The sequence below is a fragment of the Saccostrea echinata genome, unplaced genomic scaffold (genome assembly GCF_033153115.1).
Source record: "Saccostrea echinata isolate AGI-Se365-2 ecotype Australia unplaced genomic scaffold, CSIRO_AGI_Sech_v1 ptg000054l, whole genome shotgun sequence".
NCBI lineage: Eukaryota > Metazoa > Mollusca > Bivalvia > Ostreida > Ostreidae > Saccostrea > Saccostrea echinata.
Window position 1 is genome coordinate 16,034,848 of NW_026889803.1, and position 61,799 is coordinate 16,096,646.

The following is a 61,799-nucleotide window of genomic DNA, read 5'->3' on the forward strand; positions in this document are numbered from 1 at the left end:
TAAAGATCTTTTGAATTGTACCTCTTTTAGCAAAGATATTGGGCTGAAAATTTGTAAGTGCTGTACACACACTGATAACTAAATGGCGTCTCTTGCAGTATATGCACAGATTTGCAGCATACTTCCAGCAGGGGGATATGGAGAGTAATGGGAAATACATAACTAGGAGTGGACAGAAATGTAATTATAAAACAGGACCTATCATCTGGGGAGAGCCTGGAACAAATGGACAGCATGCATTTTACCAACTCATCCATCAAGGTCAGAGGTCAATCATTTAATTAGTAGGTCTTGCTTGTTTTTCTACATAGACATTAAAATTTTTAATTTGTTTCCAGTGAAGTTTTTGTAACACTGTTTTTTCTCTCTGCAGGAACAAGGTTAATTCCATGTGACTTTTTAATGCCTGTGAAAACCCAAAATCCAATTCAGAATGGACTACATCATGAGGTAAATATCTTCTCTTTTTTTCCATTCATGTCTGTAATTTTTTAAAGGTTTTCAAAACTATTACTTAAAAAAAAGCTATTGAAGTAAATTTAATATTCTTTATTATGAAGGCAATCGGAGAAATTGTATCATATACATGTACTTAAGACAGAATTGTGTTTGAAGTCAAATACTTGAATTTTATTAAGAAAACTCATGTGCTTCAGAACTTGACATCATCCATAATTATCACAACAGAACACATAAAGAACACCAAGAGAATGTGATTGAATAGGAAAACCTCAACTCTTTTTTTGAATTTGAGTTTCCCCACATCCCAGATTTCATGGGATATATTATTAAAATTCCAAAAATATAATTTCTTTAATTTGATTGATTGATATTCAATCATTTGATTGTAATGTAGGTTTACGATGAAAGCAAGTGGGGGCACTGTTGGTAATTCAGTAATTACGCTGGGCTATGACAAAAATTTTTAAGAGCTCTAATAATTGTTTTAAAAAAACGTTACATAAAAATGTTTATGAATATTAAATTCCAGACCATGAATTGATCTGAATATACAGTAAAACTCAACTATAAAGAGCTTGCTTATAAGGAAATCTTGGTTATAATGAATTTGTTACAAATCCAGTAGAAGACTTTCACTATGTGCATTATACGGATATAAAGAATCTTGGTTATACCGAAAGTAAATTTGAGGTCCCAGTGACTTCCTTGCAACCGAGTTTTACTGTAAAATACGCTGCTTAACGGAATAATAGGCAAATTGAAAAACTGTGAACATTTAATGATCAAACTCACCTTTCTCTTAATACGTTCCAGATTTTGACAGCTAACTTCCTGGCTCAGACTGAGGCTCTGATGAAGGGGAAGACGGTGGATGAAGCTAGAGAGGAACTTGTGAAGTCGGGAATGTCACAGGCTGACATTGATCATATTCTTCCTCACAAGGTCAGCAAATAAATAGGTCACCTCTTCAACTGGGGTACATGTGCAGTGAAACCTGTCTAATCCAACATGCACTGGGAGACAAATTTTGTGTTGGAATAGATTAGATTACCCAGTGTAAAAAAAAAATGGGAATGAAAATAAATGTTGGAATTCACAGTTAAACAGATTTCACAGGTGTTGGATTAGACAGTTTTCACTGTATTAGACATTATGAAATCAGCATGTTGAAGAAACTTTTCTACATGTATATAATGTATGGTCAATTTAAAACCTAAAAAAATTTCTTTTCCAGGTCTTTGAGGGTAACAGACCAAGCAACTCCATTCTATTCCAAAAACTTACTCCATTCACACTAGGTCTTCTCATTGGTAAGTCACATGTATTTTACATGTAGTCATATGTATTTTAAATTAATAATTTTAGATGTGAAAATATTTTAGAATTTGAAGTCCAGAATGTTATTAAAACCTTTCAAGAATGAAGAACATATACATGTATGATAAGGATCAAATTTGGCACCTTAATCAAACATATTTTGAAATTGTGATAGTCATTAATAAAGAAATTTAAATAATGCTTTGTTCAGAAACATTATTCAGTTTAATTCATAGCACTTACAAGGGCCGCTAAAAGTTTAAAAATTAGAATTATTGTCGAATTTCAATTTTCAATTTGCATTAATTTTCAAACTTCAGACACATTACACTTTTGCAATCATAGAGTTTATGTCTGATTCTTGCAAACAGATGTGTCTGGCCCTAGACTATAAAATGCATAACATTTTTTTCTGGTCTAGGTTTCAGAAGTTCCTTGCATTCTGTAATTTCTTAAGCAAAATACATATATGTTTAAAAATTCATGAAAATTAGGAAATATTATAAAAATTGGCCAAGTTTGTTTTCCTGTGATTTTTGGCATTCAATTTACATTTGATAATTACATTGTTCCCAATGTTACCTAGAGAGGGCTAAAACAGTCTTTTACCTTCCTTGTTCTTTATTTATATTTTCAATAACGTGTCATAATTTTACTTCCTCTAGCAATGTATGAACACAAGATCTTTGTCCAAGGAACTATCTGGGATATCAACTCTTATGATCAGTGGGGGTAAGTTATCTTTATTTTCATATTCTAAACGCTATGATGGAATGGATTTTAAGAAATTTCTGAAACCAAGGGTGTTATTTATAATATCTAAATTATATAAATTTGAATGTTTTTATTTATATGCATCCATCATACTTTTGTATATGTATAACAATTTTTTTCTTAAAATACATGTGTAATATCTTTTTTTTTTTACTGTAGTGTTGAACTAGGAAAACAGCTAGCAAAAGTAATTCAGCCTGAGTTGAGAGGAAAAGATAAAGTTTCAAGTCATGATGGCTCCACAAATGGACTTATCAACTTCATCAAGGCACACATGTGATCATCAGACTTCAAAACTTTTAAGCAAAGACATAATATAGCTCTTTGATTTATAGGGTTATTTACAATTTTAAAATACTTCGATCTGAAATTTGCTGCCATATGACAGAGGATGACGAATACACAGTAGGCTATCATTGGTGCTTAGCATAGAGACATAGAGTAACGAGTCATAGAATTAATTAAGATTTAGTGTGCATTTAAAACTTGATTTATCTATTGTTGGATTGTTATCACTTTAATTGGTTATTGAAATGGTTTTCATAAGTATATGCTGTATTGACAACCTATTGCTGAATTTTATTACATGTACTGGTATGATGAATTTACTGTATGAACTTGTTCATTTTACCGATTATCTTATTTAGCTCTCTGTATATTTATTTATACTAAAATTAATTTTAAGTTGAAAATAAACAACTTCATCTGTTATTAGTTTTTCTTACTTGTGTACTTAAATCAACATTTCACAAAAGATGCCAAACAGGCTTATATGGCTGTGTGTAGGTAGTGTTTGAATACCAGTTTGTATAGTTACCTGATTAGTAATAATTTTTTGTCAGATTAATCAGCACATCAGCTCTTGCGAAATACTACACATTGAATTCTGCCATTGATTTGAAAAATTCATTACTAAAAATGTACTTCTTTAATTATGTGTAAAATTAAACAAGGCAACCCAAGAATCATTTTTCTGATAAATTGTTCTACACTTTCAGTGACCTACTTTTAAGTCAAAACAAGCCTGAGGCCCAGTAGTGCATCAGCTGACAGGGTTTGATGCCTTTTAGAATCCAAGCTACAGATTTTGACATTGAATTATGATACATAAAATGATTGTGACCTATTGTGGGGTTGACACAATCTCTATGCCCATAGGTGCATTGACTTTCCATGTTTTTTAGAATCCCTATCTGTCAGTCTTCAAAATATATAAATTAAAAGATTTCAAAATGTTACACCATAAAAATCAAAAATTTTCGATGATTTTGAGCATCTTAGTGTCAAAGATACATGTGTATTAAGCTAAAAAGTTTTGAAAATGAATAGCCATAAAATTGAAAAAAAAAATGATCACTGTGGTTTACTTTTTATGAGACACACCTGAAGTCGGTTGCAGCAAGTGACAAGGTTTGGTGACCCTAGGCGTCATAAAACATACATTTAAAACAATTTGGAAATGAATATTTGTAAAATGCCAAAAAAGGTCAATGTGTCCTACTTTTGGGTCAACATTTCTCAAAGTCCCAAAATACAACAACTGAAAACAAGAGGCCCAGGGGCCACATCGCTCACCTGAGCACTGTGGCTGCGAAAAAAGCAAAAATCAGTTTTGTATTGCAATGCTTAAATGCATAAGTGGTCCCGATCTACCCCTAAAAGGGAGGAGGCTAGGGGGTATGATTTCAACAAAATTGAATCTACACTAACTAAGGATGCTTATACTTTTTTTTTGACTAACTGTGATTTTTCCCTATTCAAGTTTAAACTTTCATTGTGGCCCTACCTACCCCCGGGGGTCATGATTTGAACAAACTTGAATCAACAGTATCTGAGGATGCTTCCATATAGATATGACCAATCAAGACTTTGCTGTTCTTGAGAAGAAGATATTTAAAGATTTTCTCTATGTATTCCTATGTAAAACTTTGATCGACCTCTGTGGCCCCACCCTACCCCGGGGGTCATGATTTGAACAAACTTGAATCAACACTACATGAGGATGCTTCCATAAAAATATGACCAATATTGGTTTTGTTGTTCTTGAGAAGAAGATTTTTAAAGATTTTCCCCATGTATTCCTATGTAAAACTTTGATCGCCCTCTGTGGCCCCGCCCTACCCCCGGGAGTCATGATTTGAACAAACTTGAATCAACAGTATCTGAGGATGCTTCCATATAGATATGACCAATCAAGACTTTGCTGTTCTTGAGAAGAAGATATTTAAAGATTTTCTCTATGTATTCCTATGTAAAACTTTGATCGACCTCTGTGGCCCCACCCTACCCCGGGGGTCATGATTTGAACAAACTTGAATCAACACTACATGAGGATGCTTCCACATAAATATGACCAATCTTGGCTTAGTTGTTCTTGAGAAGAAGGTTTTTAAATATTTTCCTATGTATTCCTATGTAAAACTTTGATCGCCCAATGTGGCCCCACCCTACCCCCGGGGGTTATGATTTGAAGAAACTTGAATCAGCACTATCTGAGGATGCTTCCATATAAATATGACCAATCAAGACTTTGTTGTTCTTGAGAAGAAGATTTTCAAAGATTTTCTCTATGTATTCCTATGTAAAACTTTGATCGCCCAATGTGGCCCCACCCTACCCCCGGGGGTCATGATTTGAACAAAATTGAATCAACACTATCTGAGGATGCTTCCATATAAATATGACCAATCAAGTCTTTCCTGTTCTTGAGAAGAAGATTATTAAAGATTTTCCCTATGTATTCCTATGTAAAACTTTGATAGCCCACTGTGGCCCCACCCTACCCCTGGGGGTCATGATTTGAACAAATTTGAATCTACATTACCTGAGGATGCTTCCACATAAGTTTCAAACTTTCTAACACAGTGGTTCTTGAGAAGAAGATTTTTGAAAGATGCCATAAATTTTTCATAAATTCGCAATTATCTCCCCTTGGAAGAAGGTGTGGCCCTTCATTTGAACAAACTTGAATCCCCTTCATCCAAGGATACTCTGTGCCAAGTTTGGTTGAAATTGGCCCAGTGGTTCTGGAGAAGAAGATGAAATTGTGAAAAGTTTACAACAACGATGACAACGCCAACGACGACAGACAACGGACAAATTTTGATCAGAAAAGCTCACTTGAGCCTTTGGCTCAGGTGAGCTAAAAATTTGTTGATCTTCGTCTTCATCATCAGCAAGATATAAAAGTTATACATGTAACAATACATGTACATCATTTTGGTCAACTTTAAACTGACTTAAAGACCATCTCCTTTGCTCTTGGTGATGCCTCCACAATTTTTAATCTATAGTATATCACCATCCTTAAATATGTTTGTTGATAATCTATCCAGTAGATCTTGAGATTTTTAAGCAACCACTACTTTTTAGTGTCCACTAGAGGTACTGTAAACAATGAGCTCACACCATGATGGCCCACACTCCCATATGAATATAATGGCACAGTGTAACAGACATATGGAAGTGTAACAAACAAAAGTTCAGAAGGACACTCCCATCACTATATACCCCCCCCCCCCCTTCCACTTTTCAAGCAAGGGGTAAAATAATGAAAGCCCTTAATCCAAGGATACTCTGTGACAAATTTGATTTAAAATTGGCTGAAATGAGATACAGTCCACATTCCATAAAGTTGATGCACACTGCATGAATTGGCTCTTTGAGTCTTCAAACATTGCCTCTTCTGAGTCTTCAGCTCAGACAAGCTTAAAAGCACCTTTTTTATGACTGTTTCAAACAGTGACCTTCAAGTAAACTTGATTTTGATACATTATAATTTCATACACATCATAGATATGTACAGGAAACTAATACATGTATCTAAATATAAATAAACAGAAAATGGATCAACATTTAAAAATTTATTTCTTCCTTTCAAACATACTTGGAAATAATTCAGTTGTAACAGAAATATCTTCACAGTACTAATATTTCCTATTCATAAAAAATTGTCCTTCAAGTCTTTTTTTGTTTTCTCTCAGCAATCCAGTGTCACTTTCAATTGGTCATTAATAAATATTCATAACTCCGCCTCTCTAGGACTTGGGACTGCCCTTTGGACCGCCAGGTTTGATGGCCCTGAGTACTGTCTTGCTTGGTTTACTGTAATTGGGGACGACGAGTTTATGTTTCAGTGATGACCAGATCCTTCTCTTGTAATAGTATGATCCTATTCCCAGAATTACCATTAATGTGTAGAACTGAAAATAAACAACTTAAAAATGTTAAATCATTTCCTTCAAGTGATTCTTTCTGATGATGATTATGTCAGTATAAGAAACAGAGATGGTGGCCATCTCAAAGGGCCCCGCTTTCAGCAATGAACATGGAAATGTACGGTAGCTGAAAAGGGTTTATTTTGAAGAGGAACATTTTATGTACTATTAAGGGATGTGTTGTTTGAGTCTAAAGGGCTTCTATGTTCTCCTCGTTATAATAAAAAATGGCATGAAAATCATGAGTGCTCAACACCTTCCATCAAAAAATGACACAAAAATCACGAATGCTGAATATCCTCTATGAAAATTGTTGCTCTATCAGAAATATGGAAAGAAAATAACAAATGATCCGTACCCTAAGTCAATTGGTAAGGTTTGAGGCTGACTGGACTTAAGGGAAAGAAATTATGCACCGAACAAAGGTTTTAAACAGAGAGGCTATTTCTGAAATTGACCCTTGACCTAAAAACTTCAGTCAAGGTCACTGCACATCCACTGCCAAGTGGCACTCTGTGAGTGAAGTATGAGCCACATTGGACCAAGGGAGAGAAGTTATGCTCTGGACAAGGACTTTTCATATGATCCTGCTATGACTTTGACCTTAGACCTAGAAATATGGTTCAAGGTCACTGCATACCCTTTACCCAAAAACACTCTGTGGGTGAAGTATGAGCCAGATTGGGCCAAGGAGAGAGAAAATATGCTCTAGACAAAAATTTAAACAGAAAGGCTTTTTTTGACCTTGACCTAAAAACTTTGTTCAAGGTCACTGCACATCCATTGACCAGTGGCACTATGTGAGTGAAGTATGAGCCACATCGGATCAAGAGGAGAGAAGATATGCTCCGGACAAGGATTTTTAATATAATTCTACTATGACCTTGAACTTAGACCTAGAAACATGGTTCAAGGTCACTGCACACCCTTTACCCAAAGACACTCTGTGGGTGAAGTATGAACCAGATTGGGCCAAGGAGAGAGAAGATATGCTACGGACAAGGATTTAAACAGAGAGGCTATTTTTGACCTTGACCCTTGACCTAAAAACTTTGTTCAAGGTCACTGCACATCCATTGACCAGTGGCACTATGTGAGTGAAGTATGAGCCAGATTGGGCCAAGGAGAGAGAAGATATGCTCCGGACAAGGATTTTTCATACAATTCTGCTATGACCTTGACCTTAGACCTAGAAACATGGTTCAAGGTCACTGCACACCCTTTACCCAAAGACACTCTGTGGGTGAAGTATGAGCCAGATTGGGCCAAGGAGAGAGAAAATATGCTCTAGACAAAAATTTAAACAGAAAGGCTTTTTTTGACCTTGACCTAAAAACTTTGTTCAAGGTCACTGCACATCCATTGACCAGTGGCACTATGTGAGTGAAGTATGAGCCACATCGGATCAAGAGGAGAGAAGATATGCTCCGGACAAGGATTTTTAATATAATTCTACTATGACCTTGAACTTAGACCTAGAAACATGGTTCAAGGTCACTGCACACCCTTTACCCAAAGACACTCTGTGGGTGAAGTATGAACCAGATTGGGCCAAGGAGAGAGAAGATATGCTACGGACAAGGATTTAAACAGAGAGGCTATTTTTGACCTTGACCCTTGACCTAAAAACTTTGTTCAAAGTCACTGCACATCCATTGACCAGTGGCACTATGTGAGTGAAGTATGAGCCAGATTGGGCCAAGGAGAGAGAAGATATGCTCCGGACAAGGATTTTTCATACAATTCTGCTATGACCTTGACCTTAGACCTAGAAACATGGTTCAAGGTCACTGCACACCCTTTACCCAAAGACACTCTGTGGGTGAAGTATGAGCCAGATTGGGCCAAGGAGAGAGAAGATATGCTCCGGACAAGAGATCTTGGACGGACGGACGGACGGACAGACTGATCACTATAGGGCACCCGCAGAGCGGGGCCCTAATTACAGTAAAACATGGTTACAGTGAATATGCTTAATGAAATTGAATGCATGCTTACAGTGATTTTCATTAAGATGTAAGATCATTTTGATACTTATTTACTTGAACTGAATGTGTATGTACATACTGGACAGAGGGAATTCTAGAAGTAAATGTGTATGTAAACACTTCCTTCACTACATAATAAGGAAACCCTTCTCTTTTTTTTTTAAGTTCATGACATATTTTGTGCAAGAATAATTAACCCTACAGCATATAAACATAACAATAATTCTTTCAAGTAAAGTTTCCTTTGAATTTCCACACACCTTAAGTTCCAGATTCTTCCTAGCATCCCAGAATGGCTCTCCAGCCCATGTGAGGAAAGTGACTACATCCTTAGCCAGCTGGCTCTGTGTGGCAGGGGTACCTGAAAAATAATGTCCAGGGATGATTTTTTTGTGTATTTCTTTCTAAGCAAGACAACTAAGAAGATGGAAAACAGGTTTTATAAATATCAAAATGCAAAATTCTTAAAGGGAGATATTTGCCAGATCTATTATTTTCACTATGAAAATAACACTTATTTTTTTATGATGAAAAAAAAAACATGTCTGCGAGAATATCAATTTTATTCAATTAATTTTGTTCAATGGATAAATTAAAGTATTTAACTGCTAAAAATGTAATAAATGAAACATGAATTTATGATATAAAAGGACTTTCCCCAAATTAATACAGGATTTTTTTAATATCTAAATTCATTTACAAAGGAGAACAAAATTCATTCAATGAAAAAGATTGTCAATGATTATTTCAAGAAGATTATCAAATTATTTGTTTAATAGCACTTTATTGCTGCACATTTTAAAATTTAGGGAAAGCATACACTAAATGCACTTATACAAAAAAATTATTTAAAATATGGAGGAAATAATGTCATGTATGCCTTGGCCAATTATGTTTTTCTAGCTTTTAAAAATAAAGCTCAATAGCAATGCACAGGCTTGAACTTGTCACAATGATCTACTGGTATAAAACAGAGTCATGAGCTCAGAAACTTATTGCCTTACCATCATCATATTCAATTATTTCATTATAGAGAGCTTGTGCCATAGCGATTAATCCTCCTGGGAAATATGGATTGTAGTGGACTCCTTCAGGAACATTAACTCCTGCTGGAGGATCACAATATCCGGTCAGTAGTGAGAAAATGTAGTCCTACAATATCAATATATAATCAAATTAAGAAAGATGTACACCAAGGTATAGTATTATCATATTGTATCAAGAATGTTGATTTTTTTTAATCTTAAAAAAATTTTTCATATTTTTTTTTTTATATTTACTTTATATAAATTTCTTATCTTAAAAAAGCAATTAATCTAACACATTTTATAGATATTCCACTTGGTTACAATTTTCCAATTGACCAGATAATTTTCAATGTCAATTGCATTATACATAATTCAGAATATGACATACATATCATTTAATCTATTTAAAGACTTAAAACGTTGTGTTGGAAACTGTTACAATAACACCAGCTTGACCAGCACTCCTTACCTCTCCCCCTTCTCGTCCCAAGATCACATAGGACAGATCTGGTGGGGCTACCCCATTGTTCGCATTTTCAGCCTGAAGCTGGTTGTCATATGGACTTGGGATTGAATCATATAATTTCCCTGGACGTTTAATTGGCATGCAGTTCTCATCGTACCCATCAATGACTTGGAACTGTAAATATTAAATGAATGGAGAATTATTTATTCTTAAATAAATATAATACCAGATGTGAATGTATATTAGCTACAAATAATTCAGAAAATTAAAAGAAATTGTTAACAGTGGGGTTCTATTATTAAAAGAGCTTATATTAATAATCTTTTGACCCTGACCTTTTAACTGCATAGTAATTTTTAGATTTCTATGTAATTAAGTTTTGTGACATTCAAAGTATAAACAAGAAAAAATATCTAATTTTGACCTTGACCTTTGACCGATCTCATAAGCTATAAATACTATATCTCCTTCTAACAATTAAATATTTACCTATATTAGTTAAAAAGAAGTATTAAAGCTGAAATTTTCAACATAAAAATGTATGATGGTTACATTTAAACACCTTTCCAGCACTGTGGCCAAAATGTGAACAAAACTGATAAATGAAGGCAGCATTCAAATCTCTCTTCTTTATATAATTGTATTACCAATGTCTTAATCTAACTTTTCAGTTTTTCTTACATCAGCAGCCTCTGCCTTGGCCTCCTCTTCACTAAAGATGACTCCCACCATCTCACGGAATCGGACCTGTTCTACACTGTGGCATGCTGAGCATACCTGTTTGTACACCTGGTAGCCCCTCCTTACACTGAAATATTCAGAGGGCCAATATAAGAAGCATGTATTTCTATGCCATTTCTTTATTGTTTTAATTAAATATCCTATTACACACAGTTGTCCGATGGACAGTATTACCATTACATCCATCAAAAGAAGATGTAAGTGGAATCATATCTTTAACAATGGCAAATTCTAGTTTGATCTTTGATCATTGACCTTGGCATTATAAAGTCATGAGGGTAGGCATGCAAGGCTATTAAAAAAGCTGAACATAGTTTTACAATTCCTGCAGGAAATTAAAACCAAGAATGACACACCTAGACTTAATAAAGGGGAAACCTTTCAGAACTTTTCAACTCATTGAAAACAGCAAAATTCAAAAGAACTAATTGATATCAATTAACTGAGTCTTAAAGGATGCCATATTACACATTATTAAATCAGCACATTTTGTGATTGGTCCTTTGTTCTCATTAGATATTCATAAGAACAAGTAAATTTTGCCTAACACAGCCACAAGCTCAAGCAGAAAATCTCGCCTGAACATAGAGTCTATGAAGTCTTTGAAGGGAGCAAAAAAAGTTGGAGGGTGTGTGTATGTGTGTCGTACCTCCTCTTGTCAAGCTCTGTAAAAAATCCTGAATGATACCAGGGATATTTAGGAGGGTGCAGGTGAAGTTCTGTTCCGGCATGGACTGCTCCTTTGATGCTCACATACAAACCAACAGCTCCAATTGCTGCTGTGGTGCCAGCTATTAAACCAACCTAAACACAATGAAAGATTTATTTCTCTTTTCAACAACAATCATTTTATAAAGAAAGGAAGTCTCTGTCACAATGACTCATTTGAAAGGCTGATAAATTTTCATTTTCAACTTACAATCTTAGCTCCCTTTGGTGTGGGATTATTAAAACTGCCAAAATTAGCCTGAAATTACAAAGTTAATAATGATTCAATGAACAGAAAACCTATAGAATAAATGAACTGTTAATATGATCATAATCATAACTTCACATGCAACATGATTTTAGTTGTTTTCTTAGAGACTTACAGACTATGATATTAAAATTTTGTAGCTGCACTGCCCCTCTGCAAGGCAATATAGCTTGGCAAAGTTTTAATAAGTAGCAGAGATGACTTACTTATCAAAGCATTGCTTAACTTCATATTTCACAAAACTTTATCAATTTGCTCTGCAGGTTCCAGGGCCAGAAAACATAGATGAGCTCACTTTTTTGGTCTATCTCTCATTTTTACAAAAAAATAGCAGAAAAGAGGGATCAGAAAGTGAGCTCATCTAAGTTTTATGGCACCAAAGCAAGAATCACAATTACTATTAATTTGAGAAAGTTTCAGTGTTATGAAAAATTATCTATCATGCCATAAAAATTTGTTTTCATAAATATGTTAACCATGCTAATACTTTAGGAGTGAAACGGTTCACTCCAGTATCAATTCATCACAGTAGTTTTTGTTGGTTTGATATAAGGTACAAAATAAGAGTGCAACGATAAACCGTTTGACAGTATATCACAGTATATTTTTCCACGGTTCAATTCACGATACGCTAAACTGATATCGCGGTTCAGTTCAATTGGCCAAGAATTATCTGAATCGTCCGTTTTGTTTCCTTGTTTACAATTTCAAAAGGCTCTCGCGCAAAACATGAGGTCGAGGATAACGCATTAGTGGCAGTTAAACTCATCTCCAGCATCTTGCAGACCTCAGATTTAACACTGTGAAGGACTTTTATCTCATTCTTAATGTGATTAAAAGTTATAATATAGATGTTAAGACAAGTGATAAACCCTTTAGATCTAAACGTATTCTATGGTAATGATATCTCATCACACGTGAATTTCAATGAAAATTCGCTGTCTTGTTCACTAAAACGTGTTAACACGAGAAATACGACAAATGATTTTCTATGTATATAAAAGGAATAAAAGAATGAATGTCTTCCTTTCTCATTCCAATTTAAAAGGAAGTTTATGAGGAAAGGTCCCCATAGTTCCCTGCAAATGTTCGTCATTGGTTTAGAATATTGTCACAACTCAAACATTTATATAACCCTGTCAAGTTCTTAACCCAGTCATGTATCGTGATACGTATCGTATCATGAACTGAATACCGTGATTCGTATCGTGAGGTTGGTGTATCATTGCACCCCTAGTACAAAATTTTCATTTTTGGATCAGTTCACTTTATGGTTGGGATTGTTATTCAATCAGGATTAGCATTCATCAAAACACATAAAACAACATGATTAAATTTTAAAAATGTGATTCTTGAAGACAAACTGTATGTAAAATAATCATTAACAGTTAATTCATTCTAGGCAATGTCTTTTAGTTAATTAACACATAAATTTAAGTTATTGCTTTCAGATAAACATGACATAAAACAACTTTAAATTTGTTTCTTTCAATCAAAATGTATCGTATAGAAAATGAACATATAGTGACAAAATTATACGATAACATATTGCATCCTCGCAAGCCAGAGGTCCTGAGTCAACACTGACCCCTGGCATATTTCATTCAATATTCATGGGCTTGCTTCTCTCATTGAGAAGCACCAATCAAATTAAAGCTTTCATAAATAGTTAGATAAGGATTCAGTTGACACCTCAAATGCACATGTTACTAGTTGTATATCATAGTGTTGTTTATCATTAATGTGATTGGTTGAGAGATAAGAAAAACAATCAAGATTTTTAATTTTTCCGAAAGACGTCGCTACAGTCAGCCCACAAATATTGAATGAAATATGCCAGGGGTCCAACGGCAACGTGTTGACTCCTGACCCCTGGCTTGCGAGGATGATCGTATTGTGAAGGAGGCATATCACTTCACCCCTTTAATATTTCAGTGTAAACATAAAAACACTCCCCTCATCACAACTTCCTTGATACAAAAACACTACAACTGAATAAAAACTCGTGTCATTAATCCAAAGACTTTCCAGTAGCAGGGCTCTCGATTATCTATAATTGGGGCCGTTTATGGGCCCCATTCCCAATTCAAAAAAGGTACATTTTTCCCAATTCAATGTATTAATTTTCCCAATAGTCATTTCTCTCAAAAATTAAAGAAAATATAGCTGGATATGTAATATAACTAAATTTGTTATTCATATTCCTCTGTATTGCAAAAGAAAAATTTAGTGGATAACAAAGACCAGAAATCCAGTAAGTCATGATTATAAAATATAATGGTTATCCCATAATTTCCCAAAAGGTTGCTATCTTCCCAATTTTGACGGCCCTGGCTCCATTCCCAAAAGTGGTGAGAGAGCCCTGAGTAGGATGAGAGATCTATTTCGAATTTCCTCTAGAGGATTTTTCCCCATGTACATTTACTTATCATTTGGAGTGAGAAAGATTTTTAAAATCTTGAATATATCATTTTTTAAGCATAGTTATTTTTATAAATACGTTTTGCAAAAACATAATAAATACATGTTATGTAATTTAACGGTTAAGAAAAATAAGAGGAGTTTGTCCTTGAAAATTTGCACTGCCAATACAATAAATAGCAATATCTGAGGTAAATAATCGATCAAAATACACATATTAACAATCAATGTGATGCCTGCCTCTCATAAATATATTACCTGAGTAGAATTTTGCACAGTTTTAGCCTTTAAAAAGGCTTGACGTGCCACCCGGTTCGCCACTGTTGCCATTTCTGTGGCACCTGTTACCCGAAGGGCACTTTCCACTGATGGTTACACAATTATGTTATACAACTCATATTTACTGCATTTCAAATCATGCCGTAGTTTTATCTATGTTATCTGTTAACAAAATTAGATAGATTTAATTTTTAAATTTTTAAATTAATGGTTCATTTGAATCGTATATTTAGGTATTTGGTTAAAAAACTCTTAATCTCGTCTGCGTTTGAAATAAAGGTTCACCTAAAATCAGACAAACTGGGAAAATTTCAACGCAGATGGTTTATCATGGGTTCAGTGAATCACGATGGTAACAACAACATCATCAAAAGAGCAGAAAAACAAATTTAAAAAAAAAAACAACTTTGAAACTATTGTCTTATGATTTGCAAAACTGATTAAAAAAAATCATATATAATTTTTCAGATATTTGTAAATGTTATTTAAATGGTAACTTTCAGAGAATACTCACAAAGTTAATATATCAGATTTAATTCAAAGGGATTGGTGAACATTTATGTTCCATAAATGCCCTATTTTAGCTAAGGTCCTCAATATATACAGGCGCTGATCCAGGAATTTTTTTCCCGGGGGGGGGGGGGGTTCCACCATAGTCGACAAAAAAAATTCCAAACCCAAAAATTTCTTGACCAAAAAAAAAAAAAAAAAGAAAAGAAATAATAATAATAATAAAAACAAACTAAAAATCCATTTCCAAAACGTGAAAAAATCACCAAATCACCTCAGTAATTTGTGGTGGTGATGGTGGGGTCCACGTTTTCGGGGGGGAGGGGGGTGGGGGTCCATCGACTCAAGCCACGGTCCGGAGTCCGCATATAGCTCTCACCTACCAGAATGGGAGAGGATCGTACATTTTGGCAGTGCTTTGCGACGATGGGGGTGGGGGGTCCAAAGTCATTTTTTATAAGCTTCAGTATATACTTTTAGTAACTTTGCAAATTCCAGGGGGGCGGGGGAGGTCCGGATCCCCCTCAACCCCCCCCCCCCCCCGATCCGCGTATTCATGATATATAAGTCGATCGATCTCCGACTCAAATATTTCAATAGACCTAACATGCCCAAATCAGTCAATGCACAACAGCACACCTTTTTAGTGTTATGACGATTTCTTAGACACATTCATCTTTAGTGCCTCATATAAACACACCTCAAAGGAGGTTAACACATCCAGACTATGGGGATGATGCTAATTGTTAATCAAATCAAGACAGTGAAATAAAATTCTGTCCAAATTAAGTCCCTCTAATACAGGTGCTTTCAACTTCTTATACTGTATACTACATGACAAGAAAACTCGCTCGGTAAAGCTTTGGCTTGAACTCAATAAAAGTGCAAAATTTAACGCTGATCACTGAAATACCCCTGAGAGTGATTCGAGACAACTGATGGCAACAGCTTTGAGAGATGGATCAAAAGTTTTCATTGTCAGGTTTTTTCTTCTTAAAATGCATATATTTGGAATATAATTTATGCTAGTTGATAGTTGTATTCAATTCAACCCACGCAAAAATTTAATGCCTTTTATTTGAAACAGTCCTGAACCCAACTTTCTTTAAGTTTCCCCTCATATTTCCAAACAGTCTCGCCACTGTAGCCTTTTCTGTTTCATAGGCTCTAAACTGATTATCTTAATTCATTTGAAATATGAAATAATAAGAAGTTTATAACAAAATCGGCATATTTATTTTACACCAATCAAATTACACAAGCTATTTTCTACTCGGCAATTCTTTGTTTATTGAGGACATACGCAAGGTAGTTTTTGAACTTTACTGTCTTTTTCCTGGAATTGAAGAGTTCCAATACTAGAAAGACCTGTGTGCTACTCTTTTATTGTCTATATATGGTGCTGGACACTTCTAAAACAAAATTGGATGAAAAAATCTAGAATATATATTAAGTAATTTTTGTATATTTTTTGGTCTTTGAATTATACAAGAATTTTCATCAACTGATATCTATTTAAAACCCCTGGTAATGCATGCTGATTTTTTGTCTACGAATATCTGATGGTACTATATTTCAAATTAGGAATATCTTGAAAAAAATTATCAGTAGGTAAGGTACGTTGAGTATGCCCTTAAAGTCACATGTGGCATATTTTTTATAAGTTCAGACTAAGTAAAATTAAAAAGATCTTTTTATTTGTTTTATTACTTTCCTGTAAATTACACAATTTAAACCAATCAAGTTTCAAAGATATTAGAAAATTTAAAACATAACAGATTTATTTACCGACTCTTCGTTTTTAATTTGAACGTAAATATAACATATATCATGTTTATCTACACTCAATTTCGTATTTTTATTTTTATTTTTTTTTTTTTAGCTCAGATACGCCATATATAGCTTTAAAAGAGAATTTTTGTTGTTTTTTTTAATATTAATTTTCTTACATATGTTCTTGTGCAAACAGCCAAGTTATTTTTTTAAAGTAGGTCAGACTTCAAGGTCATGAAGTAAAAAATCATAGTACATTTGGAAAGAGCTTGCTACAGGTAATACACATAAAAAAATATCAAAGCCCTATCTTTTCAAGTACAAAAGCTACGCCCAAGGTTAAAACATTTAAAAGGTATGTCAAAAGTCAAAGTAAAAAACAACTATTAATACGTGAAGTTCTGGTCACACAATAAATATGGAAGCCCTATCTTCTCTCATTCAAAATTTACATTATTGTATTACAAGTTAATAAGTTAAACTTTTTGAAAAAAAAAAAGTCATACTTCAAGATTAAGGTCATGAGGTCAAAAATCACAGTATACTAGTATTCAATAAGGTTTTCTCCTAGGTAATGCACATGTGAAATAAGAAAGCCTTATCTTCTCTCATTCAAAAGTTATATTACTGAAGTTAAATTTTTTTGAATGTAGGTCAAACTTCAAGGTCAAGAGGTAAAAAAAAATACAATATATTTTTAAAAAATTTTTATAGGTAATGCACATGTGAAATATAAAAACATTATCTTCTCTTATTCAAAATTTATTACCAAAATTAATGCCACGATATTCTTATTTAAGTTAGACCCCCCCCCCCCAAAAAAAAAAACTCTGACGAGAAGAAAGAAAATTAATGGAATAGAATAAATAATAAATTTGTGTAAATTAACAATACATGGGAGATTCTTTTATCGAGCATATATACGTATTAAAAGCATGGTTTTCTAATTCAGCTTACAAATTCCCCCCCCCCCCCACAGGCTTTAAAGGCTTTCACATATAATGTGTAATGGAGTAAAATTGAAAGTGAATATTTTGAAAGAATTTTTATTTTAATAAATTGTTTTAACAGTTGAATTATAGGAAATGCACACATGCACATGTTTTTTATTTTCCCCCACCATTTCGTTATTTAGACTAGCCATTCTCCACATTCAAGCGCCTGTTTGACATTGATCATATTACACTGCACTATCGATCAAGAAAAACTGTAAAACAGTTTTCACAGAAAGCCTGAAAGGTAAGCTGCTTGTCTGGATTTGGATATTAACAAAAGTATTGTATTTACACAGATTGAGAATCTTTGTACTACGATTTTCTGGTGTGTACCTACAAACTTTTAATGGGGACCGGGGAAAAGCTCCATTGGTGCTTCCACCGTAGCAATCGCAACTTCTCGGCCTTTCCGACAAGCGGAAAAACAACCTCGAATGTATTACGTACATGTAGATGCCATGACAACCCCCCCCCTTTATACAATCTTTGAAATAAATGTGCAATTTAGACCTCTTATCTGTGGAGTATGGAGTTCTTTATTGAATGTAAAAATAATATGTTGATGGTGCGACCGTTAGGGCAAGCACAGATATATACTTATTCAGTTATAATTTAGATCGGGCTCTTAAAACCGCACGTGACATTTGGTACGCCTACACTCTGACGTCACATGATTGAATGTAAGTTGCATTACAGGGCTCGACATTAACTTTTTTCCCTACTTGTCCATTCGGACAAGTGACCAAGACATTTACTTGTCCGAACTTCAACTTCACTTGTCCGAAAATTTTTCAATAAAGATCTCATACTGTCAACTTGAAAAGTGAAAACTAAAATAAAGTCCATTACACATGACATGTGCTTGATTTATTTGTGATGTTATTGATAAATACAACAAACACATAAAACGAAATTTTATCTGACAACAAGAAGTGAACCTTTCAACATCAAACAGAATCCAAACTTTGTTAAGTTCGTAAGTTCCATGCCTTTTCAGTAGTATGCAATTAGTGAACTTTGATCCCGATCGAATGTGAATCGAAGTCCGGTTTTTATGTACAGCTTCCGTCTTGAAACTACCGATTAACTTTCAACAGTCGTTCTTTTTATTATTTAGAGACTCCTTTACATTAAAATGCACTTGTCCAATTGGACAAGTGCCCAGCAATATTCACTTGTCCGTAATTTTTTTTCACTGGTACCGGACATGCGGACAAGCGTTAATGTCGAGCCTTGCATTACTAAATCAAAGTCTGAACAGTGCTTACTTTACCAAAGAACGTTTTATTTACTATTTATCTGCAATATATCCATTAAATCAAGTTTATTTTTTATTGAAGTGTTTGGTTATTCTCGCGAGGACGTAGCTTAAACAAGCAATGCATTGTGGGTCCAGAAGTTACTGCGGAAAAAAAATTTGTTTGGATCAATGTGCAAGTCCGAATTTTCTCTTCGCCCAGGCGTTGTCGTTAGAGCTCGCAGTGCGAGCGGCGCTTTGCACCCCTCGCTGTGCTCGCTATTACATAAAATATACTATAGAAGGAACTTTTAACTCCGTCTATCCAATACTTTAAGAAAAAGGAAGCGACTCCATGTTGTATAAATTTTTAACATCTGGTGATATTGATACATTCGCGGTTTTTCCGACCTCTGAAGGAAAGGCCAGAGATGATGCGATTGTCCACCGTACCTGGTATCAGGTCTGTAGGCCCTATCTACTTGTTCGCATGAGTCCGTTAATGCAGGGTCCGTTTGCCTTCATTCTCGTTCACCCTGTACCCATTCGCCATATATCCTGATCGCCCTATTGTAAATATTTTATGCCAACATTATCGTTGAATTATAAGTCATTTCTTTTTTTATTTTGTTAATTAAAAGATATTATAATTATAAATATATTTTATTTCCATCATTGACTTTATTTCTGATTTTAATGTTTATCAAAGACTTTCTCGGTTTAATTGCTGGTAATTAAGTACTTACTATTAGATAGGGAACACTTTCAAATTGTTTTTTTTTTTCTTTAAAGGTTCGTATAACGTGTGTTTTGTAAATAATTATGGAAATTGAGAGTGGTGTTGTTCATTAATATAGGCCATTTTCATTGGGGATGAGCAGCCTCTGAGTCTGAGCAAAGAGTTTATTTATTGAAGAATAACGTTATATAAATAACATTTCTTATAATGAGTACCACATCGATTACTTAACAGTTTTTTTTTTATTTCTTCATCTAAACTGAATGTTCAAGTGTAATAATTTATAATTGAAATAAGAATTCATGAAATTCAATAAATCAAAGGAAATTACGAAAAATTAACCAACTTACATACTATTGGCTAACAAACTTTGGGCCAGCAAGTTTAAGAGCAATTGGGCGAATGAGAATTAGGGTGAACGGCGCCAATGGCGAACAAACGTACATTCACTGTACATGGGCTTGCTCCCAGAGTGTAAAAAAAAATCATATACCATCTATTTAAAAAACACAAGGGATGATGCCATTTTGGACCCTATCTTTGTTTCAACCTCTGTTCACACTGCAATTCCATATATTCTATCGCCTCACCTCCTCAGATCTTTTAATCTGAAGTTCAAAATCGAAAACTTAGTGCGTAAATAGTTAACTATGGTCATAATAATGACAATCCTGGTTGTAAAAATTGATCGAGGTTGAAGTTACTATGGAGGCAGAACTTTCGATTTTAGTTGCATGGATCTAGTGAAATTTGGGATTTTAGTGTTGGGTAGGAAAGATGTAACAAAAGAACTCAAAGGTAACACAAATGATTAAAGGATAAAGGCAAATAAACATTTGACGTCTTTTTTGTGCTATTTTTCTATTATATAGCATTTACCAATACTTCAGACAGGATGATACAATACTTAGTATCGCAATTACCTTGTGGTTATGTACCTTACTTCCACTCTTTTGCGATAAAATCAAGAAAGCTCTAAATCTGGTGTCATTTTCGAGGCAATACATATTGTTTACGCTAGTGACAATGAGTGATTTGATTAATGAGTATATCAGAAATACAAGGCATTGCCAATAGTTGCACTTCAGAAAGTAAGTCATTCTTATTCAGTTTATTAGACTTCCAAAAGTAACATTTATCAAGAAGAAATGGTTGATTTTTTTTTTAATTAAAGAAAGACAGATTTGCAGAAAATATCTACAAAATGTAAGTTATATAACTCAAGAGAACCAGCATCTCCTACATTTAACTAGCATCTCCTACATTTTATCAGCGTTGTGCACTAATAATCTACAGTGATCGATCTGTTAGTGTATTCAACAGCACAATGCCCCAAGTTAATTGACGTTTCCCACTTCCACTGGGAAAGTGTTCCATTAAGTAATCACGGTATCAAGTATTGAGTTTCATAATTTGCAATATGTGTTAGAAACTTATAAAACACTTACAGACTCAGCAAATATAGACTCTCTTTTTAATTTATTGTATTTTTCAAACTGTCAAATAGTTCTTTTTAAAATATTTTTGGACAAGTAAATGTTACGTCCGCTCTTGAGAATTTTCACTCATATGGAGACGCCACCATTTGCCGGTGGAGGGCTGCAAATTCTTGATCTATGCTCGGCACACAGGGAAGGGGGGTAATCAGCCCATTCATTGATCATTAAGAGTGAGGACTTAAACGGGACAATAAAATAAGCAAACATATTGGTCATTTACATAAATTACATGCGTATACTGTTACATGTACATGTACCACTTTTTTTCCTCAGAGGGACATCATGGGTCTGCTGACTGACCCTAAACGTCAGAAGAAGATTGTGGATGTTATCTCCAAGTACAACAACATACTGTGTGTTCTCTGCTATGTTGCTGGGGTTGCTGGTTTTCTGGCATTGGCTTACCAGCCATTCAATGGAGCCACATACTTCTCTGAAAATGCTCTTTTGCCTGGTAAGTCATAGAAGTACTGTTGAATATATAAAGATACAATTTACATAATGTTGTTTTATATATAGGCTACATATATTTTAACCAGATGATGCAACAATTTGTTTTCATCTGATTTGATCAAATAACTGTAAATTTATTGCATTGTATACTTATGTTAACATGTTTTTTAAACTTCATATGAATTATTAACACTTCAAAGCCAATATTATGAAAATCACAATTAAAGTTCTTAAAGGCGTGTTTACTACTGAATTCAGAATGCAAAAAATGTTTATTACTGTATGATTTAGGATTGGTTACAAATGAGTTCTATGCAGAGATGAACTTGAATGCTATAGCAGCCGAGCTTAAAGAAGAGTTTAACAAGGACAAGAGGTAATTATTTAACAAATAGTAGTACTCATCACACCATCTTGAAGAATTTGATTTAATTTTTCTTTAACATTACTAAGGATTCAAAACATGTGCAGGTACTATGTGTGGATAATGAGTGTCCCTAAGCATTTTATTAGTGTACCAATGTGAGTTAAAGAACCCTTAATCAAGATTCATTCTTGCAGTTATCATGATAAATTCTTCTTTTATGTTTTGAAATTTAAAAAACAAACAAACAAAAAAAACCCCTTTGATTCATTATAGGAAAGTTCCCAGAGAATGGATTTACAATCACTTCAGAGAAATAGGATTAGATACTTATATACAGAATTATTCTATAAAATATCCATTGGACATTGCAAAAGGACAGGTAAATATCAGTCTCTGTTTTAAACATTTTATAGCTATACACTCTATAGAAATTTTTCTGAATGGACAAGAAGAATTATTTCTTTCAAATTTGCCAGACACGTATCATCTTTGCTAGCTAAATGTCTCTGGTTCACTTTTCTCGTAAAGAAGTAATGAGGCTTATCAGAAATGTTTGAATTGCAAGTTGCATATGAATTTACAATACAGAAAGGAAGTTAAAGATGTCTGCATACTGCATTGCACTTCAATTTGTATCCTTTGACTTCAGAACATTCCAGGACAGAATGTTTATGGAATCTTGCGAGCTAAGCGAGCGGCCAGCACAGAAGCCCTTGTCATGTCTACTCCCATACGTCCCAAAGATTCAGACCTATCCTCCACTACGGGAGGGATTGTTTTGATGATGGCCATGGCTCAGTACTTCAGAAGTAAGTGTTTTATTTACCAGGTAAAATCAGGTGATTGATATGGTGAAAATGGTGGGTGGATGGGCAGGCGGACCAACGGGTGGGAGGCTGCCAACAGGGTACATCATTTGTCCTGAAAACTCCTCCTACAGTTTTCAAGATAAAAAGTTTGTATTTTGCAGATCAGTTTTATCTATGGCAGAGATGTTCATGATACTTTGATTTTTATTTTTGATTATTAATGAGAAAAATTCCAACAGGGTACATCATTTGTCCAGATAACTCATTCAGTTTTCAAGATAAGAGTTTTTATTTTGCAGATCAATTATACATATATGTAAAAGGTGATTTATTTTGCAGATCAATTGTGCATATATCAGATATCTGCATGGTACTTGGATTTCATTTTTGATCATTTATGTGTGAAATACCAGTTGTTAGATATTCCTAGGGTATACTAATATTGTTGGGATGTCACCTCCTACAGTTTTCCAATTTATTTTTCTTCTATGATTATACAACCTTGACAAGGATCAGGATCTTCAATTCTGTTGTCTTTCATTCAAAAATAGGCCATGTACTTGTAACTTCAACCGAAGGTCAAACATTGCTGTCAATGAAAAAATGTGTACATATCAAATATTCAGTCTCGACAGATGGGTTAGATGTACTGTTCACATAAAAGAAAATGCATTTTGCTGTCACATTGACAGCTTTACCCTTGTTAGTTAATATGACCAAAAAGGCAGTGAAATTTAGATTTGAGTTGTATACTTCTTATGGAGAGATGATCATGATTTATACTCATATTGTTTACTACAGTGTATATGCACATGCCTTTTAACCTAAGTTAATACATGTACTTTGCTGCTAAGTCATAGTAGATTGTAATTTTAGATATCAAAATAGGCTCTTTCTTATATCAATAGAGTGTAAAAATGTGTCAAATTGATATCATAATTTCCAGACATTGTTCATTAAAAAGTGAAATATGAACCTGTCTATTTTAGGACAAACATACTGGTCCAAGGACATCATATTCCTGGTATCTGACCATGAGCAGATAGGATTACAAGCTTGGCTGGATGGCTATCATGACATTAAAGCTGAATGTATGTATTAAATAACTTAATTTTAACATCAGTTATATGTCAGTACATTGCTAAATCAAGACAAATCTATTTCATTTTGAAAATTATCTCTAGGACTTACGTATTCCCTAAAGTTACTTGTGAATACAATCACCACAAATAAGTACCAAAGTAAAATTAAAAATCAAAGGTTAAAATTAGGGTTTTGAAGAATTAGAATCTATAGAAACACAAATTAAATTAATGAAACAAAATCTTTCTGTATAAATTCAGAAAGAATTAGTCTCATTCCGGTCATATTTGCTAGCCAAGAGTGCAATATGACTAGTCTTATTCTGGTTTTTAATGACTAGCCTTATTCTGATGTCTTACAACTAGCCTTATTCTGGTTTCTTATGACTAGCCTTATTCTGGTGTCTTATAGATATAGTGCCAAGTGATGTTATGGGAAGGAGTGGAGCTATCCAAGCAGCCCTTAATCTGGAAATTCCGGATGGAAATATCCGTTATTTTGATGTTAAGATTGAGGGCATGAATGGTCAGCTACCAAATCTTGACCTATTTAATCTTGTCGTAAGAATCTGCAACCAGGAAGGAGTGGATGTTACATTCCACAGAAATGTGAGTTCCTGTAGGGTATTAGCAAAACAACAAATATTTCCAAGAAAAGCTTTGAGAAAATGAAAAGTTATTTGGGATGGAAAAAAGAGAGAAAATATTTGTTTTAGAACCAAACTCTGAATTTCATATGTATTAAGTCATAAAAACAAATAACACATTAGATGAATGTTCTTTGTTGGTAGAATGACCCCATGGACCCCCAGACTCTGGAGGGCTACATGCAGAGTGTGAAGACCATGCTAGAGATGATGTGGTCCCAGGCAGCTGGCACCCCCTCAGGCAATCATGGACTCTTCCATAAATACCACATAGAGGCTGTGACCTTGCAAGGAATCAGGAGGAAGAACAGTAACTTCGCTTATCCCTTAGAGAGAACAGGAAGGTTTGTAATGAAATTTTCTTACAAAAAAATTATCATTCTCTGTTCTCTGTTAACTGTTTACATGTAGTTATCTACCCTTACTATATTGATATGAATTATGAATACTGATGTCATCCAATTATTTGCAGCATTATCTGTTTTAGTCAACATTAAACTAAAGTCACTTAGATTTTCTGATTGCCTGTCTTTGGTGGAGTCATTTGAAAGGAAATCACAAAAATTGAATACTAATTACACTATACCATTGGAGGAACAAACTACCATATAAAATGTAAAAAAAAATTACACAAACAATACATGTACACTGTACATCATAACTAGCAATGCTTGGTATTATTTTTTGAGGGGTTATAAATGGTTCTATAGCATGGATTAACATCTAGTTTCTTGACACATTCCTTATTGACAGATTTCAAATTCCTCTTTTGGACAAATGCTCTTCAGAACTGTGTAAAATATCTGTAGATTTTGATTCTTGCCGTAATTTCTAAATATATGCTCGTATTTACAATTCTAGTCATAAAACACTTTCCTGTTATAATTAAATGTTTTGTTTCTTTCAGAATTCTGGAGGGAATATTTAGAAGTTTAAACAATCTTCTAGAAAGATTTCACCAATCTTTCTTTTTCTACATTCTTCCTGGTACCAGAAACTATGTCTCTATTGGAATGTACATGCCACCATTTGGTTTGATATGTGCAGCAGGTCTCATCAAAATATCCTTAATAATTGCTTTCATTTTTGTGGTACATACGCAGTTCATACATGTGCAACGTAACCTTTTGCCTAATTCAGCTTTTAGATTTATGTTTGAAAATGTTACTGCAACATAATATACATTTTTGAACAATACTAAGATGAATCTTAACATTTTGATTCAAGAGAAATAGTTTGAATTCCTTAACGTATTTACGCTGTTGCTATTTGGGTGACACTAAAGAAGGACAAGGAATCTGATGATGAAGAAAAGAAGACTGAGGAAGAGAAGAAGAAGGAGGAAGAAGAAGAAGAAGAAGGTGACAGGGAGGATAGAGAGGCTAAGGCACTGGAGAAGGAGGTGGAGGAGCTGAGGAAAACAGTGATGGATGAGGCTGTAGAGGAGGTATACAGTCACATGATTTACACAAAATTAGAGTTATGTCCCTTGTCTGTTATGCTTTCTTGGTGATTCCCATACCTTTCTTAAGGTCAGCTGAGTCATGTATTGACCTATTGCTGTCTGCTTTTATTTGTCATTACCAGGTCTTCATTGTCAATATGTTTTCCTATTTTTAATCCCTTCTCAAGCAACAATGTGCAAATTTTCAACAAAATTTGCTAAAAGTTTTTATGTTAATGTACATTATAAGTATCTAACTACAGTGGATAAGGAAGTTACCGCCATTTAAAACAAAATTTAATACAGTATAACTGCACACTATAAGTGGATTACCTAGACATTAATTGTGCTAAAACCTGTTTTCATGACCAATTATTAAACATAGTTGTTTGTTTAAATGAAGTAAATTCATTCATCAAAAAAGATATTAGAACTGGATTCTATTCATGTGTGTTAAAATGTAGATGTAATACAATAGAACTTTAACAGTACAAAAAGAATATTTTAAATTTTCATTTAAGGAAGCAGCCTCTGAGGGTTTGATCTCTATCATGCCTGTCATATTGATCAGTGTGATGATGGGGATGTTCTCCTACACTGGACCTGACCTTATAACCATGTCAGCCCCGCCCTTCAGAATCAAAATGGAGGACAACATCAGCTTTGGACTTATGGCTCTGTACACAGCTTCTCTGATGGTTCCTAGACTTATCAGCAGGTTTGTGTACCTAGATGTGTAATTTAAATTGTAAACTTAAAAAATCTCTTTATTGTTGTATGATGTAAATGTGAATAGTTTCATTTAAGAGTTGTTTTTTTTTACAGGAAGCAGCCAGGAGCTAGTAAGAAGCTGATTTTTGATTGGAGGTTACTGAAGTGTGTCACTCTGCTGTTCCAGTCACTGGTTCTGTTCTCTATTTCTTTGATGAACATTTCCCTGGCCTTCTTTCTAGCTGTTGTCCTTGTTCCCATCACAGTTATAGCACAGCCAACCAAAAGCAGGTACATCTACATAATGGATAGAATTGGTGCTTTTTGTCTAAATCTCATTAATTGAAGAAGTTGCTGTAGAAAATCCAAAGGATTTAAATTTGATTTATAAATACATTTACGGTACTTATTTTTCAGTGTAGTCTTAATTGAACAAGGTTTCATAGAAAGAAATACTTTAACAAATTATATTCAAAACATTCTCTGATTATTTCAGATATTTTAAGGATGTGAAGATTTCTACATGTTCTTCTTTTTATGTATTTATAGGCTACTGCTTTGGCTGCAGAAAGCGCTACTCTTCATAGTGTCCCCAGCTGTGTTACTATTTATAGCCTCGGTGATTACAAGTTATGGAGAGAAACACAAAGACTTCATAGACTTACTGGGCAATTCCTGGAGCTTCATGAAGACCAACATATTTCTCACAATCATCGACAAATATTTCTTTGGTAGCTGGATGTTTGGTTTGTTTTCCTTCCTTATGTTACCTAATTGGTTGATGTTCTGGTGTATAGTGCATTGTAGTCTGGACTAAAACAAAAAAGTTGATCTCCATGTGCTATTTTTGAATTTGCGTGTTTGTACATTCCCACCTATCATGCATGAAGAAAATGAAGTTATGTGTAGTAAGTTTTGTCCAAGACAGCTGTTTATGGACATTTTTGAATGTTTGATGCATTAAATTATTTTTTTTAGTAAGAGAGTGCATTGAATATTTTTCCTATTACAAAATGGAATTTAAAATGAAAATGTAGAGAAGAGTGTGATTTTTTTATAGGTATTGAAATATTTGTGACAAAAAATATTTTTATGATTTTCTATTATTACAAAATTGTTCATAAGATTGCAAGCAATACCTAGTATGTGGATTAGTAATGTCTGTTTGACCATCCATCTGTACCATCAACTTTGTGAAACTGATACAATTACCATGTTTTTTTTTCAATTCATAGTAGAATCTTTAAACTTCACTTGTAGGTAAATCAGTGATGTTATAAATAATACTTTTGATGTTGACCTTGGTCTTGGCCTTGACATTTCTGAATTAATTACTTTATTTTTTATTGTGGATGAGTCATCATTTTATCATTTCTTATTGAATCATAAATACTTTGCAATGTACTCATATCTTCTGTAAAGATTTTTTTTTTACATATTCAGAACAAAAAATATCAACAGATTATCATACATACACAACATTCTTTGTGAATAGTTAGCAACAATGAACATTTTATACAAAATGAGTTTCAGTTAAACTTTGAATCTTGCTTTCTATATACAAGTACATTGAGTTTGACTTCTGTACTTCATTTTGAATGACTGTAGTTTTTGGTACATATTTTGTGAGTGATATTTGATATGTTGTTCATGAAACAGATGTGTTTGAGAGGAATTTTTATTTACTAGGAACAAAATTTTTTGTATTGTGCAATATAAAAATCTCTTAAAAGCTGACTGAAGAACTAAAATGAAATACACAGTATATTATTAAAAATTCATCATTTGTTGTTGTTTTTATTCTATATCTAAACAAAGTTAGTGCCGAGTAAAGGTCAAAATTTGAAGCCCTTCACCGTATATTGTGACATCTCTATATGAGTGAAAAATTCTCGAATGGGACCTAAAACAACATACAATCAATCTAACTTAAAAAAATATATATTACGTGGCACTAATACGCTTCCGTACGCGAAGATTCTTCTGCACATGAATGAAATTTAAAGCTGTTGGATTTATTGTCCTACCCTGCTCTTGCAGTAACTCTTTTTTAAAGTATAATGAGAGTGATTCGGGCTGAAAGGGGAGGGGGGTGGGGTGCACTTTTTTTCCTAGCAGTCTTTTATGATAACACCCCCTCCATCCACCCCCACCCCCCTTTTCAGGCGTGTTCATTAATAGAGAAACTGTTAGAAAAAAGTTCATAGGTTCATATTTTGGTATACAGTGTTTAGTAGGCATTTTCAAAAAAAAAAAATGTTAAGATTAAAATAAATTTTTTTACAACTCCTTTAATAATTTCCTTAATTGTTTGAGAAAGATGTTATTTTTTCTAAAGGATTTTTCACAACATACATGTATTCTTATGTGATAGAAAGAGAATATACACTGTAATAGAATAGCATTTATTACCAAATCAGGGCCCCAAATGAACATAAACACAAATAAATAATAAATAAATAATAACAAATATAATACAGACAATACACAATTTTTAGAGTAATTCTTCGAGTTAGTACATTGGTGGATTTTTTTAAAGTTTCATATGTAGACATGTATTATTATTATAATGCAAGATATACATCTGTATACTGTATATAATACCTGTATAGTTTTTTTGTTTTGTTTTGTTTTGGTTTTTTTTTTTTTGGGGGGGGGGGGTTGTATGATTTGATCAATCAGTTTGCTCGCATGATAATTTGCGTATAAACGCCGAACGCATTTATGCGTAATTAATCACGCGAGCAAACTGATTGATCATCATCATAACCCCCCCCCCCCCCAAAAAAAAAAAACTCTCTCTCACCCACACACACGCAAAAAAAGGGTCAAACCCATTTTCCAAACGTGAAAAACACCTATTTCGTGATGGTTATGGTGGGGTTCACGTTTTCTAAGGGAGTCCAAAGTCATTTTTTATTTGTTTCAGTATATACTTTTTATAACTCTGCAAAATCCAGGGGGATCCTGACCCTCCGACCTCCCCCCCCCCTCTAGATCCGCGCATGGGTTGTACCCTCCCGTCAGTGGCTGTCAAAAAATCTTCAATGAAATTACACTTCATTTTTCAATAAAATTCTGTTAAGAAAATTCCCATATCTATGAAAGAAAAAAAAATTGTTTGATCCACCTATTTATTGTAATGTTCATGCGTTATCTTAAATTTCTTTCCCGAGGGAAAAAAATCTTTTTAATAAGCGATTGCCTTTGATTAATAAAAAGGTAAAATGTGCATTGGTAAAAAGATTAAAAATTCAATAACTCATTCTCGTGTGTTTTCATTCAGGCATTTTCTTTGTAAAGTAGTTTCCTGATATTCAAAATTCAAACATATCAAGTAGCAATTATTTTGGAACTTTTAGCATCAGAATTATGCATTCGAACCAGTTTTAACATAATTTTATGCATACAACTTACCCCATATATATACTTTTATATGATATGTTCAAATTATTGTGAAATTTTAACAGGGAGAAAATTTGATACTAAGCATGTTTGCCTTTAAGGAAGCTCTAAAGACTGCCTACTTAAATGACTCGATTTAAAATTGATTTAAGTATTCTGAACATTTTATTAAACCAAGATTAAGTTATTGAAAACATCATAAATATTTGCATGTATTTTCTCATGTATTGAAAAAATAATGATTTTTGTCAACTAATATGTCATTGTCTTTGAACATTTTTCCCGGAAAAATAAGGCAGGTACCCTATGTTGAAAACGTAACTAGAATAATAAAGTATGTACATCTTTATGTGATATAAATTTCTGACAGTCCAAAAAATATTTTTTGTTAGTGTTTAGAGCTTCCTTAAGTATGTAATTCGGAGGGGGTTTGGTGGTGGGGGAAATTTCACATATTTATGTAAAAGTAAGAGATAACTTCTTTAAAATGTTTACATCAACGAAATTATTGATACGCAGGTAGCAAAAAGAGATACGAGGCATCATATTAAATGGAGTGCAATAAATGTTTGTTTTTACGTAATTTTTTCGCGGACGCGTGGTATGGAAAACATTATACATGTGTCATTAAAAGTAATAAATATATTATAATGTACAATATTTCATTAAAAAGTTGTTAATCATGTATTCATTGTAACAGTAAGTGAAGCTTGCGTAGCACGCCCTCTGGTGAGAGACTGGTATTAATGTATCACACCGGTAATTGACCAATGAAAATGAACTCATTGATTGTAGTTCCATATATATAAAAAAATTCTATTGAAAATTTTTTTAAAAATTTCTTCTAGTCTGTTTTTACAATTTTGGCACCTGTGCCTAGTACATTTTATGTACTTTGTAAATACATAAAGGTTTTTGACAGGAACTATTTTTCTCATGGCATTGGAGGCTACTTCCTAGTTCATTTTTCTTTAACGAAGAAAACTGAAATCTAAGGATCAACCCTCTCAAATCTGCTGCCGTTAATTGTCTCGCCAGCGTTAGGGCAATATGGATGATTTGCATCAATTTCACCTTTAATGTTGTTGTTAAGATGCTGTCCAATGTTCAAAAAATTTCACCTCTCAATCAATCCCATGTATGGAAAATAAATTTTAAAAATTAATTCAGAACAAAAGTGGACTTAGAGAGACGATTCCTTTTTGACCTTGTAGCGGCAATGCGCTACAAAGTATCTTACATTCATGCAAAAGTGTAATGACAGTTACCGTTGAAAAATCATTTATCTACATAAGTCTAAAGCGTCGGTAATTATAAGAGCTTTCATGTTTTCTATTGATAGCGGTGAACGGTTACTGGTCACGTGATGACTAGCGCTCAGTTGACAAAACAGTTACTTTTCAAAGACTGCAACAATGACCTTGTATTTAGTTCTTCACAGCAGAAAGAAATCGGGAATTTGTTGTGTGTGTATATAGTTTGGAACTGCACTGAGCACGTGCAATTACTCTCTCACACCTTTGCAATTGCTATATCTTCCTACAAAAATTGCATTCTCAAACACTGTAAAGACAAAGTTTTATTTTAAACACCATTTTCATGCAACTAACTCCGTCCCAATTCTGATTTACACAGATAACTCATTTGTATAAATAAAAGAAAGTATCTTAAGATTAAAATATCCCAGGTTTTGGAAAAAATGAATCAATTTATGAAACTTGAAATAAGTACGAGTAGGATGTCGATGGTGCACATTTTGGGTACACAGGCCGCATTTGCAGCGCTTTGCATGCATGTGCACTTGCCGATACATGTGCGTGAATGTGCCTTCTTTATTAGGAAGCAGCAGAGAATTTTTGTTGATAACCTTTTAGAGATTATCCCACCACCACCCTCCAGAAATCTCGCAGTTATACTAATCTTTCTAATGCTTAACTGTTATTTTGTAAAATTTGCATAAGGTAACTCTGGCTGTTTTCAAATGATCTCCCTTTGAACGACGTAAGAACAACGATCAATGAAGCTAATATTATTGCGCAAGCTCAGTGATGAAATGACGAGACTTTATCTTGCTAAAGAAATACTGTTAAAAGATGCGAAAACTACGTTATATTAAACCCTTCAGAAGAGGTAGAGATGAATTAAGTACTTTAATTTTTACTAAAAAAAAAAAAACCCAACCAACCAAACAAACAAACAGATGAATCCTTAGATATTTATTTTTCATGCATGTCAGTTTTTACCTATACATTTTGTAGTAAATTGTCAGTAAAGGAAAAACATTTAAAAAAGAAAAACAATCTTAACGATACATTTAAACAACGTTAAAAAAATTGTACAATTTAGGTGTTACTAAAATTTATCTATTCAATCTGATATGTTAAAATTTTACATAAGTTAAACATACGGAGATATTTAAGAGTCGTGAGTATTAGAAATCTGGTGATGTTTTAAAGCCTGATTTCAATTGATAAAATTTTTTACCCCCTTATTAAAGGAACTTTTCTTTTCAATCAAACAAGTTTTAATGGCCAATTTGTCATTTATATTGAATTAAATGGATGTAAAATAGGCGGGAATCGAGAGTTAGCGTGCATAAATCTTTCAATAATGACGAAAATTGGCGGATTTAGGAAAGGAGTAAATCGAAGAAAGAAGTATTTCTTCTTCAAAACAAAACATTTAATTCCCACAATTCCTTGCAGGCAAATAATTCGATAGTTTTTTGTTTTTGTTTTGTTTTTTTTGGACGCGAGAGGGGGGGGGGGGATAGTGGGGATTGTGGGGTTCACATACGATAAATAATAAACTTATAGCAGGGTCTCGGGTAACATTTGTTGTCATATAAATTTATACTAGAAATATTACTTAATTTTATAATAATTTAACATTTGCTTAGGGTAAATCTTTTAGTGTTTCTTTTCACCCTATGAAAGGAACCCGTATTTGTGAATTTTTATATGTGTCTTATTTAAATCGTTTTGATGGCTATTGTTAGAGTAAAAGCATTGATGGTGGTGGCGGGGGTGTCCCCAATAAATTACCAGCATATACAATACAGTAGTGCTCACTCAATAACGACGCCTAGTGACCTTTTTTTTCTTATTAATTGCCAAGGGATTTCTGTTGGGTTGCCCCCCCCCCCCCATTCCCCGCACGGAAATTGCTTCCTTGCCTAAGATCAGTTGTTTTTACATAGAGTAAAATTAATATTTGTATTAGGATTTTTCATTAGACTAAGTATTTCTGGTATATGCATATACCAACAAATGTATTCTAGGATCCTACTACAAGCCCCCCCCCCCCATTTTTTGACGTTATATATGTCTTTAATCTCTCCCCGTCAGAAAAAGCTATTGAATTATTTGCCTGCAAGGAAATGTGGGAATTAGATGTTTTGTATTTAAGAAGAAACACCCCTCCCCCCTATTTATTCCTTCTTAGCTCGCCTTTCTGAATTCGCCAATATTTGTTATTATATATTCAAGCATTCGTATTAAAGATAATAAAACAGGTAATATCATCTATGAGCAGTGGCAGTTGGCAGAAAGCAGTGACCAGTTGACAGTAATTAAGTAGCTGGCAGTAAGCAGTTGGCTGTCGTATACGGAATTCCATACACACAAACAAAAGAAAAAACATACTTTTTTCTTATATTTACATTTTTACCTGATCCTTGATTCAACAAAAAATATTTCTATCCAATAATAAGAAATCTCAGCATCCCCCGCCCACCAGACAGCGAGAAAGCATGCAATTCTGTGACGTGCTGAGCAAATCGCAGCTATATATTTGCAATATTTTTTTTTGCAATATATTTCTTTTTTTCTTGGCAATATTTTATTTATTATTCCAAATCGGGGTCCTTTTGAGCATATTACATACATGATTATTAAACAGAACAGATAAATATAATAATTATTCACAAAATGTGATAATAGTAATATTCAGCATTTTCTTAATACATTGTACATATATTACCTTTATAAAATATCCGTCGTTTGAGCTCGGACAAAGACATTTGAAAAATGAAAATATATTTAACAGAATTAAAATGTAAGCATGTGCCTTACTTTTTAACTGATGTACATAGCTTACTTTTAAATGAAAAGGTTGTTTTTGTTCGTTGGTTTGTTTTTGTTTTGTTTTGTTTTTGTTTATTTTATGAAAATGTCCACAGTTCTGTAATATATCTTATATATTTTTTTTAATCATGGTTATATCATCATAAATCCTTTCTTTCTGTCTTCTTTTTTCTTTTTTTGTACAAATGCATTAAATAAAGAAACGAATTGCAAGTCTGCAGAAATCGCAAGTCTACATTTGTCACGAATCGCAAGTCTTCGTGTTTCTAAAAATAGGACGAAGGCAACCATTTTTTCGGAATGCATCTTTTATGTACCTTTCCAATAATGGGAAAATCCCGAAAGCAATGACAGGTGTTTGTTTACAATTTTGTGGGCGTGTTCATTGCATGTTCGTACTTGAGGAAGTAACAAGGTGTATAAATGCCGGTTCGTTGTCTCTCTGGATTCATAACGGAAAAACGTAACAAGTAAGAAGTGCATATCAAATATATTTCAAGAAACTAAGCTGAATACATATAAATTATACCAGAGAAAGAATTTTTAAACAAAGTATATATATATATATATATATATATATATATATATATATATATATATATATATATATATATATATATATATATATATATATTAATGAATGGTATTTTTTTCTTATAGGACATCCATTGAATATCTAAGAAATCCATTAAATCATATACGATATGGCAACTAAACAGAAATGCAAATACTGGACAAAATGCTATAGAAAAGATAAAGATCACATCAAAAATTTCTTACATCCAGAGGAAGATGGAGACACAGGTATAAAAATAAATATGTAAATTTTCTTATATACTTTATTATATACATCACTATTAAACTGTATTATGATTTTTAAGCTTAAGAGTCCCTTATCTCTAGAACGATAGTGAAATGTGTTATCTTAATTACAGATACAGAAATTGAAGAACCCAAGGTTAAAAATTCTCCCCTGAAACTAAAGAGGCAAAAAACACATGAACTGAGTGTAACAGAAGATATGGATGTTGATGTTAGTCGACCAACTCTTAAAAAGCTCAGATCTCGCTCTGTCAGCATGGTAAGTATACTTATATGTGTGGTTCATCAAACATGAAAATATTATATTGTATGTAACATTGGAAACATGTAGATTAAAAAACAAAAATTAAAAATCTGCACAGTAACCATTTATTTTTAAAAAAAATTAAATAAAGCACATGGTTTCTGTTCTAATGTCATTAAGTTTAGAAGAAGTATTAATTCAAAAACCACCCAGTTTCCTTCCTGATGTCATTATCATGTGTAAAAAAAATTATTCATTTTGTCAATCAGGAAAAACCAAAGCCTTCAACCAGCAATGACATAGCTGGAACATCAACAGCTGCAGAAGATGACCGACCTGACTGTATTTACTGGGAGAAGTGTTACAGAAAGGACCCAAATCATATCAAACAGTTCAGACACCCAGCTGACGGCCCTCCAAAGAAAACTAAACGACCTAAAGCAGAAAATAAGATTGAGGATGGGGAGGAAAAATCAGTGGCGGGGGGATACAGACTGAAAAGAATAGGCAGCCATTACACCTGCACGTAAGTTATCTACCCTGTTCAGCAAGTATCCCTTATTTTCAATAGCATCAATATTTGGGGATTTGCTTTCATTTAAGCATAAATTTAAATTGATCTTGACAATTATTTTTCACTTAAATCATAACAAAAAATCATCATTTTTCATAATTCGTTATACTTTAATGAACAACACCAATACAATATTCACAGTAAATAGATAAAAAGAACTAAATATGGAAACACATAAATCTCTTAACATCATATCATCTTTTTTCATTTTAGATGCATTGGGTGGAAAGTACAGAAAAATGCTCCAAACAAGAGAACTTGCAGACATCTACGAGAATATCTGGGAGATGAGTTTGAAAAATCAAGAGTAGGCAAACTCCCTGCAGACAAAAAAGTGACACCAGCTCCCTCTAAAGTTTTCCAACATATCAACATAAGCCTGCTGTTAGCAAACAAATATGATGAAAAGTAAGTTTACATAGTTTAAAAAGTAAACTGAATTTCTCTTACACACAGATATACCATACATAGACATTTTTCATAGCCATTCTTACACAAATAATGGTGAATCCTGTTGGATTTTAAAAAAAAACTTGTTTTACTTTTTCTTGTCTTTACAGAAAAAATGATCCTACGAACTGGTGGATCAGTGAAAAGTTGGATGGTGTAAGAGCATTTTGGAATGGAAGGTGAGACAATAAAAATCAACAAACATGAAACAGAATTCTGGTATATTACGACAGTTCAAGTAACAATTAGACACATGCTAAATGACATCAAATTTCACTTGCAGATGTTTTTATTCTCGACTTGGCAATCCTTTCTATGCTCCAAAATGGTTTACAAAGGACCTACCTACAGACATGCATTTAGACGGAGAGTTGTTTGGGGGCAGGAAGAAGTTTCAGAGCACTGTCAGTATTGTGAAGACTCCTGAATGTGACCAGTGGAAGAAAATTAAATACCATGTGTTTGATGCCCCTAATCTACAAAAGGAGTCATTTGAAAAGAGAATGAAAGCAATTAAGGACTACTTTGATGAAGTAGAGTAAGTCAGCTGTATTCCAAATATATGGGGTTTTTTTTAGCTAAATTCTTTAAACAGTCCCTGATAGGGATTTTAAAAGCACATTCCAACTATATGCATATATGACCTATAATTTAATCTATCTGTGTCTATTTGCAGTCCTGAATATGCAATTATGTGCAAGCAAGAAAAATGTACTGGCAAGAAGCAGATTGATGATGAACTTAAGAGAGTTATTGGCCTTGGTGGGGAGGGACTCATGATTCGAGAGCCTGGATCTCAGTATGAAAGGCGGAGATCAAATACACTGCTCAAGATTAAAACATTCTATGATGCTGAGGTAATTGTACTTTTATATTCTTCAATAACTGCAGAAACTGCATGTCACCTATGAGTATACATAACAAAATACTTGGTAACTATACAAAATTGATTTTCAGGCTGTTGTCATAGGATATGACCCTGGGAAAGGTCGTTTCCAAGGGAAAGTGGGAGCTCTTAGATGCAAAATGGCAAATGGAAAAATATTCTCAGTAGGATCTGGGTAAGAACATGTCTACATTTAATTTTTGAAAAATGAAAAAAAAAAGCTTTGTTCTGGGAGTACAATACCTTACAAATTGCTTTTTTGTATGACAGATTGAGTGACAAAGATCACAACCGTCCTCCCAAAATAGGCTCCATCATCACATACAAATTCCAAGAGTACACAAACTCTGGATCTCCTAGATTCCCCACTTTCCTAGGTAAGATTTGCAACTTGTTTACTAATATATAAATTATCAAACTTTCATAATTAGTACCATGAACCAAAAAACAAAAAAAATTAAAATACAATGTATATACTCATACAGCTTTATAAAATACAATTTTCCTTCAAATTATTTGATTCATATTCCAGGTGTTAGAATAGACATGGACAAACCAAAAGACGCAGTATTACCAGAAATTAAAAAAGACGATACTTAAACAAGGATCCATTATCTGACCAAAATATACCGGTATTAGAAGGCAGCATTTATTCAACAACACATAACAACCATGGAACTTTCAGCATATAAATGTGTGTTAGATAATACAAGAAGTGCTTGTGGACGTTTTTATTGTTATGGTACTAGTACTCTGTAAATTTTATTTTTTACCCAATGTTATTATGTGTTTGAAACATTTACTAAATTGTACATGTTATCTATAAATATCTCAGACTTTCAAGTGCAATTTTCATCCATCTTATGCTGTGATACATTTCTTTTAACCCCATTTTAAAATCTCTTTTTTAACACCATTTAATAATTTATTTTATTTATTTTTTATGGAGTTTTTAATGTTTTTGCTTATAAAGATTACATGTATTATATTCATTTTAACTTCTTAGAAATAAATACAGAGTTGTTGTTTGAAATCGAAATTATTGTTTGTTCTTTTTATGAAGTTTACACCTTGAAGTGAGTTTGTTAAGTTAAAAAAAAATAAATATAAGGACCTAATACTTCATATCAATACAAAACAATGAAAGAAAATTTTTGGGAAATGTATATATTTATATGACTTGGTCCCACATTGATGAAGATCTTCCTGGACAATGGTTAAACTTATTCCGCATGCTTGACCCGGTCAAGGGCAATATAAAATGCTTTTTTGTCATTTATATCATGCCATCCAATAGGTCCGATTTCACAGTCTGCACAGATGAGGTATTTTATTGTTTCGACTGTGTTTGTAAATCCCAGATTTTCAAACTCAAACATATCATCCACTTTCCAATATTTCTTCAATGTCTCGCCTGTTTCTGAAGTTCCATCAGCCTTTTTCTTCATATGAGGCATAAAAAACTAAAAATATAAAGAATGAAATATTTTGGGCATTCTGAATTCATTGTTAAAAATGCTACAAAGACAGACAGAATAGTCCAACAGTTCTTCAATTGGATATTTCTTTTCAAGGACTTTGTCAAAAACTTTGATTTTAAACATGTAGCATGAGTGATATTATGATTTTTTATCTGTAAAATTAAAAATGTTTATTTGTTATTGTCCTAAAATGACAAGGATATACAGAGTTGTTCTTAGACATTTTCAACATGCATGCCATAACAGGTAAGGACCAATTGCCCAGGTGGGGTATTATATATACCAAAGTGGAAATAAAATGACAGTGCAAAAAAACGACAATTTTTAAAATTTATTTGGAATTCTTTTTTCATATACATTATGAAACATCTTTTGGTAAACATGTTTTTCTATAAGTCTCAGTAACAGTTTGTAAGATTGATACCCAAGAAGGTTTGAATCTATTGAGAGATTAATCTTCAAAACGATAGGGTTACATTAAAAATTGTTTACCAAAAATTGCTGAAGTTTAAGTATTTTTATGCGGATTTACAAGAATTGATAGACTTCGACAGGTGTATGTTGTCAATGTAGCAAATAAAGATGGGCAGATAATTCTAATTTATACATTTACTACAAATATTCCAGAGATTTATAAATGTCAACATGGCATGTACATTAAAAGCGAGAAAAACTTTGATAAATGAGTTGAAGTTTTGTCTTTATTTTTTAGGATAGAAGGCATAATACATCCTCAGAAAGGTTAGTTCTGATTAATTTGGACTTTCATTGTCATTCCTTTTACATTCTCCAGAATCGTTTCTGAACTGACACTCTCCGATTTGCTACATTGAAACTATATGAGACTCATTCTAACTTTGATGAATGCTTTGCCCGAAACACAGATTATTCTAACTATATAAGGTCCCTTCAAAAGTGGTCATATATGCAAAACTATTAAACAAATGTACCTCTACTTCACAATAAACAGCCTTCTTTGGTAACAAAACAGTAGAGCTGCATCTTTCACAAAATAATTTTGTCTTATTCTTTCCATTTTCAACAAAGTTTTCATGAGCAGTCGATTCTTCGCTCGTCATTTTCAGTTAAAAGTGAAAGTAGAATTTCGATTAATGCGCATGCGTATTTTTTTCTTAATCACCAAAACTCTTCTGAGAATGAAGAAAATAAAATGCACTGTAAATCTTTATGTAACATTGAACATTTTTTAGAGCGCAGTGAAGTGCTGTGTGGCGTAAGTTTCGATACTTTATTTTCTCAGACATTCACATTACTTCAAATCAAGATTTTTTCTGCACTGAATTATATAATTACTTTCTATGAAAGTCTAAAGAAGACAATATTTACCAGATTTTACTAAAATTTTTAGTAATGTGTCAGATGTGTGACCGTTTGGGGGCGCAGATATAACAAGCATATCTACATTTTATTGTTATACATGTACACTGAATAAGTTGTTTAGAAAAAGGTGGAAGGAAAAGTGCCATAAAGAACCACAGTTGGATATCCACAGGGCTTGTGACGAGATATTTGCCTGCTTTAAACATAGTCACTCCTACTATAAAAACGTATTTTTAAAGTAGTGGTGACAATCGTATTTTTATAGTAGTGGTGACCATATTTAAGGAAAGCAAATGCATTTTTATAGAGGGGGTGATTATTTTTAAAGAAGGCAAATATTTTGTACCAAGCCCCTGTGTGAAGAATCCCTGTCTGATAGAAACTAGGCTAGTCTTCCTCTTAATTTTTAGTCCCTGTCAAAGACAGACTGGTTTTAATAAGAATCAATGGAAGGACCCATAGTAAGACATCTCATAAGTTGTCTTGCATATGCATTTCTCCACATTCCAATGTAAATGTAACAAGAATGGAGAAAGTAGGACATACGAGACCAGAATTTGACTGATGCAGGTCCATTATCTGTAGGTGGGGGCCCCACCAAATAAACCATCAGTGTACCAGTGAACAACCTATTTAAGCCAACATTCTCCACCATGAAGACACCAACAAGAAATATTTTAAGAATATGGTCCACTAAGTTTCTGCCCAACCTCACAGCATTCATACAGTATGTGTTATTACACACCTTCTGGATATAAGCAACTGTTGTGCCTAATATAATCTGAATCTAATGTTTTTCTCAACTTCAAAGTATTATAGCCAAGGCAAGAATTTCATAATTCTAATACATATGACCTTGTCCAAATTACCCAAGGTTAGAATCAGGACACTCCTCATTTCTCCATTTAAAAGTTGTGACTACTTGTAAAACAATAATCTATTGCTACATGTATCTGTTTTATCAATTGTCATCTGTTGAACATTTTCAGCTTATTCTCTAAAATGGCTTAATTACTTTGGTATAGAGCATCTATTAGCAAAGAGGGGGAAAAATGTGTTTTTTGTCATGGTCTCTGCATCCCTGATGCATGAGAGGTGAAGCCAAAACCATTAAAATTAATGCAATCAAAAATCTTCTTTACTCCTGGGAATGATTGTGATAAGGCCATCCTTAAAAAATTGTTTGTTTGGAATTGTCGCCTGGTAGGTTTCAGACCCAGGAGGGAGGGAAATTATTTTTTTTTCAAAATTTAATTTAAAATTAAAAATTTATGATAAAAATCTCAATAAGCAGTGAACACGTTATTTTCTGCCTTTTTGTAAAGGGTATCTCCCATCAACAAGGAACCCAGTTTTGCTTAGATCCGACACTTACCGGTACTTTAAGTGATTGGGTGGCACATGTGATAACAGGCCAAGAATATTGATTGAATAAAAAAAAATCTTATTTTTAGTCAATAAAATTTTTCCAGGAGGGGTCATTTCAATCAGGCGGGAGGCAATTCCAAACAAACAATAATTTTATTTTGGCCTAAGCAATGAGCCTTCTACCTCATCATGCCCTTGGATTCAGGCTCCAGGGTGGAGATAAGGTCATGTTAAAAATGCAGTATATCCTATAATTTTAAATTCTTTTCTGTTGGACATCTAGCAGGCAAACTGTTTACTCTATTTATAGTGAAAACTTGACCTTTTACCTATATTGTGAAATTTATGGCCCCTGGGTCTATGGTTCAGGCCATAGGGTAGGACTTCATTTATATTGAACATGTTGAAAATACCTTACAGCTTTGAACACCTTGTATTCTCATTAAAATTTAGCAGGCATTACTATTTCCATATAATAATAAACGCTTGGCCCTCTATCAAAATTGTAAAATTCATGGCCCAAGACCCATGGGTCAGGCTTCAGGGTTGGGCTAAGTTGGCCATTTATTGGAAATGCTTTACAACTTTGAAAATCTTAACTCATGAAAAAACTATGAAAAAAATTGTTTCTTTTCTGAAGGACATGTAGCTGGAAAACTTCTGCATGATTATAATCAGTAGCGGCCCTCAACTTTTGATTAAAATTGAAATTGTTTTGGCTCCAGGGTGGGGCTTTGTTGATTATATATTGAAAATACATTGCATCTTTGAAAATCTTTTTCTATACTGATTTATTTATATTTAAATGATACACTTAGCAGGCAAACTATTTCCATGATTATACATATAGCCCCCTACCAAAATTGCGAAATTCTTATTCATGGCCCTTAGGCTCCATAGGCTCCAGGAGGCTTTGGGGGGGGGGGGCTATGTTGATTATGATTATATATTGGAAATACATTTCAACTACAAAAAGCTTCTTTACTCATTGATAATCAATAATAATTAGGCGTAATAAAAAAATATGTTTGTTTACGGTTACCCGACCGACCCTATATTTAATCTACAACTCAAATTTTTTTCTGTCATAAAAATCCCGAAGTCACTCGCTGGTCAGTTTAACTTTTACATGCATCTTAATCAGTCAAGCATTTGAAATGGGAATTGAAAGTACTAGAAACAAAAAGCACCACATAATGGTAAAACTGTTTTGTATTTAAACCAATTCATGTGAATTTGTGTATTAAAAAATTCAATAAAATAAATAAAAAATCCTACCTACCGACCCTATTTTATTTCAGCATGTAACAGTAAACAAACATATTTTTTTGTTTGGCCTTAGCTTTCTACCAAAATTTATGGCTCCTGACCCAAGATTCATGCCCCAGGGTGGGGTAAGTTGGTCATATATTGAATAGAAATTACATCTATGATCTTTAAAAAAAAATATTCATTTACTCATGGACATGTTGCAGGCAAATTGTTTGCATGATTATACTGATCAAATAATCCTTTACAAAAATATAAAATTCATGGCCCCCCAGCTCCAGATTCTGGGCCCAGGGTGGGGCTAAGTTATTTTGAAATTTAAATCATATATACTGTGTACCTTTAGGTAACTTTTCAGCTTACCTCAACAAAGTCAAGATGAGCTTATACTATACCCTTGGCATCAACATCCTGGTTTAAGTTCATTCCCAAATAACTATAAGCCCTTCCTTGACCAAACTTGCATTGATGATGCATCTAGGGATGGACACTATAAGACTTGCTTCGGATGCTGGATCTGACCTACATTTTCCAGAAGAGTGAATATTATCCTCATCAGAACTAAACTAGCATGGATAATGTATCAAGGGATGGACACTACATGACTTGCTTTGGATGCTGAATATGACCTACATTTTCCAGATGTCAGAGTGACCAGGGTAATGTTTTTGGAGCAGCTCTATAACTATATGGCCTGTTATGATTAAACTTGCATTGATGATGCATCTAGGTATAGACACTATCAGACTTGCTCTGGATGCTGGAACTGACCTACATTTTCTAGATGAGTGAACAGGTTTAATTTTTTGAAGCAGATCTATTCCCAAGAAGTAAAAGTCCTACTAAAACCAAACTTGCATAGATACTCTCTCGGGATGCATACTAACTAAAAAAAAAATTGTGTGAGATTTGCCTACTTATAGATAACAATTGTCAAGGTAAGCTTAATAATCTTTGATTACCTATGTTTTACTCCTGACCTTCTAGGAAACATTATAAGAATGATTATAGTCTTCACCAAACTGTAAAAAGTTTTGTCACAGCCAAATGAGGCCAAAATGGCCAAAGCTTGAGAAATGCATGATACTCAGGAGATTACTGTATTAAGGGAATTTTTAGCGACCATATAATTTTAGCATTATTAGTGATGGTCTTGTCAGTGCTAATAATAAATGTTGCTAATAATTAAATCAGAAATATTTTCATAGAAAATAAATAAAGTTTTTCCCAAAATTGCTATAAATTTATTTCACCAATAATAAATGACTGTTTTAAAGATAAATTCACTAAATTTGCCAGTCCCTAAAGTAACCCGTTATATTTTATTAGGGTCGATGGGCCTTTTGTTCTTTAATCCTACAATTGCAGAAATACACATTAACAAGCAGGTATCTAAAGGATGGGTCAAGGGGGTCCAGACCTTTAAACACTCCACCATCCTTCTGTCCTGACTTTCCATCTGTCCATCGATCACACTTTGCATTTAACTCAAATTCAAAGAAACAGTTCAAGAAATTTTAATCAAAATCCATACACTGATACATATTGATGAGAACTATTCAACTGTTGCATAATTTTTTTCACCTTAACCTTCCCTGTGACCTTGACTTTACTATTCCATATTTTTAGGTCACCTGAGTCACTCAGGTGACCTATTGCTATCCGTTCTCGTCCGTCGGCGTGCGTCGTGCGTTAACATTTGAACATTTTTAGCTTCTTCTCTGAAACCGCTTAACCAATTTCAACCAAATTTGGCATATAGCATCTATGGGTGAAGGGGAACAAAAATTGAGAATTCCATGGTCCCTGCCCCCCCTGGGGCCTGAGGGGTGGGGCTAAAACCACCAAAAATAATGCAATCTTTAAAAATCTTCTTCTTTACTCCTGGACATCAAGCAGTCAAACTGTTGGCATCATTGTAATAAGCATTGAGCCCTCTACCAAAATTGTGAAATTCATGGCCCCAGGGTCAGGGGTTCTGGCCCCAGGGTGGGGCTATATAGATCATATAGTGAAAGTGCATTATTTCTTTGAAAATCTTCTTCTCTGCTCCTGGGTATTAAATAAGGTAATTAAGTACATAGTTATGATGAGCAAGAGTGCCTCTTCCAAAATTGTGAAATTCATGGCCCCAGGGTCAGGGGTTCTGGTGTTAGGGCGGGGCTCTATAGATTATATAGTGAAAATGCATTTATTCTTTGAAAATCTTCTTCTCTGCTCCTGGGTATTAAATAAAGTAACTAAGAACATAGTTATGATGAGCAAGAGTGCCTCTTCCAAAATTGTGAAATTCATGGCCCCAGGGTCAGGGGTTCTGGCCCCAGGGTGGGGCTATATAGATCATATAGTGAAAGTGCATTATTTCTTTGAAAATCTTCTTTTCTGCTCCTGGGTATTAAATAAAGTAACTAAGTACATAGTTATGATGAGCAAGAGTGCCTCTTCCAAAATTGTGAAATTCATGGCCCCAGGGTCAGGGGTTCTGGTGTTAGGGCGGGGCTCTATTGATTATATAGTGAAAATGCATCAATTCTTTGAAAATCTTCTCTGCTCCTGGGTATTAAATAAAGTAACTAAGTACATAGTTATCATGATCAAGAGTGCCTCTTTCAAAATTGTGAAATTCATGGCCCCAGGGTCAGGGGTTCTGGCCCCAGGGTGGGGCTATATAGATCATATAATGAAAGTGCATTATTTCTTTGAAAATCTTCTTCTCTGCTCCTGGGTATTAAATAAGGTAACTAAGTACATAGTTATGATGAGCAAGAGTGCCTCTTCCAAAATTGTGAAATTCATGGCCCCGGGGTTAGGGGTTCTGGTGTAAGGGTGGGGCTCTATTGATTATATAGTGAAAATGCATTAATTCTTTGAAAATCTTCTTCTCTGCTCCTGGGTATTAAATAAAGTAACTAAGTACATAGTTATGATGAGCAAGAGTGCCTCTTTCAAAATTGTGAATGTCATGGCCCCAGGGTCAGGGGTTCTGGTGTTAGGGCGGGGCTCTATAGATTATATAGTGAAAAAGCATTAATTCTTTGAAAATCTTCTTCTCTGCCCCTGGGTATTAAGTAAAGTAACTAAGTACATAGTTATGATGAGCAAGAGTGCCTCTTCCAAAATTGTGAATGTCATGGCCCCAGGGTCAGGGGTTCTGGTGTAAGGGTGGGGCTCTATTGATTATATAGTGAAAATGCATTAATTCTTTGAAAATCTTCTTCTCTGCTCCTGGGTATTAAATTAAGTAACTATGTACATAGTTATGATGAGCAAGAGAGCCTCTTCCCACATTGTGAATTTCATGGCCCCAGGGTCAGGGGTTCTGGCGGGGCTCTATCGACTATATAGTGAAAATGCATTAATTCTTTGAAAATCTTCTCCTCTGCTCCTGGGCATTAAGGTGATAAACTAAGTACATAGTTATGATGAGGAGGTGGGCCCCTTGCAGAATTGTGAAAGCCATGGCCCCTGGGTCAGGGGTTCTGGTGTTAGGGCAGGGCTCTATTGATTATATAGTGAAAATGCATTAATTCTTTGAAAATCTTCTTCTCTGCTCCTGGGTATTATTTAAACAAACTAAGTGCATGGTTATGATGCATAAGGATGCCTTTTCAAAAATTGTGAATTTCATGGCCCCAGGGTCAGGGGTTCTGGTGTTAGGGTGGGGCTCTATTGATTTATAGTGAAAATGCATTGATTCTTTGAAAATCTTCTTCTTTGCTACTGGAGATTATTTAAATAAAATAAGTGCATGGTTATGATGCATAAGGATGCCTTTTTAAAAATTGTGAATTTCATGGCCCCAGGGTCAGGGGTTCCGGTGTTAGGGCGGGGCTCTATTGATTATATAGTGAAAATGCATTGATTCTATGAAAATCTTCTTCTTTGCTACTGGAGATTATTTAAACAAACTAAGTGCATGATTATGATAGGCAAGGATGCCTCTTCCAAAATTTTTAAATACATGGCCTCAGTTTTTGGGGTTCTTGAAGGGGTGGGGGGGGGGGGGCTCTATTGATTATATAGTGAAAATGCATTAATTCTATTAATTAATCATTAACTAATCCTGTCTGCTCCTTAGTGTTGAGCTGATAAATTAATTGCTTAGCTATGACGAAGATGGGAGCTTCGAACAGAATTTTTAAATCTTGTGGTCCTAGGGTCAGGGGTTCTGGCATAACGAGGAAGGGGGGGGGGAGGGCTTTTGATAATATAGTGGAAAAGTGTTAATTCTTTGAAGTCCATAGTTATGATGATGAGGGTAACTCTTCCAAATTTGTAAATTTCTTGACATTTGGTCTTGGGTTCTGGTGTTAGGGTAAGGCTTTGTTGAATCTGTAGTGAAAATACATTGTACCTGTGAAATTCTTCTCTGCTTCTGGGCATATTGAAAGCAAACTGAGTAAAAGTTTAAATGATATAAGTAAGCGTATTTCTACCAGATTTTTGAACATCTGGACAATTTGTCTTAGCATTCTGGTCCTGGACAGGGCTCTATTAATTTGTATTCTTCTGAGAGAAGTTATTCCCCTTTTCCATTCACCTTTGATAATTAATCATTGTAAATAATGTATTTGAAAGATTAATAGAATAAGATAATTATGCAAGAATGTTTATCGTATAATTCAAAAAGTACTTTCTTAGTTTTAATAATCAGGCAGACCTGTAAGTAATAGATAAATAAAAATGAGACAAAAATAACTTATCTTATTAAAAGTTCTTCAAAGACCATAAGAGAGGTCAATGCTAGAGGTCTTAATGTGGGTTTAAAAATAGTACAGAAGCACTAATAGTTTGTTAATAGTCTGCATGGTGATACAGTCCCTGAAACGTTCTACTTTCCCATTTTTCCGTTCGCTCACCGTTCGTTCAGCGTGCGTTCACCGTTCGTTCACCGTTCGCTCTCCGTTCACAGTTTTGCGTTCACCGTGCGCTCGCGTTCACCGTTCACAAAGCGTTCAGCGTTCGCTCTTCGTTCCGTTCACTTTGCGTTCACCTTGCGTTCAGCGTTCACCTATCGTTCAGTTTTCATTGTCATTCGGAACTCCGAAGTGAAAGGACTTATCTTTTTGTAGGGAAGGAGTTACAGGTTTTTTTTATTTAATAACTAACATATCGTGTTTGAAGAATCATTATTTCATGTTGAAAAATATCTACGATATATATTTTTATTATTCTAACTTAGCTGTTAGGTTATTTATTAAATTACTCTGGAAAATAAATTTTGCTATAAGCACATTCTGTACCTATGTAGAACGATGCGTGCTGAAATATTAAATTTAACTAAGGGCAATGTGCAAATACCTCAAGCACTGCAACATTTTGTTGTATTGTTAAAGACGACAAATCGTTAATGGTGATATAATTATCCAAGTCAAATAATTACGGAGCAAAATTACGAAAATATTTATTTCTAACACGTTTTTTTCAATTACTACAGAAAATATGATAGAACTAGTTCTGAGAGTTATACATAATACTGCGGATATCCTGTTAATTTATTATCTTTGGAGCGAATTAAATTGATAGTGTGGTTAAAGGAAATATTTATCTGAAATGTACTGCAGTACAGAATTTTCACTACTATAATATGTAAAGTCTATAGTTATAGAGAAAAAAATTTCTTTCTTCACCGAACTTTATATGTTTGACATTCAATATTATTAATACCCCCCCCCCCTTTTTCCTCCTACATTGGTTACTTAGTCAGTGCTGTATTTCCAGAATATTTTAATTAACATTTTTTAAAATAAAAGTTAAGGTCTTTTTTAGAACAAAAATTTCAGTCTCAACACAAACATGCATCTAAAAAAGTCACAAAACAATAGTAGTTCAAAATGTACACGTGTCGGCGTTGGTATTTGAAATTGGCAGAGAGTATGTTTCAAATTCAAGTGTTAATGCCCAATGTATTATTTATAACAAATAATATGAATATGTATCTTTGTATTATCTTGTCCGAGTATAACCACGGCCATCTAAATATACATGTAGAAGTCTGCTCAATAAATCATCATGAAAAATAAAAATGACACATAATATATTATTGTATTAAAAATTTAAAATACGAGCGTATAAATGCAAAACGTCCACTGACCTTTGTAATTAATTTTTTCATTACTTTACACGAAATTGGAGATATATAAATGGATGTTACAGCCGCTTTAATTCATTCTATAAGTCAGAAGTTTTCTCTGATTTGTTTATACTTCAGCGTTCGGCAACAATTGCAATGTTTTAATGCGATAAAAATCGTGTGATTAAAAACTTAATGTGCATGCATCGTCTTTCTTAGGACAATTTTGGAGAATTTATTTTATAGACTTATTTATTCATTCATTTGTTGGTTTACTTATTTATTATTAATTTTATTTATTTTTTTGGCACCTGACATTATGATACAATAAAATAGTTTCAATGCAAGGAAAAGATCAGAGGCATTCCGAATATATCGTTCATCTTGCGTTCACCGTTCGTTCACCGTTCACTTTGCGTTCGCGTTTGCGCTCCGTTCGCGTTCTGCGTTTGCTCACCGTTCACCGTTCACACATCGTTCACCAAGTTGCGTTCAGCGTTCACACATCGTTCACTCACCGTTCGCTCTGCGTTCGTTCAGCGTTCGTTCACCGTTCGCTCACCGTTCAAGTGGGAAAGTAGAACGTTTCAGGGACTGTAATATTAAGTGGGGGACAGATTAGAACTTAAGTTATGAGTTGATACTGAATACTAGACTAATTATTTTGTTGATCCTGATCTTCCTACTTCTCTTGCTTTAGGGCAACAAAGCTTCATCTGTCAGTGTATTTAACTTCTAAATTGTATTATACTCAGGTGACCATTAAGGACCTTGGGCCTCTTGTTTGTTTAGCTTAGTTTCAAAGTAACTATTCAAAATGTTTTTATTAAATCTCTTAACCTGATTCATATCGGTGGGAGATATTTAATTAAGGTCTTCCGCTCCAGGCGGAAGACCTTCTACTGATTCTGATGGTTAAGATTATTAAGGTCTTCCGCTCCAGGCGGAAGACCTTCTACTGATTCTGATGGTTAAGATTATTAAGGTCTTCCGTTTCCAACGGAAGACCTTCTACTGATTGTGATGATTAAGATTATTCTTCTTTTTTTTTTCCTAGACGCCAACTTTGACGCTTCATATCTTCCTCATTTTTAAACAGATTTTGTTCAAATTTTCAGAGCTTTTAGACTTTACAAAACACTGTCAGAATACCGTAATACAATTCGGAAATTACCTTCTGTTCACGAGTTATTCCCCTTTGATTGACTTTTTCATGCCTCCGATTTCCAGACAAAGGCTCAGAAATGGTTATAATTGGAGCACAAAACCCTTTGAAATTGAAAAGAGGAAGCATTGAAGTTGTGCACATCGGTTTTTGTTTTTTGATTTTTGCATTAAAAATGGCGCTAGAGAGGGGTCAAAAGTTAGAACGCGGAAAACAGCAAAAAATTTGACATATTTTCCTTTATATCTTGAAAACTAGAAATATTTTGTTAAGACATGTAGAACAAAAGTTGTGCATAATTACAAGGGCTTTCATATTATACTATTTAAAAGGGGCTGGCCCCTATGATTAGGGATCTTGGGCCCTTAAAAGTTTTTGCTTTATAACTCAAAAACGGTAAATATTTCGATCTGGATCTTGGGAACAAAATTGTTCTTTTACACCTTTTTGATCTAATGAAAATGTTGTTTTGTTCGAGTATACCATGGGTATTGCGTAATACGTATTAGAAAGCTGGCCAGGTAAACAGGTAACGTTTTTCATTCGGCAAGGAAATCAGACCTCTTCATGTGTATAACTTAAACAGACTTGCTATCAATAATATACCCTGCGGTATTTAATGTTAATTTTCTTTTTAATAAGGTTTGAAACGTGGTTTATGGTTCACTATTAAATTATTTATTACAACTAGTCTTTCTTTTCTTTTTTAAATTAGATTAATAGTGTTCAAAAGCGGAGAATATTAAATCTATCTTTCTACGTTTATTATTACAACAAACTTTGTAAGTGATTTTAAACTGTATGCATTGAATAATTCACGATCATTAGCTGTATGCATATTACGGTCTCCATGTTCAGCTCGATGTTTAGTTATGTAACCCAACGCGCGAATCCCACGCCTTTGATCGAGGTCACCAGTGTACTAGCCACCTGTGGCCATAAACAAAGGTAGTATTTGTGATCGCGTATAATGTCAATTTTGTACAAAGAGCTGTTAATTAATGGAAAGTTATGTTTTTAATTATATCGAATCAGTACGACTACTTTACCGATCTTTTATAATCTTAATTCCAAACACTGGTGCATAAAAATCATTTTGAATTTTAATCGCTGTTTTTGTCTGTTCACGCAACAATACATTTACATCGAAATATTTCGAAAAAGCTGCCGTAATTAAAGTTGTTAGTTAACATCTTACTGATCTCAAGAAAACGTTATTTTGTTTGAGTCTTGTGTTCTAAATGAGCTAGAAGCATAACACATATACAGGTAAGCGTTTTCATTCAGCAAATAAACAAGAGCTCTTCATGCGTGTAATTAAAATAAACTTACTATAAATAATAAACCTAGCTACATTAGATGCTAATATTCTTTAGAATCGGGTTCTTGAAGTGTTCAGAGCTTTATTTCTAAATTATTTACTGACAACTTTCCCTTTTATTTCGTTTGTTTTCAAATTTGGATAAACCAGTCTACTTAACAGGGAAAAAAGATAACCTTTTCTTCTTATCATATAAAAACAAACAATAAAGTTAGAAAATAAAACAAAACTTTAAACATAGACCATTCACAGCCATTAAGTACACGCCTTTTACATTTACCTTGTGTGTTTACAATTATGTAACCCCTCCCTCGATAGCGCGTGGCAGAGGAGGTCACCGGGGATCAATCGGCGTGTGATCCAGCGACCTAAGGTCATACACAAAACAAACCATAGAATGGCCTTTCCAAATACATTTTGTAAACTAAGTGATGAGTGGATAAATATGTTGAATCTTTCAGATTATTTTATAATATATTTGATTAAGTCGCTAGTACATTTCAATTTATATTTTATTCGCTGAATTACAAGAAAGTTGCATATTAATTTTATTTTTATAAACATTGTATTTCTCGATATCGAGATAATTGCGCTTTGTGAAAAATTACTTTAAAATCATTCAGAATCTTTCATATTATTTCGTCTTACTGCTTATCACTCGCTCGTTTTAATCAACTAGTCTTAACTGACTTCAAATTCAATGCATTTCGAATGCCGAAAAGACCACTTTGTTTGCGTATTAAAGAAACAGTTTATTTATCTCTCTAATGTTATTATTTAACGAGTTGCTACTTCTTTCATGAACATTAAACAGCATGTATATAATTATCACGATGATTGTACGTAGAGGTCACATTTTTAATTGTCAGGAAAATCGAAAATAAAGTTGACTACTTTTGAGTTTGTATTATTTTCTTCCTAACTTACAATATTATTGCATACAAAATACTAGTTCGGGCGCAAGTAACCTAAGTATTTCACTTGTATTTGAAAATTCTATCGAGCGTCGAATGAATTTTACCCGTTAAAAAGTGTACAAAAAAAACTTCCTATGCAGTTTTCTTTGGGAATCAATTGGCTTAGATAGTTTACTCCGACATGTGTTGACAAAACTCACGCAATGAGAAGCCATACATTTCAAACTTGTGACCTCTTGGTCAGTGCATGTGAAGATTACGCACGACAATTAGTGTCTGGGAAACGAAGTATGTTTTATAAATGATTTGACAGGTTAAGATTTGTTCTCATTCTAAATTAAATACAAATTTACACAATCCCGTTATTTCTTTGTTATTTTATACCGTCAGTTATATTAGAGATTGTTTTAAAAACGTGTTGTTTAGGAAGATTAACCTTATGCTTTTGTTTTATTTCATCTAATAAACTGAATTTTCCCATGATACGAATTACTGGTACATGCATGTAAGTACGCGTAAATGCGGTCTTATTTGTTTATGTGGAAGAGCGCCCAAAATAAATACACTTCGAACTCTGGAATTTCCCTATTTTACTGTTTAAATCATAGGTCCGCTCAGCTGACGAGTTGTTTTAATAACGGTTATAAATTATATTCAAAAAAGTCCTGGCAAGCGATCGTTACGCTTGGTTACATTGCAATTAAACAGGTATATACTAATAAGATATTAAGATACTATCGGTATATATATTTTCACCTAATATGTTTTCATTGAGTGTTTTCATAAAAATAAATTGCTGGAGAATATCATGTTCTCCCTGATCATATCGATAGCGCGTAGAAACAGCGGTACATGTATATGAACACACGCTTTTGTGTACAAAGCAAACGTGTAAATCAAAAGGATGGGGAAAAACGATGAAATAAAAGCATTTCTCTATCAACTGAAATTATTGTCTTTAGACAGATAAAAATAAATGAATATTCGCCTGAGAACATGTGAAAATTATACCCAAATACAATGTAACGAAGGATTTTCGGTTTAATCCGAGTACACAATAACAATGTTGTGTACATGTACATGCAGAATACCTCTTTTTTATCCTTCGCCCATGTGTTCCTCCTTAACGGAAAAAATTATCAGTAAATTATATTATACCGAACGAGGTTAAAAAATGACGAACTTTATTTCTTAAAATTAACAGGAATTATCAGACTTTTCTCATATCACTGTAAAAATGCCCTAAAAACTAAAACTGTCTGGTTTGACTTTGTCAACGCGTTTTAGATCGGGTTCAAGATTTTTATTAAATATCTGGAGTATTTCGCTTATTCTGCAAGTCTTTATAACAAGATTAGCTTTTTTAAAAAAAAGCTGAGAGTCAGCCACTGGAATATAGAAAGACTTAGTTTCTTTCTTGGTTTGTGATGGTATATGATTTGTTTTATCCATCATGTTGTGTTCATTAAAAGTCATTGTCGTCTAAGTTAAAATTCGCCCAGTCGTTTTCTTATTTGTAACATAATTCTGTACATAATAAATAATCAAAGTACTTACAGTACTGAAAAGCGCTAAGCTAAGTTAGTTAATAGAACTCTGGTGAATAAGTATGCTCTTTTTCAACAATTGTCACAGTTTTACTTACATACACTTTTTCAGAATTTAATGTCGATCTTATGTGTCTCAAAATGTTAAAAAAAATTTAACGTTTGACATGAGTGTAATTTAACTACTTAAAGAATACCTTCACCTAGGTGCTGAGTAATTATTTTCATGCCCAGACTTTGATCAGATTGATTACGATCTTTGGAGCATGAATATGCAAACAACTCAAGTAATTTGTTGCTATCGCGCAAAATCATATTTCTATCGATGTGGCCCATCATCGAATACGGTACGTAAAAGTGATGACAAAAACAAATACTAATACATGTACAATAGTACATTCATACTGGCGTATAACTATTGCTTTGTCATACCGGTATCCATGTACACCAACTCATTTTTTAATGTTAAACATTGTTAAGAAAAAAGTGCAAGCAACTTTACTGGTCTTCACCGCTAGATCAATCATAAAATTAAGATATGATAGCACTGCGCTAGATCACTACAGCGATGCTATTTTTAGAAAATGCGCTTATCGGAATATCTGAGGTGCTATGTTTAGAAGAACATAATGCCGATAGGAGTCGTTGATTGGATGACTTCCTGTTTATGAAGACTCCCTAATAAGCGCATGCGCTTAGCGCTTAATAAAGCAAAGAATAAATTTTAGTTAAACTACATCGTGATCATTATGATGACCTCCGATTAATTTCTCTTGGGCGCGGACATCAGATAAAGTTCGTCTCAGAAATGAACAAAGCCACTATGATCCCAATCATTGAACGTGTAAGAATGTATACATTTTCATTTTTACTGTTAAATTCTATGAATAATATAGATTAATATGATGCTGAAAAGGAAGGTAGACCTTGGGTTAGATTGTGTTAATTATTATTAGATAAAAGTTTTTTAATCGTGCAGGTTCGAGGCAATGCATGATAGGGGAAGGGGGAGGGTGTATGTATATTTAATTCAATTTCTAAATTTAAGCATCCATTTTAGTGTTATTAGGAAAGAAAAGAATTGCTTCCAAAATAAAGTAATAAACTGGAGATTCAAAATATTTTATACATACAGTACGTATACCCTAAAATGATACTGGATTCCATCTCGCCCACTCTCTCTAATTGGGGGGAGGGGGGGGCTGTCTACAAATCCGCGCAGTTTCTCTCAACTATCGCAGTTCTACTGTGGTCAGTTTCTCACCTGTGGGCGCGGTTCACGTGCACAAGCGGCACTTACATGTACATGTCTATCATCGTGTAAATTATAAGAATTTACACATCTTAAGTGATATTCTGACGTTTTCATAACTTTCATCATTAAAGTAAAGAGATTCTTTTTTTTTCACTGTCTTGGGACCTTTGTGCAAGTGGATTATTGTGTGAATTCCGACCCGTACCTGTCTTATGCAAGGTATTGATCGAGGGAGTCTTGCATCAGGCATTCAGAGGAATACAAATCCTTGAACTTGCAACGGCGATTGAGGGTATATATCAAGTGTTAATTGTGCTCTGCATATAAACTTCTCATCTTCTATAAGAAGCACTGAAATATTTTCATAGTATCATATTTCCCACTTAGAACAATCTCTTCTTTAATTTTTCGTCGAGAACGACGAAGAACAATGCAGTCTATAAATAGATCGAGGTCGCGTCTTTGTTTAGAGGTGTTTGTGAAGAATCACGCCCTTTGGTTGGAGCAAATAGCACGAGTTTCTTTAGAACAAGTCGTGTACATCTTTTTCCCAGAATTCCAAATTATGCAAGCGTACTTGCAGTTTTATCCCACCGTAACTAGTCAGCCCGTGGGCTGACTAATAAACAAGAATAGGTATGGGTTACCCCATATCCAAGATATTCGACTTTTAATTTATTCGAATTTTCATTGTGCTCAGGTGATTTCTAATTTAAAAAAAACTATTTAATGATAAAACGTCAGAGATACTCAAGCTGTAGAAAGTCAACTATACAATGGCCATAAATAACCTAAAATGACATAATATTTAGGCTACTGAGTTTCAACATCTTTTGTTGAATAAAACATGCATGTACTAAGGAAACTGCATGTACATACATGTATATAACGTTACATGCGACTAGTGACTTTTGTTATCACAACGTTGCAGATGCCTATAGAAATAGTTTTGATTTCACATAGAACATAGACTAAATATAATTAACCGTATAATTTTAAAGATGTATTTAACAGCTCACTCATTTTCAGGAATATTAATCCAAATAGCATGTTACAGGCCTGTAGCAACGTTTTCAAAGTGAAGGGGGGGGGGCTCCGAAAAAATCCCGCGTACTATGGGCCTGTGCTACATGTGTACCATCTAACTTTCCAATGATAGAGTCTTCTGTAAAAATTCGAAACAAGTCCAAGCAAAGATCAGAGATAGCCCAATTTTTAAAATAGCAAAACTATAGATCTATCAAGGATAGTGTAGATTTTAATTTATAATTTACTGCTATTAAAGTACTATCACACAAAGTATAGACAGATGTTAAAGATGGGTCAACAAGAGTAATCAATGAACTCGTCTAGAGATGCGTTGACGGCCGTTGTTAAACGCAAAGGAAAGCGCGAGATCGGTTGCGGCTGTGGAGCATCACTGAACATTCCTTCGTCATAGAATAAAATCATTTAACATTTAACACTTTATATAGATTTTGAATATAGAGACGTTTTGAAGATAAACTTCATTTTTGTTTCTAGAAATGTTTTTATTTACAAAAATAGTATATTTTCGTGTTTTTAAACTGAGTAGATCAATGACCTAGCACCGTTTTAGGTAACTCAGCCCCTCTAGCCCAGTCTAGGGCTTGAGTAAAAACCTGCACTTGTTATGAAACTGGTGTATAGTTCTTCTTCATGTCCGTAGCAAATACTGATACCCAGTCTACATGATCTAAGCGTCACTAGCAAACGGTGCACATACCTGTGCTTGCAAGACCAAATAGACTAGGTTTACACACGTGCGAAGATCCTTTCAGACGAGCTCGGCAAATCACGTTGCTTTGCCGAGAAGTTACGATTGCAGGTGTTTAACCACATAATAACTATTCCGTTATTTAAAAAAAGAGAAACACACACACACACACACACACACACACACACACACACAGAGTTAATGATTAATATTCTCACTCAAAAGAAAATATACGGCAATTAACGAACAATAATCATGACAGTTATATAATTGGTGAAAAGATTTATCACTATCAATCGAAGGATGACCTATATATTTTCGTGAAAAAGACTGAGGAGGCAGCGAGCGTAGGAATATGAAAACTTTTTATTTCCTTTTCTGGGGGAAAAGTGATTTTCTTAAAATCTGTTTACGTTAATTTTGTTTTCTTTAACGTATTAAATATACATCATTATTCTTAACATTTGTTGTAATTCTGTATCTACTGATCATGAATGGAACTATTTTCTTCGGAGCAATTGTGTGAAGAGTACCTGACTTTAGTAATATATCTTGAATAGATAATATGCACTGATCGAATATATTTAAAAAAAACACTGGCAGATTTAGAGGAGGTTCAGGGGGCCTGCAAGCCCCCTTTTTGTATCCAAAATATACACAAGATTTAATAAATCAATTTTTATGTGGCTTTGGGCCCCTACCCCGACCCAAAACTGATCGGGCCCCCTTTTCTAGATTCCTTTATCCGCCACTGAAAAAAAGAATGTGTTGTTCTCTTGGATGTCGATATCTGAATTATATTTTAATTAAACATCCTGTCTAATATATCATGGGCGCCCATAATAGGACGATTATTTGTTTTTTAAAATAAAGTGGTTCTTACAAATGTTAAAAAAAACTTACAAACGGCTAAGTAATTATTTAATTCATCTAGAACAAAAGTTAGTTTTGTTATTTGCTTACATAATCTAACTTTTATAAATTAACACGAAAGTCGTGCGATCGTATACAAATACTCAGAAGCAATCTTCATATTTAATGAACGTATAGGTGAATAAATTGCCTCTCATCGCTATACGTATACCCCCATCCCCGAAATAAATAGAATGTTTTCCTTCGCAGCCGGTTATGTAAGTACAAGTGAGGATGGAGCTTTACAGAAGCAGGTGATGTATTCCGAGAGAAAGGCACTGCCTATTTTATATACATGTACATTCCTAGGGACCTGGTTTTCTGAACCGATGTCACTGTTATTCAAAGACCTAGCTAGAAATTCTCTCTCTCTTTGAAATGCAGGCCCGTCGATCGTAAAAAAATGACAAAATAATTTCAATTTTTATTATTTACATTTGCAAATATTTTTCTTAGATGAACCTATTGAAGAGAAAATATGTTCAATTCTGTACAAACTTATTAGGGGGTCAGAGGTCATGGCGTGACCGTATCACACAGCGAGATGATATCTTGTCTACATATTTCTGTCCCGGTGACACTGGTTTCGGAACTTCTAAGCCGTTAAAGCGATGAAAAAGATAAAATTATTGAAACATATATGTTTTTTTTCGTTCAACAAATGATCATTAGTTCTTTCTTCGGTGTGAAGAATGTTTTTAATTAGCCTAAAATCACGCTTACCTTTTTAACCCGAAATTCCTTTGAAGGTATGTAAACTGAAGACGATATCACCGCTTTTGACTTCATATAAAGAACTCATACAATAATAGTAAGATCATTCTCAGTAGCGATCTTTTTTTTTTTTTTTTTTTATTATAAATAGATATTTCCTGAACTGGACTGCTGAACAGCAATATTTAAGTATTCAAATGTTGGAGCGAGGAGAACTCTCAAGACCGAACAGCTTCTAGGTCACTTCGCGTCACAACATAGCATGAATACGGCGGGCCGTTCGTTTAATAAATGCAGTTCTTTTCAGAAAATTCGTCTCAAATGTAAATAAAAGTAACAAACAACAATGTTAAAAAGTTCTCTGGGAAATGAACTTGTTTGGTACCTGATCAAATCTGAGAAGCCCTTAGGGCTTCACAGGATTTGATCACGTGACCAACCAAGTTCATTTCCCAGAGAACTTTTTAACATTGTTGTTTATTTCTTAAATAAGTATCTCATCTCCCAAGCCCAGAGGCCCAAAGTAAGCTTTTCTGTTCATAATTCTTCAGCTTTGTTTGCTTTCTTGGCGTATATAAGCGTTATCGTCGTTGTCGTTCTAAAGTTACTTGTAAAATTTTCTCATTTTATCTTATCAAGAATCACTGAGCCATAACAACGAAAATTAACATAGAATATTTTTGGTAAAGTTTTGTTCAAATGAAGGGTCACACCCTCTTTTAACGGATACATGTAGTAAAAATTAGATGGGGTCCAGGCGCGGATCAAGGATTTTTTTTCCACGGGGGGGGGGGGGGGGGGGGGGGGGGGGGGGAGGGGATCCCAATAAAAAAATATTTCAACCCAGAAATTTCTTGACGATCCAAAAAAAAGAAATTCTTTTCACAAACGTGAAAAACCTATTTCGTGTGTGTGTTTATGTGCGCGTGTGTGTGTGTGTGGGGGGGGGGGGGGGGGTCGTTGACTTTTAAAGCTTCATACCTAAGACTTTTCATACCATTTTAACACAGATCCGCGTTATCGAGGAAGGGTCTGCGTTTTCTAGGGGGGGGGGGTTTACTTTTACTTGCTTTAGTATATACATTTTACTGCCCCCAACCCCCTCTAGATCCGCGCATGGGGTCATTTGAAAATAGTATTCTCAAGAACCCATGGACTAGAATGAGAAAATTTCCAACATAGCATACATTCATTTTATTTTTCAAATCTTGATTCCAGGGAGAAGGTTTGGGCCGGAAAGAGTGTTCATAATTTAACATAGGAATTTATATATCCCCCCAAACGAAGTGTGTTGGTTTGGGGTGGGGGTGTTTTGAGTCTTTGAATCACACTGTCCGTCTGCCTAGCTGTTGTTGTTGCCCAGGATATAACTTTGTTATGAAGAAACTGGAAGGTCATACTTGGTACAAAGATTACTAATGATCCGAGGGTGTGTCATGGTTTTGATCCAACATCATTCCGGCAAGTTCAAGGTCACTTAAAAAAAATAGCAAAGTTTTGTCCGACTCATTTATCTCTAATAGGGAGTCACCGGAAGCTCACTGGATACAGGAATTGCTTATGACAAAAAGAGTTTGCCACGACCTTCATTCAAGGTCATTCCTGTAAGTTCAAGGTCACTGACAGAAAAGTGTAAGATTACTGTATGTGCTATAATTTTGGAAGCTCATACTAGGAACAAAGATTGCTTATGATCCACCGGTTTGAGATAACATAGTACTAGATTGGCAGAAGAAGTGGCAAAACTCGTGCCTGGATTATAAATTTATAAGGGGTGGGAGGAACACAGGAAACTTTTTCTCAGATTGCTTGAGATGGGTTTGTCCTGACCTTGAATAGAGGTTTTTCCCGCAAGTTCAAGGTTACTGGCAGATAAATATTAATTTTTTTTTCCATGCTATAACTTTGTAATATAAAATCACTGGAAGCTATTACTTGATACAGAGATTGCTTATGATCCAAGGATGTGTTTTGACCTTGATCCAAGGTCTTTCTGGTAAGTTCAAGGTCACTGACAGAAAAGTGCAATATTCTTTTTCAGGAATATCTTGGTCATTGAGTATCACTGGAAGCTCATAATTAGTTCAAAGGTTGTTTTTGACCTTAAAATAGGTCATTTAGGCAAGTTCAAAGTCACTGATATAATAAGTGTAAAATTCAAAAAGGTCTAGTCGCCCACGTGGCGCAGTGGTAAGAGTGTCTCCTCTAGAGTCATGGATTAAGGAGTTGATCCTTATGTCGCAGGTTCGAATCCCACTATGGGACGCAGAGACCGATCCTTCAGATGAGACCGTATAAACTGAAGTCCCGTCTGGCAGTAGGTGCTGGCACGAAAAAGATCCTTCACTGTTCAATGGCCATGAGTGCCGAGTATAGGTCAAAATTTGCAGATCTCCATCGGCAAATATGGTGGCGTCTCCACATGATTGAAAAATTCTCGAGAGGGACGTTAAACAACATACACACAAACAAACAAACAAAAAGGTCTTTAATTTTGTAATAGAAAAAATTGCATGCATTTGCATTTCACTGTAAAGATGATAAATATATCATCCAAAGTGTGTAATGGCCTTGACTTAAATTCGAGGTCACTTAGAATATGATGTTTTGGATGAATAGTCTGAAAGAATACGTGACTGTGAATTTTTTTTTTGTCGATGACATACAGATGGTGTTTGCTCTTAACCAGCTGCAGAATGTGTCCTGGCTTGACGCACGATTATTTGCACAAGTTCAAGTTCACTGACAGGGGAATTTTACATTCTTTTACTGTCTTTCTTCTGTTAAACATTGGAAGTTGATGCCCCTTACAGGATTGTTTATAACCTTAAAATGTTGCATGACCTTGACTCAAGGTCGCTATGTTCTGTCCGGAGCTCCGACGGAAGACCTATTCGTTGCATTGCAACGAGCTCGGCTCTAGTTCTTATTATTCTTTTTTTTTTTTCCTAGACGCCAACTTTGAGACCTCATATTTTGCTCATTTCTCAACGGATTTTGCTCAAATTTGCAAGGTTTAAAGACGTTACAAAATTCTATCAGAATGCTGTCAAACATTTCAAAAACCCACTTCCGCTTTTGGGTTATCTCCCTTTAAATGAAAATTTAGGGGGCTTCATTTCCAGACAAAGGCTCAGAGACTACTGAAGCTGGAGTAGAAATTCTACCGAATTTAAATAATAGAAGCACTGAAGTTGTGCACATCGGTTTTTGTTTTTCAATTTCTGTATTCAAAATGGCACTAGAGAGGGGTCAAAAATTAGAACGCCAAAAAGAGCGAAAATTTACACATATTTT

The 61,799-nt window shown here is 34.1% G+C and overlaps 5 protein-coding genes across 5 annotated transcripts in view; 3 read left to right on the plus strand and 2 right to left on the minus strand.

Moving 5' to 3' along the window:
• LOC133172724 (glucose-6-phosphate isomerase-like) overlaps positions 1 to 3,264 on the plus strand; it is a 9,534-nt gene extending 6,270 nt beyond the window's left edge. Inside the window, exons 12-17 of the mRNA XM_061307678.1 lie at positions 99 to 261; positions 374 to 450; positions 1,276 to 1,404; positions 1,697 to 1,772; positions 2,445 to 2,511; positions 2,713 to 3,264. Of these exons, the coding sequence (XP_061163662.1) occupies positions 99 to 261; positions 374 to 450; positions 1,276 to 1,404; positions 1,697 to 1,772; positions 2,445 to 2,511; positions 2,713 to 2,833 (633 nt within the window). The 3' untranslated portion in view covers positions 2,834 to 3,264. The remainder of the gene's footprint in view (positions 1 to 98; positions 262 to 373; positions 451 to 1,275; positions 1,405 to 1,696; positions 1,773 to 2,444; positions 2,512 to 2,712) is intronic.
• Positions 3,265 to 6,403: 3,139 nt separating this feature from the next.
• On the minus strand, positions 6,404 to 14,803 carry LOC133205662 (cytochrome c1, heme protein, mitochondrial-like). The gene is made up of 8 exons (XM_061341508.1): positions 14,649 to 14,803; positions 11,913 to 11,960; positions 11,643 to 11,797; positions 10,934 to 11,060; positions 10,256 to 10,426; positions 9,763 to 9,910; positions 9,019 to 9,119; positions 6,404 to 6,755 (listed from the first exon to the last, which is right to left on the minus strand). Exons 1-8 carry the CDS (start codon positions 14,718 to 14,720, stop codon positions 6,591 to 6,593), a joined length of 987 nt encoding a protein of 328 aa, XP_061197492.1. The 5' UTR covers positions 14,721 to 14,803; the 3' UTR covers positions 6,404 to 6,590.
• Positions 14,804 to 18,174: 3,371 nt separating this feature from the next.
• Positions 18,175 to 28,716, plus strand: LOC133205551 (glycosylphosphatidylinositol anchor attachment 1 protein-like). The gene is made up of 13 exons (XM_061341391.1): positions 18,175 to 18,191; positions 21,696 to 21,876; positions 22,167 to 22,251; positions 22,516 to 22,621; positions 22,892 to 23,051; positions 24,041 to 24,142; positions 24,546 to 24,742; positions 24,925 to 25,124; positions 25,688 to 25,841; positions 26,039 to 26,227; positions 26,746 to 26,942; positions 27,050 to 27,226; positions 27,485 to 28,716. The coding sequence occupies exons 2-13, from the start codon at positions 21,705 to 21,707 to the stop codon at positions 27,750 to 27,752; spliced, it is 2,007 nt and encodes a 668-aa protein (XP_061197375.1). The 5' UTR covers positions 18,175 to 18,191; positions 21,696 to 21,704; the 3' UTR covers positions 27,753 to 28,716.
• A 6,378-nt stretch (positions 28,717 to 35,094) lies between these two features.
• On the plus strand, positions 35,095 to 38,026 carry LOC133205629 (DNA ligase-like). Its single transcript, XM_061341469.1, has 10 exons — positions 35,095 to 35,229; positions 35,361 to 35,506; positions 35,761 to 36,017; positions 36,279 to 36,473; positions 36,626 to 36,694; positions 36,799 to 37,053; positions 37,192 to 37,372; positions 37,473 to 37,576; positions 37,672 to 37,778; positions 37,934 to 38,026. Exons 1-10 carry the CDS (start codon positions 35,130 to 35,132, stop codon positions 37,999 to 38,001), a joined length of 1,482 nt encoding a protein of 493 aa, XP_061197453.1. The 5' UTR covers positions 35,095 to 35,129; the 3' UTR covers positions 38,002 to 38,026.
• Positions 37,462 to 40,002, minus strand: LOC133205630 (guanine nucleotide exchange factor MSS4-like). Its single transcript, XM_061341470.1, has 2 exons — positions 39,833 to 40,002; positions 37,462 to 38,864 (listed from the first exon to the last, which is right to left on the minus strand). Exons 1-2 carry the CDS (start codon positions 39,959 to 39,961, stop codon positions 38,625 to 38,627), a joined length of 369 nt encoding a protein of 122 aa, XP_061197454.1. The 5' UTR covers positions 39,962 to 40,002; the 3' UTR covers positions 37,462 to 38,624.
• Between the last annotated feature and the right edge of the window lie 21,797 nt (positions 40,003 to 61,799).

Coding starts and splice junctions, on each gene's coding strand:
- LOC133205662 (XM_061341508.1), bottom strand. CDS start 14,720: ATGGCAACAGTGGCGAACCGGGTGGCACGTCAAGCCTTTTTAAAGGCT. Junction 10,427..10,933: donor CCAAGGCAGAGGCTGCTGAT/GTAAGAAAAACT, acceptor TAATATTTACAG/TTCCAAGTCATTGATGGGTA. Junction 6,756..9,018: donor GGAAGAATCTGGAACTTAAG/GTGTGTGGAAAT, acceptor GTTTATTTTCAG/TTCTACACATTAATGGTAAT.
- LOC133205551 (XM_061341391.1), top strand. CDS start 21,705: ATGGGTCTGCTGACTGACCCTAAACGTCAGAAGAAGATTGTGGATGTT. Junction 24,743..24,924: donor ATGTTACATTCCACAGAAAT/GTGAGTTCCTGT, acceptor CTTTGTTGGTAG/AATGACCCCATGGACCCCCA. Junction 25,125..25,687: donor CCCTTAGAGAGAACAGGAAG/GTTTGTAATGAA, acceptor TGTTTCTTTCAG/AATTCTGGAGGGAATATTTA.
- LOC133205629 (XM_061341469.1), top strand. CDS start 35,130: ATGGCAACTAAACAGAAATGCAAATACTGGACAAAATGCTATAGAAAA. Junction 35,230..35,360: donor AGAGGAAGATGGAGACACAG/GTATAAAAATAA, acceptor TCTTAATTACAG/ATACAGAAATTGAAGAACCC. Junction 37,779..37,933: donor TAGATTCCCCACTTTCCTAG/GTAAGATTTGCA, acceptor TTCATATTCCAG/GTGTTAGAATAGACATGGAC.
- LOC133205630 (XM_061341470.1), bottom strand. CDS start 39,961: ATGACGAGCGAAGAATCGACTGCTCATGAAAACTTTGTTGAAAATGGA. Junction 38,865..39,832: donor CTGTTTATTGTGAAGTAGAG/GTACATTTGTTT, acceptor TTATATTTTTAG/TTTTTTATGCCTCATATGAA.